Genomic DNA, 72,089 nt, shown 5'->3' with positions numbered 1-72,089 from the left:
AGTTGAAATGTAGCTATGATAAAAATTACAGACCTCTCTATTCTTTGTCAGTGGGAAAACTTGCAAAATTGACAGTCTCTCGAATACATATTTTCCTCACTGTATATGGTTTATAAAATGTTAGTCTGGCATCAAAATACCTCTAGGTAGCTTTTACTGAGTCGGTTTCTGATGGCAAACTTGGAAATTTAGTCCAGTTGGTTCAATCCCCCCATCAGTGGTTCAATCATGATGGAATTGTAATGGACGTCTGAGGCTATATTATGCTTCTTCTGAGCCATTAATATTTTGCTAGATGAGGCTGTTTGAGTAATAAATACACACCAGTACTAATTAGTTTATTTAAAAAAAAAAAAAAGCTTAACAACTTTGGCCAGTTGAGTAGCACTTTGTATATTTACAAATTTATGTACAGAGATGCAGGGATGAAAAAATGTCCGCTTTTTGGTGGATTTTAGCTTTTTTGCCAGTCGCCTGGGTCATTTTTTTAGATGTTGTAAATAGTTGTATGAGCTGTAAATACTTGTACTGGTAAATGGTTTTCCATCTGCATCAGACGCTTAAAACGCTTTACAAATAATGCCTCACATTCACCCCAATGTCAGGGTGCTGCCATACAAGGCGCTCACTACACACTGGGAGCAATAGGGGATTAAAGACCTTGCCCAAGGGCATTTAGTGATCTTCCAGTTAGGATTTGAACCGAGGATCTGCTGGTCTCAAGCCCAGCGCCATAACCACGAGCCCGTCACCTCCCCTATTAGTTGTTATTTAGGTCAGGCATCCATTTGGACACCCCCAATTTGCTTTGGTCGCATTACGACCAGTTATTTTTGACAACAACGCTGCTTTATTTAAAGTAGAATTCCTTCGTGAAGAGGGTGAGTTACCTATTTGCAGAAGGTTTTCTGTTTTATCGCGGATGGATATTGCGTGGGGATGTTTTAAGTTATTTGGCATTATTAGCTAAGAGCTAGCTAACTAGCTGCTATGTGCTCTGTTTAGACGATGTCTGCTTATTATGTTAAAAAGTTCAGCACTGCAGTTATTGGTGTTTCTCTGGTATTACTGTATTATAAGCACCGTGTGTTTAGGATTTGGAACAAAAATCACATTGTTTTATTTGTGTTTCTGTCTTGCAGAAACCATTATTTCATCCAAACTATTAATTCAGACCCTTCAGTCGTTTATGGATGTTTCATTCCAACTACTGTGCTCCCTGCATGTTAATCTGAGCCATTCGAGTTCATCTGTTAGGCAACAAATCTGCATATAAAGGCTCTGAACTGTTCCTACGTGTCCATGTCTACTCTCTGACCAGAGTTCCGTTTTGGAGAAAGTAGAACAGCAAATTAACAATTCTCTATGTAGCACATTCCCAACACCGCTGAGAACAAAATGAGGGGGGTATATATGTATAATGTGTTGCCAATCTGACAGCATCATATGGCAAAAGCTATGTGCACCACTGACGTGTAAATTAAGATTTAGTACGCTCCTGTTTGCGCCACCCTCATCTGCACAAATTTAATGTATAATATTAAATGTAATATAGCTGCCTCTGCTCTTTCCAGGTCAAATTTGAAAAGCCTTCTGATAAAATCAGATTTCATAGCTAAATATTTGATCCAAACTAGCAATATTTTGAAGTTTCTTACCACATAAACTGCCCGCACCATCTCAAAATGCAATATGGCTGCCTCCGGTGGTGCATATTGCATGATACGGATGAATAATATACACCAAGTGGTGCAAATTACGCATCCGTATTGCGCAATATGCACAACTCGTGGTGTATTCATAGTGTATATAGCCAGTCCAGCATTGTATGGTGTCCATCCACTTTTCAAAGATGTAAAGACAAGACCAGAGGTGACCAAACCAATCATATCTGTTGACGACAGGTCAAAAAAATTAGAAGTATACTCAACAAAAATATAAACGCAACACTTTTGGTTTTGCTCCCATTTTGTATGAGATGAACTCAAAGATCTAAAACTTTTTCCACATACACAATATCACCATTTCCCTCAAATATTGTTCACAAACCAGTCTAAATCTGTGATAGTGAGCACTTCTCCTTTGCTGAGATAATCCATCCCACCTCACAGGTGTGCCATATCAAGATGCTGATTAGACACCATGATTAGTGCACAGGTGTGCCTTAGACTGCCCACAATAAAAGGCCACTCTGAAAAGTGCAGTTTTGTTTTATTGGGGGGGGGGGGGGGGATACCAGTCAGTATCTGGTGTGACCACCATTTGCCTCATGCAGTGCAACACATCTCCTTCGCATCATCCGTGACGAGAACACCTCTCCAACGTGCCAAACACCAGCGAATGTGAGCATTTGCCCACTCAAGTCGGTTACGACGATGAACTGGAGTCAGGTCGAGACCCCGATGAGGACGACGAGCATGCAGATGAGCTTCCCTGAGACGGTTTCTGACAGTTTGTGCAGAAATTCTTTGGTTATGCAAACCGATTGTTCCAGCAGCTGCCCGAGTGGCTGGTCTCAGACGATCTTGGAGGTGAACATGCTGGATGTGGAGGTCCTGGGCTGGTGTGGTTACACATGGTCTGCAGTTGTGAGGCTGGTTGGATGTACTGCCAAATTCTCTGAAACGCCTTTGGAGACGGCTTATGGTAGAGAAATGAACATTCAATACGCGAGCAACAGCTCTGGATGACATTCCTGCTGTCAGCATGCCAATTGCACGCTCCCTCAAATCTTGCGACATCTGTGGCATTGTGCTGTGTGATAAAACTGCACCTTTCAGAGTGGCCTTTTATTGTGGACAGTCTAAGGCACACCTGTGCACTAATCATGGTGTCTAATCAGCATCTTGATATGGCACACCTGTGAGGTGGGATGGATTATCTCAGCAAAGGAGAAGTGCTCACTATCACAGATTTAGACTGGTTTGTGAACAATATTTGAGGGAAATAGTGATATTGTGTATGTGGAAAAAGTTTTAGATCTTTGAGTTCATCTCATACAAAATGGGAGCAAAACCAAAAGTGTTGCGTTTATATTTTTGTTGAGTGTAGATTGAAGGATATTTACGTAGTACAGTTAAAATTCAAGTGGTTGTGCATTACTTTAAAGGTATGATTAGTTTTTGTTACTTCATGTTGAAAAGATATATTTATAAGTTCTTGTGAGGATACGAGTAGTGAGTGATTTTGAAGAAGTTTTTTTTTTCCTCTCACCAAAAGGGGTGCTGTGCTCACTGTAATTTATTGTCTGGAATAGCACCACATTGCATGTCACAGCTTCTAGAATTCAAACCTTTTCTGGCGGGAGCATGCCCCCTAATAATTTTTGATTTCAGCTTTTTTTCATTTTTCACCACAGTCATCCCTGGAGATGGTGAATATAAAATTAAACTTTTTACATCTTATACAACATTTGAATTTGGAAACATTTACAATGTCTCGTAATTGAAACTGTCCCATTGCTTTTCCACAAAATGGGGAGAATGTCTCATTGTCTTCATTTCTCTTCCTGATCACTAACACCATCTTAGTTAAAAAAATTAAAAAAACATCTTATAGACATTAATATCATCTCTCTCTCTCTCTAATCAGCTGGTTGCAGCAGGTATGTAAGGAAAACGTGGATGTCATGTCAGGTGATCTCTGGGATCAGAGTTGGAGTCTCTGCTTTAGGACTTCGGTGTTATCTCACTTCTGATTGGTCAGCCTGGGCAGCACAGCAGCAGCAGATGATTAAATTTATGTGGAAATGATTGTTGTACAAAAGCTTCAGAGATCTGTCGGTGAGATAGATGGTGACTGGACTGCAGTTTCAAGCGGAAACAAGGTGATAATCAATGAATCGCTGTGACACTCCAAAATGATGCAGGGTGAGCATTTTTTTTTTTTTTTTTAGGGGGTACAATTCAGTCTGCGACACCAGCTTTGCTATCAGGTGTGACATTTTGAACTGAATAATGTAAATGTCGAAGTATGCCAAACTGTGGGTTTGCAAAAGAGAGAGAGGGAGAAAGGGGGGCTGTGACGGACGTCTGGTCCTACAAACAGCCTTTGTTAGCTGAACTATCTTTGGTTTTGTGATAGCAGTCCACTTAGCCTGTTAGCATGAGTGGTGCTAGCAACCGTCTTCAGGTGAGACCAGGAAGCATCACCAGTTTAGAAGTGATGCACATAACTATAGTTACAGGTGCCATATCAAGCTAATGACTGTTTGTTTTTTTTTTTATCTTGCAAATAACAGTTTATAACACTGAACTGTACTATTTCAAATGTTTAGTCACGGCCCCTCATAAAGATGTTATCTGGAATTTCACATTTTATTTTCCACTAAAAAAGAAGGTTTGAGGACGTCTGCAACTGAATTAGTGGTCATTAATTTTAAAATCAATTTTGACTTTTACAGAAAATAGTCATAAAATGGAACAGTAGCACCCACGTAATTATCCAATGATGGCAGAGGGTTAGGCAAGGGATGGCAGATCTCCATGGAAATGAAACATTTGTGGCACCCCACCTCCACGGGGCCACTGAAGCAGTTACACAGGAAGGTGTTTTCACATCCCCTTTGCAGATCGGGCACGTTTTAAGCTGGACAATGGACACAGAGCTCCATCATCCTGTGTAACAGACACCTTATATGCACTAAACAGTGAGTTTCACATGCCCACTAATTCAGTTGCAGACGTCCTCAAACCTTTTTTTTAGTGGAAAATAAAATGTGAAATTCCAGATAACAGATCTTGTACAGTTGTATGCTCGACTTTATAAGGGTCTGTGTCTAAATATTTGAAAGTTTAGTGTTATAAACTCTTATTTGCGTATATATGTGTGTGTGTGTGTGTGTGTGTATATATATACACACTCAACAAAAATGTAAACGCAACACTTTTGGTTTTGCTCCCATTTTGTATGAGATGAACTCAAAGATCTAAAACTTTTTCCACATACACAATATCACCATTTCCCTCAAATATTGTTCACAAATCAGTCTAAATCTGTGATAGTGAGCACTTCTCCTTTGCTGAGATAATCCATCCCACCTCACAGGTGTGCCATACCAAGATGCTGATTAGACACCATGATTAGTGCACAGGTGTGCCTTAGACTGTCCACAATAAAAGGCCACTCTGAAAGGTGCAGTTTTGTTTTATTGGGGGGGGATACCAGTCAGTATCTTGTGTGACCACCATTTGCCTCATGCAGTGCAACACATCTCCTTCGCATAGAGTTGATCAGGTTGTCAATTGTGGCCTGTGGAATGTTGGTCCACTCCTCTTCAATGGCTGTGCGAAGTTGCTGGATATTGGCAGGAACTGGTACGTGCTGTCGCATACGCCGGTCCAGAGCATCCCAAACATGCTCAATGGGTGACATGTCCGGTGAGTATGCCGGCCATGCAAGAACTGGGACATTTTCAGCTTCCAAGAATTGTGTACAGATCCTTGCAACATGGGGCCGTGCATTATCCTGCTGCAACATGAGGTGATGTTCTTGGATGTGGCACAACAATGGGCCTCAGGATCTCGTCACGGTATCTCTGTGCATTCAAAATGCCATCAATAAAATGCACCTGTGTTCTTCTTCGTAACCCCACTGCCACCATGGGCCACTCGATCCACAACATTGACATCAGAAAACCGTTCACCCACACGACGCCACACACGCTGTCTGCCATCTGCCCTGAACAGTGTGAACCGGGATTCATCCGTGAAGAGAACGCCTCTCCAACGTGCCAAACGCCAGCGAATGTGAGCATTTGCCCACTCAAGTCGGTTATGACGACGAACTGGAGTCAGGTCGAGACCCCGATGAGGACGACGAGCATGCAGATGAGCTTCCCTGAGATGGTTTCTGACAGTTTTTATAGAAATTCTTTGGTTATGCAAACTGATTGTTTCAGCAGCTGTCCGAGTGGCTGGTCTCAGACGATCTTGGAGGTGAACATGCTGGATGTGGAGGTCCTGGGCTGGTGTGGTTACACGTGGTCTGCGGTTGTGAGGCTGGCTTATGGTAGAGAAATGAACATTCAATACACGAGCAACAGCTCTGGTTGACATTCCTGTTGTCAGCATGCCAACTGCACGCTCCCTCAAATCTTGTGACATCTGTGGCATTGTGCTGTATGATAAAACTGCACCTTTCAGAGTGGCCTTTTATTGTGGGCAGTCTAAGGCACACCTGTGCACTAATCATGGTGTCTAATCAGCATCTTGGTATGGCACACCTGTGAGGTGGGATGGATTATCTCAGCAAAGGAGAAGTGCTCACTATCACAGATTTAGACTGGTTTGTGAACAATATTTAAGGGAAATGGTGATATTGTGTATGTGGAAAAAGTTTTAGATCTTTGAGTTCATCTCATACAAAATGGGAGCAAAACCAGAAGTGTTGCGTTTATATTTTTGTTGAGTGTATAAACAATGTAGGTTAGAAATTGCAAGTTTTACTGTTACAGTGCTGTCAGCAGTTAAATATGAGGTCAAGAAAGAGGTCTTTATTTTACTTTGTATATTTTGTATATTTTTGTTGAGTGTATATATCGGGTGTCCCAAAAAATATGCAACATTTTATCAGCAAAGAAAATGGTCAAAGCATATGTCTAGGAAATAAATTCATGGCTGGATAGAAAGCTGAAAGGTTGAAGTTTTTTATACCAATGTCAATATTGGCCCTGCATTTTGTCAGTCTAGCATAAAGTCTCTGCACCAGGCTGAAAAGTTCTAAGGCTGACTATGATGCAGTTGTCGAATTGAACAAATTCAGGGTTATTTTTCTACATAGACTCCCTGTAACTCCACACACTTCTTCCAGCGGTGCTTGAATGCTTCGATTCCCTTGGCATAGAAGCTTTCATTTTGAGAGTCAAAATAGTCCTCAACGGCAGCCATCACCTCATCATTGCTCCGATAGTGCTTCCCAGCCAAGTTGTTTTTCAGGTTTGGGAACAGATGAAAGTCCGAGGGTGCCAAGTCAGGGGAGTATGGTGGGTGATCTACCAGTTCGAATCCACACTCGTGGATAGTGGCCATGGCCACTGTTCATTTGTGAGCTGGGGCACTGTCTTGATGGACAGCACCCCTTTTGTCAGCTTTCCTGGTCGCTTCTTTTTGATAGCCTCGCATAACTGTCTCAGTAGGTTAGAATAGTACTGTCCATTTATGGTTTGTCCCTTTTCAAGATAGTCCACGAACACAATGCCCTTGGCATCCCAGAAAACTGAAACCATGACCTTCCCTGCAGACGAAACGACCTTGGCCTTCTTTGGAGGTGGTGACCTTGGGTGTTTCCACTGCATTGATTGTTTTTTTGTCTCTGGTTCAAAGTGGTGAACCCAACACTCATCCTGGGTAAGAAAACGTTCCATGTAATTGGCTGGATCCTCTTCAAATTGCGCCAAGTTTGCCTTCGACATGACTAGCCTGGTGCGTTTCTGATCAGGCGTCAGAAGACGTGGCACCCACCAAGCTGACAACTTTGACATTCCAAGTTCTTCATGCAGAATGTGTTCAGTTCTCTCACAGGATATTCCCACAGCATCTGCTAGCTGATTAATCGTCGATCGTCTGTCGTCCATCACCATTTCATGAACAAGGTCAATGTTTTTCTGGGTTGTGGCTGTTGCAGGCCGCCCAGACCTTGGGTCGTCTTCAAGGCTCTCTCTGCCCCTCTTAAATTCAGCTGCCCACTTTTGCACTGTAGATATGGAGGGAGCTTCATCCCCTAATGTAGCAACCATATCCGCATGAATGTCCTTGGGCTTTATCCCCTTCTTATGCAGGTACTTAATCACCTTTGTGCGTATTAAAGTTACTACTGGGACTCTTGTCTTGTTGCGGGCAAGAAACAAGAATCATTCTCCATTCCATTCCTGTTTTGTGGGACTAACTTCACAGCTCCAAACTCTAAAGTTGGAAAGATGGATTTTTGTTAGAATTTAAAAACTTCAAAGTGAATCCCCGTGTTAAATCAAATGACACCTCTTTCCAAACATTATAGATAAACTACAACCAACAAACATCTTTTTTTTTCCTCAAAAAAAGAGACGTCCTCCATTCTTTATTAATTACAATGATGTTGACGTTCAGTGCAGCCTGCTGCAAGACTGTAGCTCAGGGTCTATGGAGTTACATTTGTGTCATTAATATCTGAAAGGAAATGCTTTTGACAAAAACTACAGTCTACTACTTTCTATCTCTGCCCAGAGATCAAGGATCCAGTGAATATTTTCATATTTATTTACTTTCAATTCAATACTTTATTGTCATTGCCATAATAACAACAGTTATAAATGACACAAAATTTCGATGGAGCCTCAAACAACGGCATAGTAGTTTATTCATGACATAATAACTTATTTGTGGGTATGAATATGTTTGTAAACCTTCATTATTAAGTAAGGCACAGAGAGACAGTTCAGCATCTTAGTGCACAGTAGAACAGAGTAAAGTGCATATATGTAACGGGGGGGGGGGGGGTCCCAGTAAACAGGGATGTTGGGGAGTGTCGAGTGGCTGCTGCAGCAATGCAAAGACCAATTCACAGTTATTGTAATGGTGGGATGTGACGTGTAGTGATGGCGAGCGATGACAGAGAAGGAAGGGGAGGGAGAGACTGCAGGTTCCTGGGGGCTGCGCCCCCCAGACCCCCTGCAAATTTTCCTCAGATTTCACAATTTTCATTTCACAGCCCTGAACTAACCTGTTCACCTGTGGAATGTTCCAAACAGGTGTTCTTTGAGCATTCATCAACTTTCCCAGTCTTTTGTTGCCCCGTCCCAACTTTTTTGAAATGTGTTGCAGGCATCCATTTCAAAATGAGCAAATATTTGCACAAAAACAAAAAAGTCTCTCAGTTTGAACATTAAATATCTTGTCTTTGTGGTATACAGTGGTCCCTCGTTTATCGCGAGAGTTACGTTCTAAAAATAACCCGCGATAAGAGAAATCCGCAAAGTAGTCAGCGTTAGTTTTTGCAATTATTATAGATGTTTTATGGCTATAAAACCCCTCACTACATACTTTATACACTTTTCTCAAACAGGCATTAACATTTTCTCACTTTTCTCTCCTGTGTAAGCACTCTTTTTTTCTTCTGTGCGAGAAGATTATAAACAGACACACGCAGAACACAATGCGTGTGCTCTCCCTTCACTCACTGCCTCCGGAGGTACGGATGCGGACCCGCAAAGAATCCAAGTCTTCTCTCGGTGGCCACGGAGCTCTGCGGCTGCGGTCAACATCCGCATCAAAACAGCGAGTGTAACCTCTGGACCTGTTGCCAGATTTGGCGCAGCGCCGCACAGCAGACAGGAGGGCGGTGTGAGTGGCCCGCTGCTGCGTTTACCGAGCCCGCAGAAAGCACATCGGAGGCAGTGAGAGCAATCGCGGTGATGGCGACCGGCCCGCCTGATAAGGACGCAGAACACAATGCGCTGTTAAAAATAATTTTTAAAAAAAGCATGCAAAATTGCACTAAAAAAAATCTGCGAAACTGCGAGGCCGCGAAAGGTGAACCGCATTATAGCGAGGGACCACTGTATTCAATTTAATATAGGTTGAATAGGATTTGCAAATCATTCTGTTTTGTTTTATTTACATTTTACACAACATCCCACCTTCATTGGAATTTGGGTTGTAGCTATGAAGCATTTTTTTGGCATTGTCTCACGGAAGTATGGGAAATCCCAGTCATCTGACCAAAAGCTGGACAGCTCCATGTTACAGCCCCCTTTCATCCCACAGACATAAATCAGAGGTAAAAACGCCTTCAGCTCATCCACACATGTCCCAGGAGGAGTCACTGCCCAAAATTCTGCGCACCTCAGCCACAGTACAGTCTCTTATGTGTGTCAGCATTTCGATGTCTACCAGACAGAGGAAGGCAGTTGGGGCATCTTGAACCTCATGCTTTGCATATGGGGTGGGTCCCTCTGCCTCTGTCAGCACATTGTGATTCTGACGCCTCCCACTTCTGTCTGCCTCCTGTACCACAGTCCACACAGTGTCATCCTCCCCTATCTCCTGCTCCCTCTCATGTGTGCCCTCGTCCTGTGCCACTGATGGAGACGCTGTGAACCGCAGAATAGATCGTTGTTACTTCTATACTTTTTATGTATAGCCTATTTTATTGTATATTTTTTCATTGTTATTTCTTAGCCCATTATCAGTACCTTGATTTGACATTTCTCCAGGGCCATTGAGCTGGACAGCAGGGTTTATTGCAGGGGACTGGGCGCCTGCCTCATCTCTCTGCTCCTGAACCTGCACTGATTGTGGCATTGCTATATGTAGTACATAAAGTTATTTTACTAATCTGTTGACTATAGCTTAAAATAATAATATCCTTATATCGATACTCTTTTACTACCTTGAAAAAATGTGTCATCACCACCTCCTGCTGATGGGACAACTCCTCTCTTTTTAGCCGGGGAAAGGTTACTCTCCGACTCGCTGTCACTGGAGCTGACGACGAACCAAGAGTTGTCCGAATCCCCCTCACCCCCAGAATCACCCTCATCTAAATTTTGTAGAATTTCCAATGCTTCTTTTACATAATCGTCACCTAGAAGCCATTTAATTAATTTGCCATTTACCAAATAATAGCACTGTCAAAATAGTGGCTGCATTAGTAAGAGGTCGAAATATTTATGTCTTTTTTTTTTCCTTTTTTTTTTTTTTTTAAATAGAGACACAGGAACAAACAGGACAAAGGTTTAGACAAAGTCAGGATGCCAGGAAGAGAATGGTTTTAATTAACCATTTATGACAGGTCAAACTTTCAAAACCGTCAAATTGACTACCCTCGTAGTTCTAGTGCTTATTTTTTCCAGGAACACATGACGCTTCACCAGCGTGGACTGCAAAAAAAAAAGGTGAGCAAGAGTGATAAAATCATCAATTTGTATTTAATCCACTAGATGGCGGATGCAGCCCGTGAGCTGTTGCCAGGCAGCCGCCATCTTGCTTAGCATTATTATGCATCATCAGGCATTAAAACAAATAGAAATTGATGATGCGCTGACTTAAACCTGGGTTACAGCAGTAGTTTTCAAACTGTGAGCCCCCCCTTAGGGGGCACCAGAGTTCTTCAGTGGGGCGTAAAAAAAAAAAACTGTAAACACTGTTAACTCACAAAAGAAGAAGGGGAAAAGAGGAAAAAGAAAACATTGTTAGCTAACATGCCAGGAGAAAAATGGATGAATTTTTTCGTGCATAAAATCTACCAGTGAAAAGACAGAGTTTGGGGCAGCCAAAATATGAAGAAAGTAGAGGAGGATCTTCATTTGGTCCTCTCCACAGTGCATCCCTACATCAGCCGTCTGGGTGTGTCAAAGAGTCATTGCGCGCACTCAACAAGAGGTGAGACTAGATGAGACTGAGATTAGATGAGAGACTAAATATGTATAAAAGTTTAATTAATATTATTTATGTTAAAATGTGTTAGTTATGCCAAAGACGTATAAAAACACACATAGATGTTTCAGTGTTTTAAAAATATGACAAAAGGTGTGTAAAATATGACAAAAGGTAAAAATAGAAGAATAGAAAGTTCTTTAAAAACATGTTTAAAATGTTTACAATGGGTGCAAAATGTGTAAATGCATAGACACTTCCTTAAAAACTTAAAATGTATTTAAGGTGTGTAAAAGAACAAAAAGAAACACACAAAGATGTTGAAATTGTGTGTATGTGTGTTTGGGGGGGTGGGGGGGGACAGCTGTTCATTTGTTCTCTGAGGGGAGGCTCAGTCTACCACACTTTGAAAAGCCCTGGGTTAAAGTGATCTGAAAATGCCGTTTTGTGCACCGTTCAGGTGAAGCAACAAGCTGACAAAGGATTGTGGAGTGAGCTTTCATAAGTGAGTATTATATGTAATATTAATGATGTGGGTTAATGACTAAAATATGCATTGAAAAAGGTAAAAAATATCATTATTAGTTGCATATATAGAACTCCGGGCTCTAAAATTGAAGAGTTTCAAAAATGGATTGAGAAATACTTTTCACAGATGTATAACAAACGAGTATTTGTTTGTGGAGATATAAATATTGATCTTTTAAATCCGCATCAGCATAAAGTGGCAGAGGATTTCATTAATACTATCCAAATTTATATCCAAAAATCATGAGGCCTTTTGATAATATATTTACATTGATAATATATTTACGAATGACATTGATACCAAAACACTAAGTGGCTTATTAATTAATGATATCAGTGACCATTTATCAATTTTTACAGTAATTGATCGAAACTTAAATGGCAAATGTACTGAGAAAATACAGTATTGTAAGCGTGTGGAATCTGAAGAAGCTATCACTGCCTTAAAATATGATTTACTTTTATAGAACTGGAATCCCATTTATGTAAAACAGGATCCTACTTGGCATATTCAGAATTTGAAAACATATTTCTAATATATACAACAAAAATTGTCCAGTTATACAGTATAGAAATAAGAATAAATATAAAGCTCATCCATGGATAACTAAAGGTCTTCAAAAGGCTTGTAAGAAAAAATAAAGTTATACAGAGAATTCATTAAAACTAAATCAAGAGAGGCAGAGATTAAAAATAAGGATTATAAAAATAAATGGAAAAAATACAAAATGACAATAAAAACAAAGGAAACTGGGAAAAAAATTTGAATACTATTATAACAAATACAGGGATGCTTATTCGCCATCTTTGGATGGTTTCCATCTTTTTGTAAATTCTTGTCATCTGAAAGAAATGGCGGAACATTATTTTTTGTATTTCTTCAAATCGACGAACTAATATTTTGCCGTAAAACGCCCAGATTCCTTTGAAATCGATCATCATAAAGTGGTTTTTTTACCGGAGAAGGAGGCCGCCATTTTGGTATACGGACAACAGTTCAACGTGCATTCTCATTGGTCGAAAAATGAGGCCTCTGTCTCACTGCCTCCAATGTGCTTACTGAGTCTGCGGGCTCGGTAAGTGCTGCAGAGGGCCACTCACACCGCCCCCCTGTCTGCTGTGTGGAGCTGCAGCCAACTCCAGCAACAGGTCCAGAGACTCGAACATTTCTACATGAGCGGGCATGGAAACACTTCTGTTTTGATGGGGATTGCTCCGGCAGCCCGCAAGGATAGAATTCTTGCGGAAAAATCCGCAGCGCCACAGGGATTCAGTAACCGCAGCTGCAGAGCTCTGTGGCCACTGAGAGAGGTTTATCTTTTTAATGACTTGGATTCTTTGCGGGGCCCACATCCGTACCCCGCAACGGTAACACCGGAGGCAGTGTGAGCGAGGGGTGATAACGACTCTCCATGCGGAATTGCTTTTCGCCGTACACTCTTGTGAAGGTAGTAAATGCGCAACAGTGTCTCGATGTTCCAGACAATTTCCTTCCTGCTTCCCAAACCAAATCTCATAGCATCGTTCAACAAATTTTCTACCTTGTCAGTTTCTCATTGTTTATTTCCATCATTACACAAGATAAACACAGGTATAGCAATAATTTAACGCTGATATCATTTAAACAAGTAAATTCTGTGATATTTTGGTATTGTTGTATGATACATGTAATGCTTAGGGAGTAAAACACGGCGATCATTAAAGTTTGTTACCACCAATGGCACCACCCACCACACATTTTAGTTTGTGGCCATGTCTTTTTTGGTTGTTAAACTGTTAAAAGCCAAAACAGTGGAATATTTGATACAAGCTTAAATAGTTCCTACGTAGCTTCTTTCCATGAGAAATACATCTTGTATTGAAAAACATGAAACAAATTACACACGGCTGTTGAAAAAGAAAAACCAATAAATAAATTATCCCCCAGCCCCCCCCCCCCCCTTAGTTTTCTAACTGTTTCTGTCTTGAATATTATAGATGAATCACATTGCTGTCTTTTTTTTCTCTCCTAAGCATCCATGCAAATACATCCAAATCAAATAATTATCCAACATATTTTACATATAAGAACAAATATGAATATGACATGAGTCAAGTAGTGGATAGATTGAATAAATTCTTTGCTAATGTTGGGCCAGCTCTGGCAGCTGAAATTCCACACCGCCCATGGGAAAATCAGCAATTAATTGACAGAAATCCACACACAATGTTTCTTGGTCCAGTAGAGCAGGGGTGGCCAAGTTCGGTCCTCGAGAGCCACCTTCCTGACACTCTTAGTTGTCTCCCTGCTCCAACACACCTGAATCCAATGAAAGGCTCATTAAAAGTCTGCTAACGAATCTTTCACTGGATTCAGGTGTGTTAGAGCAGGGAGACAACGAAAAGTGTCAGGAAGGTGGCTCTCGAGGACCGAACTTGGCCACCCCTGCAGTAGAGGAAAGAAAAATTATTAAGGTAGTTGGTACATGTAAAAGTAAAAAGTCAAGGGATCATAATGATGTACATATGTCTTTACTAAAGCAAATAATTACTGAAATTGCAAAACCATGAGCATATATTTTTAATAAATCATTTCAAACTGGAATTGTTCCAAACAGTATGAAAGTGGCAAAAGTGATACCTTTATTTAAATCTGGTAGTAAACATCTTTTTACAAATTACAGGCCTGTGTCTCTATTGTCACAATTCTCTAAGATATTGGAAAAGCTTTACAATAGGAGATTGATAAATTTATAGAACGACATAACTTGCTGGACGAAAGTCGGTATGGTTTTAGAGCAGGTAGGTCCACTGCACTGGCTCTGCTCAACTCAGCAGAAGAGATCAGTAGTCATATGGACCAAAGGGAAATAGCAATAGGTTTTTTTATTGACCCGAGAAAGGCTTTTGATACAAGAGATCACACCATATTATTTCAAAAGATGGAACTGTATGGGATCAGAGGGGTGGCTTTGAACTGGATTAAAAATTACTTACAAAACCAGAAACAGTTTGTTAAACTCAGGGATTGCTGCTCTTATCTGGACATTGTTTGTTGGCTTCCTCAGGGTTCTGTGTTGGGACCAAAATTATTTATTTTGTACATTAATGATTTATGTAAAGTTTCGGATGTGTTTAAGGCAGTTCTGTTTGCAGATGATACCAACCTGTTTTGTTTTGGAGAAAATCTGCAACAATTATTGTCTGATTTACATATTGGAATGATGAAGTTAAAGAGATAGTTTGATATTAATAAATTATCACTAAATTTGACAAACTAAAATCATGTTATTTGGGAATTACGATAAAGACATACAAGTTCAGTTAAATATACAAGGGGTAATCATAGAGCGTGTCAAAGAAAATAAGTTCTTAGGTGTTATTATTGATGAAAGAATTCATTGGAAAGCTCATATTCAACATATTCAAGAGAAAGTGTCAAAAGTATTGCAGTACTAAATAAGGTAAGGCATGTTCTTGATTGCAAAGCACTTCATACTCTGTGTTGTTCATTGATTGCTCCATACTTGGCTTACTGTGCTGAAGTATGGGGCAATAATTATAAAAAACAATCATTATTCATTCTTCAAAAAAGAGCATTAAGAACAATTCACAATGTAGGTTATCGAGATCACACCAATTCATTGTTTATTAAATCTAAAATATTAAAACTTCACGATATGATTACGTTTAAAACTGTGCAATTAATGTATAAAGTGAAAAATAAGCAACTGCCCCTCAGAATTCAAGAATTTATTAAGGAGAGAGAGGGAAAATATAATTTAAGGGGCTTGTATCATTATAAAATTGCTGGAGCTAGGACAACCAGGAAAGGCTTTTGTGTTTCTACTCGTGGCCCTAAAATATGAATAATCTGGCAAAGGAACTCAAGCGATGTCCAAATGTCAATCAGTTTAAATGCCAATATAAGGAACTGATGTTTTCTGAATATGTGAAAATTGTCTAAATTCTCTGAAAATTCAATTCATGGCTGAAGGACTATATAGCTGTAAAGTATGGACAATTAAGTTATAATTTATTTTTATTTATTTATTTTTTGGGGGATTATGCAATGTGTGCTGTTATTGGTGTGGATATGATGAGGAATTGAATATTTTAAGATGTCTGTGTTTGCTGTTCTCCTCACTTTGTTTTGTTTGGTTTTGCTGTGATAAGTAAAAGTTGTTGAGGTAAAAGGGTAGGTGTATATTAGCTTTGCTTCTACCTACACCCTTTCGGTTGCATTGGTTGACTGGCTGAGAAATCAGTTTTGTGTTGTTTTATTTTATTGCAATGTGCCGAATAAACTTGAACTTGAACCTGAAAATAGCTGAATAAAGGTTAGAAAATGATTTATTTTTTGTGTCGATCTGTATTTTGTAAAGTAGTGACTTTGACTTTGATAAATATCGCACCATTCGTTTAGCAATTCAGTTAGAAGTCTCACTTTCATAAATCTCAATTTATCCCTTTTTAATTCACCTCTGTTTTTTCTTCACATCAGATTTTCCATGCTGAGATTTTCTGTAATAGCAAATTCATAGAATGGAAACGGGTTTTTTTTCTCTCAATTTGATGGGTGACATGATAGTCGTTATTTTCTGCTACTAATATAAGATGGTCGCAATGTTTCTGTGTAGGCTCTCAGTTGTCCAGGTGGTTTCCATAGTAGAGAAGCTTGAATCTTCGACTGGACTGGGTTGCTTGACGCGAGGACGTTTCGCTTCAAATCGCAGAAGCTTCCTCAGCTAAAATTCTTGCTCTGGTGGTCTGACTTCTGTCTTGACTCTTGTAGAGAAGAATAATCAGAAGTCACAAAAGCTGGAGTTTTAAACCTAACCAGACCCTCCTACCGAGAGGCAGACTGCTATAGGCTAGTGACTAAACAATAGCTCTAATTAGCAACTATTGTGCTCTAGTTAGCACCCTCCTAATGACAGGGCAGCTGTCCCTCCTAATGATGGGACAGACCCTCTCCTGATGGCTCCCTTGACGACTCTGCTGATGACGTGAATGACTCATTACCATGAACAAAAGACTGAAACTGCTTTGACCTGAGTACCCCATTGTAAACAGGGGATAAAGCGTGTCTCGGACCCCCTCCCCGGTTAAGGCTGGGTTTCAAACGTTTCACAAAGAATGCCTCCTTGACCCCTCTCTCAAACCATTTCTTCTCTCTGGCTAATATTTTAACTTCCTTGTCCTCAAACGTGTGGTTAGTGTCTTTAAGGTGGAGATGAACTGCAGACTGAGGTCCACTGGCGCCCTCTCTGCGGTGCTGGTATAGCCTTTTGTGTAAAGGTTGCTTAGTCTCACCTATGTAGTGTTCATTACAGTTTTCCTGACATCTGATAGAATACACTACATTGCTCTGTTTGTAACTAGGGATCCTGTCCTTAGGGTGGACTAATTTCTGTCTCAAGGTGTTAACCGGTTTAAAGTAAACTGGGATTTTGTGCTGTCTGAAGATCCTCTGTAGTTATTCCCCTACTCCTGCTAAATAAGGGAGAGACACTCTTCTTCTTGTCTCTGTCTCCTGTCTATCTGGTCTCTTTGTTCTCTGGGACTTCTGCACTTTGTCCAGGGACCATCATGGGTACCCACATACTGTGAGGGCTTTCCGGACAAGTTGTTGTTCTTTAGCCCTTCCCTCTGCAGTTGTGGGCACCTGTAGGGCTTTGTGTTGAAGCATCCTGATCACCCCGAGCTTGTGTTCAAGGGGGTGGTTTGAGCCAAAGAGCAGATATTGGTCAGTGTGAGTTGGTTTTCTGTAAACCCCTGTCTGGAGCTGCCTGTTCTCTCCAATCGTAACATCACAGTCCAAGAAGGCTAAATGGTTGTTTCTGGCATCCTCACGTGTGAACTTGATATTGGCGTCCACCGAGTTGATGTGTTCTGTAAAGTCCTCAACTTCCTGTTGCTTGATTTTAACCCATGTGCCATCAACATATCTGAACCAGTGACTGGGAGAGATGCCCGTGAAAGACATCAAGGCTGTCTTCTCCACTCGCTCCATGTGCCCTGAGCCTGGTTCTGCTGGAGGTTTCTTCCTGTTAAAAAGGAGTTTTTCCTTCCCACTGTAGCCAAGTGCTTGCTCACAGGGGGTCGTTTTGACCGTTGGGGTTTTACATAATTATTGTATGGCCTTGCCTTACAATATAAAGCGCCTTGGGGCAACTGTTTGTTGTGATTTGGCTCTATATAAAAAATTGATTGAATTGAATTGAATTGAATGTACAGATTGGCCACAATGGGGGATACCGATACAGTCTGTAGTATGTCTGCCTGTCGATGAGTCTCTCTTTCTCCAGGTTTTGGAGGTAGCTAATGATTTTCTTCTTATAGCTGCTCGTGGGGTCTCTCTTCAGACATTCGTATGTATTGGAGTCACTGAGCAAGTTGTTGATCTTGGCCTCGTAGTCCGATGTGTTCAGCACCACCGTGCATCTGCCTTTATCCGCTGGCAGGATAAGGATGCTTTGGTCCTTTTGCAGTGCTGACAGAGCTTTCCGTTCTTCTCCTGTGATGTTGGACGGAGGAGGCTTAGCACTGTTCAGCACTGCTGTGACTCTTAGTCGGAGGTCCCCAGCTTCTGACTCTGACAAACTGTTATGTTTAATGGCTGACTCTACTGCAGTGATGTAATGTACTGTCGGTATATGTTTAGGGGTCACTGAGAAATTTAGTCCTTTAGCGAGCACATCCTTTTCTGTCTGTGTAAGAACCCTGTTGGAGAGATTCTTTACCCAATTTTCCCTGTTGTCACTAATTTGTGTGGGTGTATCTTTAAAAATACTCCCACTGAAAGTACGCCTTTTCTGCACTAAAAGGTTGTGAAACTTCCTGATTTGCCGCTCCTTACTTTTTAAATGCTCAGCCATTTGAATTTTAACTATGAACTTTGTGATTGTTGTGAAAGTGTCGTGACACGGACCCACAACAGGGGGCGGTAATGAACGGACAATGGATAAGCCAAAAGTAACAATTTAATGTTGTGAATCGCACAACGACGTACAGACAATAACAATATGGTGGACTGTCAATCATACACCAGGTGACGTGTGGGCAGGCTCGACGATAGAAGACGCCTGGCGAGAGAAGAGCTGGATCCCCACACAGCTTCCACCACCAACGGAGCTGAAGAACACCGGAGCCGCCAAGCCCTGCGCCCCAGGTGGCCGCTGTCTTCAGCAGTCAGACCCGGTACTGCTGGCAGAAAACAGAGACAGTCCTGATGAGTGTGAGTTCGCACACTCAGTAATCCCACAGTCAGTGTTCAGTAAAGGAGGGAAAACCTCCACCTCCAATCACACACTCGTGCAGCTCCTGTTTAACCACTTATTAACTTTAACTAGTAATGACTTCATGACTTTCTTTGCTAACAAAATTTTAACTATTAGAGAAAAAATTACTCATAACCATCCCAAAGACGTATCGTTATCTTTGGCTGCTTTCAGTGATGCCGGTATTTGGTTAGACTCTTTCTCGCCGATTGTTCTGTCTGAGTTATTTTCATTAGTTACTTCATCCAAACCATCAACATGTTTATTAGACCCCATTCCTACCAGGCTGCTCAAGGAAGCCCTACCATTATTTAATGCTTCGATCTTAAATATGATCAATCTATCTTTGTTAGTTGGCTATGTACCACAGGCTTTTAAGGTGGCAGTAATTAAACCATTACTTAAAAAGCCATCACTTGACCCAGCTATCTTAGCTAATTATAGGCCAATCTCCAACCTTCCTTTTCTCTCAAAAATTCTTGAAAGGGTAGTTGTAAAACAGCTAACTGATCTGCAGAGGAATGGTCTATTTGAAGAGTTTCAGTCAGGTTTTAGAATTCATCATAGTACAGAAACAGCATTAGTGAAGGTTACAAATGATCTTCTTATGGCCTCGGACAGTGGACTCATCTCTGTGCTTGTTCTGTTAGACCTCAGTGCTGCTTTTGATACTGTTGACCATAAAATTTTATTACAGAGATTAGAGCATGCCATAGGTATTAAAGGCACTGCGCTGCGGTGGTTTGAATCATATTTGTCTAATAGATTACAATTTGTTCATGTAAATGGGGAATCTTCTTCACAGACTAAAGTTAATTATGGAGTTCCACAAGGTTCTGTGCTAGGACCAATTTTATTCACTTTATACATGCTTCCCTTAGGCAGTATTATTAGACGGTATTGCTTAAATTTTCATTGTTACGCAGATGATACCCAGCTTTATCTATCCATGAAGCCAGAGGACACACACCAATTAGCTAAACTGCAGGATTGTCTTACAGACATAAAGACATGGATGACCTCTAATTTCCTGCTTTTAAACTCAGATAAAACTGAAGTTATTGTACTTGGCCCCACAAATATTAGAAACATGGTGTCTAACCACATCCTTACTCTGGATGGCATTACCCTGACCTCTGGTAATACTGTGAGAAATCTTGGAGTCATTTTTGATCAGGATATGTCATTCAAAGCGCATATTAAACAAATATGTAGGACTACTTTTTTGCATTTAGGCAATATCTCTAAAATCAGAAAGGTCTTGTCTCAGAGTGATGCTGAAAAACTAATTCATGCATTTGTTTCCTCTAGGCTGGACTATTGTAATTCATTATTATCAGGTTGTCCTAAAAGTTCCCTAAAAAGCCTTCAGTTAATTCAAAATGCTGCAGCTAGAGTACTGACGGGGACTAGAAGGAGAGAGCATATCTCACCCATATTGGCCTCTCTTCATTGGCTTCCTGTTAATTCTAGAATATAATTTAAAATTCTTCTTCTTACTTATAAGGTTTTGAATAATCAGGTCCCATCTTATCTTAGGGACCTCGTAGTACCATATCACCCCAATAGAGCGCTTCGCTCTCAGACTGCAGGCTTACTTGTAGTTCCTAGGGTTTGTAAGATTAGAATGGGAGGCAGAGCCTTCAGCTTTCAGGCTCCTCTCCTGTGGAACCAGCTCCCAATTCAGATCAGGGAGACAGACACCCTCTCTACTTTTAAGATTAGGCTTAAAACTTTCCTTTTTGCTAAAGCTTATAGTTGGGGCTGGATCAGGTGACCCTGAACCATCCCTTAGTTATGCTGCTATAGACGTAGACTGCTGGGGGGTTCCCATGATGCACTGTTTCTTTCTCTTTTTGCTCTGTATGCACCACTCTGCATTTAATCATTAGTGATCGATCTCTGCTCCCCTCCACAGCATGTCTTTTTCCTGGTTCTCTCCCTCAGCCCCAACCAGTCCCAGCAGAAGACTGCCCCTCCCTGAGCCTGGTTCTGCTGGAGGTTTCTTCCTGTTAAAAGGGAGTTTTTCCTTCCCACTGTAGCCAAGTGCTTGCTCACAGGGGGTCGTTTTGACCGTTGGGGTTTTACATAATTATTGTATGGCCTTGCCTTACAATATAAAGCGCCTTGGGGCAACTGTTTGTTGTGATTTGGCGCTATATAAAAAAATTGATTGATTGATTGATTATCTTGGTTTGGGGTGTGAGGCGAAGCCGTCGCAGATCACACCAAACGCCAATCCCACAGATAAGGCAGAACACCACAGGATAACGGCTGCAAAAGAAGTCAGGTTATCACTCAATGATTTGAGTCAGCAGAGAAAGTTACCTGAATGGTAGCTGATTTCTCGGCGAGGAGGTGGAGTTGCAGTCCGCCCTTTATGGTGATGGTGATGATGATGAATGAGTGACAGCTGGTCCTGAGGATGAGTGACAGCTGTCACTCCCAGTGGCTCTGGTGCCCTCTCATGCTTGAAGCCCGTACTCCAAGCAGGGCGCCATCTGGTGGTGGTGGGCCAGCAGTACCTCTTCTTCAGCGGCCCACACAACAGTGATCTTATTATGGGCCTCTTCCTCCACTAAAGTTTCTAACATTTTGTGCAGACTATCAAGATTATTTTGGAGGTCTAATATTTTAAAATGAAGCCTTCTAATTCTAAGACCCAAAATCCTCCTAAGGTAACTGTGCTGGATCTTTTCTGCTGTGTGACCTGCTTCTAGTGCCAACAACAACTTGTCCGGAAAGCCCTCACAGTATGTGGGTACCCACGATGGTCCCTGATCATGTCCATCGATTTCTATTTATGCCTGGTTGTTAGACACTAACCAAGATGGCAGCACTCAGGCAACAGATAGTGAATGAGTGGATCACCCCGGTCCACCATCTGCTGAGTAAATAGAAATTGATGGATAAAATACATCAGCGACCAGTAATTATTTCTATATTATTATAAACTTACAATCATGAATACTTTGTGTTTCTGACTGGAACTTTCAATTACATGCAACACATCTTTATTTAAAAAAAGCCCCCTACACTCAACTGCGCTGGTGAAAACCCTGTGTATCACACACACACACACACACACTGACACTCGCACTCATCTTCAATCAATCAATCAATCAATTTTTTTATATAGCGCCAAATCACAACAAACAGTTGCCCCAAGGCGCTTTATATTGTAAGGCAAGGCCATACAATAATTATGTAAAACCCCAACGGTCAAAACGACCCCCTGTGAGCAAGCACTTGGCTACAGTGGGAAGGAAAAACTCCCTTTTAACAGGAAGAAACCTCCAGCAGAACCAGGCTCAGGGAGGGGCAGTCTTCTGCTGGGACTGGTTGGGGCTGAGGGAGAGAACCAGGAAAAAGACATGCTGTGGAGGGGAGCAGAGATCGATCACTAATGATTAAATGCAGAGTGGTGCATACAGAGCAAAAAGAGAAAGAAACAGTGCATCATGGGAACCCCCCAGCAGTCTACGTCTATAGCAGCATAACTAAGGGATGGTTCAGGGTCACCTGATCCAGCCCTAACTATAAGCTTTAGCAAAAAGGAAAGTTTTAAGCCTAATCTTAAAAGTAGAGAGGGTGTCTGTCTCCCTGATCTGAATTGGGAGCTGGTTCCACAGGAGAGGAGCCTGAAAGCTGAAGGCTCTGCCTCCCATTCTACTCTTACAAACCCTAGGAACTACAAGTAAGCCTGCAGTCTGAGAGCGAAGCGCTCTATTGGGGTGATATGGTACTACGAGGTCCCTAAGATAAGATGGGACCTGATTATTCAAAACCTTATAAGTAAGAAGAAGAATTTTAAATTCTATTCTAGAATTAACAGGAAGCCAATGAAGAGAGGCCAATATGGGTGAGATATGCTCTCTCCTTCTAGTCCCCGTCAGTACTCTAGCTGCAGCATTTTGAATTAACTGAAGGCTTTTTAGGGAACTTTTAGGACAACCTGATAATAATGAATTACAATAGTCCAGCCTAGAGGAAATAAATGCATGAATTAGTTTTTCAGCATCACTCTGAGACAAGACCTTTCTGATTTTAGAGATATTGCGTAAATGCAAAAAAGCAGTCCTACATATTTGTTTAATATGCGCTTTGAATGACATATCCTGATCAAAAATGACTCCAAGATTTCTCACAGTATTACTAGAGGTCAGGGTAATGCCATCCAGAGTAAGGATCTGGATGGCTCTTCAACCGCTTAGTCCAATTAAGGAGCCCTGTGTATCATTAGATACAAAATTAATTTGGCTTCTGGGGCCCCATGGGGGCCTGACTCCTGAGGGGCTGTGCTCCCCATGCCCCCTTCAAATTTTCCAAGGATTTTACAGTTTTCATTTCACAGCTCTTAAGGTTTGAATACTGCTGATCTGAGTCACTTGGCTGTACTTTAAATACTGTCAAACATGGCTCTTTATTTTCTTTGCATTGGATGGACTGTCCAAGACTCACGTTTGATTGGCTTCAATAAGGACTTTTAACATAGCCTCACATCATTGCCTTTGAATTATTAATTACTTTAGAAAGACATTCTAATTTTTGTAGGCCTAATTGAAGTTCAAAATGCTCCCACCCCATTTTTTTTTTTACATTTTATTTCATCACAAATGAACACTCAGTCCCTCCCAGCAAAGTTTAGTTGTGTTCAAGACATGAGACACTTTTCCTCTGAGAAAATCCACGGTGGGTTTTTTCAGAGAACACAAAATATAAACTGTCCTTCCCAAGGAAAAAAAGGTTCAGTTATACACCTTTTCATGACAAAGTCATGAAAAGAAATATAAAATATAAATCTCTCTCCCTCCCAACATCTTGAAAAAAGTCATGATGATAAGATTTTTTTTTTATTTGGCCCATAACTGTTTGAGTAATTCACCTCATTTCAGAATAAAAATATTTTCTATCTTATAAAAACATTATTGCTAAAGAAATCAATACTACACGTAGCTATCACTTATATACCTGATGCCAGGGAAAAATCTAGAGTTAAAAATGTAAACAAATGCACGAGTTACTGAAGTGTACGGCAGCAAAACCTTCCAAATATAGAATGTGCACACATGGCAGTGAGTCTTGTGTGAAATAAAAATGTGTTCCCCTGCCGGTGCTGTATTCATCTCTCTTATGCCCCTGGCAGAGGCAAATTGGTGTCGCCCAACCGATTTTTGCACCTGCGTTTCTTTACTTTGCGCCATTTCTTAAAGAGTACAGCTTTTGACAGAACCTCCAGTTTCACTTCACACTGTAATATCTGTAAACATCCTATACCGTTTCGTGGCAATCCAGAAAATAAAGCATGACAAGTCAGTTGCAAAAGACAAAGACATGAATTAAAATTTGTGAAATTTAAAATGAATCCTTGTTATGATTGGGAACCAAAAGTCAGCAAACTAGAACCCCAAAAATGCAGGACAACCAGGGTAAAGTTCTAAAGTTCCAAGGTGCTTTCGTATGTACAGGTGAGGCAAAAATGCAACAAACTCTGGTAAGGAGGGAAACAACAAAAAGACAACTCAAAATCCAAGTATGGGTAAGGGACTCCAAAAATACAAAACAAGTGTGGAGAAGGTTACATCAAAAATACAGTTCAACTCAGGGAGGAGGAATCTGGTAAGATGAGAGGGTAAGGAGATAACTCAAAGAACTGCAACAAAAAGAAGTGTACATGCAAAAACTGAATGCTTGCTACAGCAAGACAAACCTGGAGACTCTGGTGACACACAGCAAACAACAAACAATGGCCAAGCAACGCAACAAGTGTGACTTAATCAGCTAATGAGACCAGGTGGTGTAATTAGTGCAGACATATGGATAACTAACTAAAAAACACAAGAGGGCGCCATACTAACAAAACACATCAAGAAATAAAAAGCACAACTGAGTGAAGCACCAGTGAGAATAAACTCAAGAACAAGAAGGTGATAAAATAACGAAATACTACAACTCAACACAAAAACTCCAAAATGGGAGAAAAGGCACAATCAAAATCCAGACAGAATACTACACCAACAGAAGACAGAAGGGAGTGTTAGAATTGTAACAGGAGGAAGGGGAGAATCATAAAACCACATCAGACTCTGACTCACAACAGACATATAAGAGAAAGACAGGAGACTGAGGAACGTGACATGAGGGGGACTAACCTCGGGGGACACGCCCACATCCATATGAGACAGAGTAGAGCCACAGACACCCTCTGGAACAAAGACACGCATGCTTCAACGCTTTCTCACGCACACACACACAAAGTGGATTAACTGGGACTTGCAGGAAAAGAAACCAGCACTCGCATCGCTCTCACACACAGAGCACCAGATATACACATGGCAAGGGGAGGTTGAATCATACTCACACATTCCCAGAGTAACAGGTGAACATGAAAGGATTGTACACTACGGACTCCAACATGCAGCAGGAAGACAAACACACAGAGCACAGACAAAAACAAAAGCTAATTAAACTCTGTAAACGGATGACACCACAACAATCCTGATTTATTATTTATTTCCACTTTCAGTTCCATCAGTGCAATAACTTGCTGTCTTCAGGTCAAACTCACCACTCTGCTACTTTATTTTATTGAGTGTTGTTCTAACATTTATTATTAATTTGTTTCTTTACAGACATGCAGCCGTTGTTGGTGATTAAAGAAGAAATTTTCCCTGAACACCAGGAATGGAATCTGAGTGTTGACCAGGTGGACATTAAAGAAGAAGAGAAGCTGTGGATAAGTCAGCAGGGAGAGCAGCTTCAGCATCTGGAGGAGGCAGATCTCACCAAGTTTGGTTTCACTGCCGTCCCTGTGAAGAGTGAAAATGATGATGTAAAACCAGAGTCATCACAGCTTCATCAAAGCCGAAATGATGAGAGCACAGAGGCTGAGCCTGTAACCAGCAGCTCATCTGTACACAGAACACTGACAGCAGAAGCTGATGGAGAGGATGATGGAGGAGTACAACCCGCCAGCAACTCAGGTCCGAACAGTCATTTACAACCAGATACCAGTGGCAGGAGTTCAGACAGTTCTGGAACTGAGACTGATGACAGTTATGACTGGAAACAGACCAGAGAACTTCAGTCAAGTTTTAACTGTCAAAAAAAGTCCCATATTGTTTGTTCAGGCAACACTGATGAGAAACAATTTAAAGGCTCTAAATATGGAAAAACATCTGGTCACATGAACAGTTCAGGGAAACAAAAGGGGAGGCAAGCAAGCAGAAAACCGTTTAGCTGTTCTCATCAGAGTAAAAGACGGAAACAGAAGGGCCCTCTGAACAAACACATGTTAATTCATACAGGACAAAAAGCATTTGTCTGTTCTGAATGTGGTAAAAGATTTGGACAAAAGTGCACTCTGAACACACACATGATAATTCATTCAGGGCAAAAAGCATTTGTCTGTTCCGAATGTGGTCAAAGATTTGGGCAAAAGGGCAGCCTGAACACACACATGATAATTCATTCAGGGCAAAAAGCATTTGTTCCGAATGTGGTCAAAGATTTGGGCAAAAGGGCAGCCTGAACACACACATGATAATTCACACAGGACAAAAACCATTTGTCTGTTCTGAGTGTGGTCAAGGATTTCGACTAAAGGGCAACCTGAGCAAACACACGATAATTCATACGGGGCAAAAACCATTTGGCTGTTCTGAGTGTGGTCAAAGATTTCGGCAAAAGAGCACCCTGAAAACACACATGAGAATTCATACTGGGCAAAAACCATTTGTCTGTTCTGAATGTGGTCAAAGATTTCGGCAAAAGAGCACCCTGAACACACACATGAGAATTCATACAGGGCAAGAGAGTGTAAACCATCTAACATCAGCATGCCAGATCCTCATGGCAGATGGGCATTATACATCCAGACATAACAAGATCTGTCAATATCTCCACTGGAAGATCTGCAAGGAACTGGAGTTGGAAGTCAAAGAACATGTCTGGGAGCACGAGCCAACACCAGTCTCATCCAATGGAAAAATAACGATCTTCTACGACAAAGAGATCCCAGCAGGAAGACACATAGAAGGAGGTGCAATCAAACCTGATATTGTCATCTGGAACAAGCAAGAGAAAACAGCCAAAATCATTGATGTGACAGTCCCCAATGACTACGGCCTGAATCGAGCTGAAAGGGGAAAGATCTCAAAATACCAAGACCTAAAAAATGACCTAAGAACAACATGGTCATTGAAAGACATCGATATCATTCCAGTTGTGGTAGGAGCAACAGGCCTGATGAAGAAGAACCTGAAGAAATACCTTGAGGCAATCCCCGGTCACCCAAGTGCACATGAGGTGCAGTTGTCTGCGATTAAGGGAACGATCACCATCTTGAAGAGAGCCCTCGGATACAATGCCAGATCTGGTTAAGATAACTATAGAACCTAGGATGCAACTTTAGACCCCAGGTTTGGGGCCCATTGCATTCTACTAAAAAGACATCAAAGATAAATGAAAAAACAAAAGGCAAAAACCATATATCTGTTCTGAGTGTGGTCAAAGATTTCGGCAAGAGAACACCCTGACCACACACATGAGAATTCGTACGGGGCAAAAACCATTTGTCTGTTCTGAGTGTGATCAAAGATTTGGACAAAAGATCAACCTGAACAAACACATGATAGTTCATACGGGGCAAAAACCATTTGGCTGTCCTGAGTGTGGTCAAAGATTTCGGCAAAAGAGGATCCTGAACAAACATGTGATCATTCATACAGGTGGATTGGAGTTCCAACTGTAGACTAGCCTCGGGTGTCCTTGGTCCCACTGTGAAGGGGTTTGCCCGGAACCTTCTGAACTGAAACCAAGTGCATTAACCACTTGGCCACCACCCCTGCATATTATGTACTTACAATGAACGTACTAAATAACCTCACACACACACTTTTAAGATATAGATAATCGGCATGTGAATGAGGTACATTCAAACATTTTCAAGCTGTGTAACAGTTCATTTAATTTTGCTGAATTTCATCATCATAAAGTTATCCTCACAATTTCATGCCGTTCAGTTTATATGATCAGTTGATTTCACTGTCCATGACTAGGAGGGCAGAGTGCATATTTGTTTTTATTTGTCCCCTTTCACACCTTGAAGAGGATGGCGTCATACCAAGCAACGGGGTCAACCCCGCCTCCTCACAAACATTGGAGTTTCTGTCTCCTCCTTCCTCAGAGTTGCTCTCATACACCTGCTAGCTCACTCTTGGGCTAAGATTCAGAAACGTCAGGCTAAGTTAGGAGCTCTTTGAGAGGACTTTAGGTTTTTAGCTAAATTACTTCCCTTCAGCTGCTCTCTTGTTTTCACACTCGGGGTCGCCACAGCAAATTCGAGGCGGATCTGCATGTTGAATTGGCTCACGTTTTATGCTGGATGCCCTTCCTGATGCAACTCCATTACATGGAGAAATGTGGCAGGGGTGGGATTTGAACCGGGAACCTTCTGCACTGAAACCAAGCGCACTAAACACTTGGCCACAACCCTGCTGGTCATATATTTAGAATATCATGAAAAAGTTGATTTATTTCAGTAATTTATTCAAAAAGTGAAACATATATTCATTCAATACACACACTGATATATTTCAAGTGTTTTCTTTTAATTTTGATGATTATAATTGACAACTAATGAAAATCCCAAATTCAGTATCTCAGAAAATTAGAATATTACTTCAGACCAATACAAAAAAAAGGATTTCTGGAAATGTTGGCCAAAAGTATGAGCATGTACAGCACTCAATACGTAGTTGGGGCTCCTTTTGTCTTAATTACTGCAGCAATGCGGCGTGGCATGGAGTTGATCAGTCTGTGGCACTGCTCAGGTGGTATGAGAGCCCAGGTTGCTCTGATAGTGGCCTTCAGCTCTTCTGCATTGTTCGGTCTGGTGTGTCGTATCTTCCTCTTCACAATACCTCATAGTTTATCTATGAGGTTAAGGTCAGGCGAGTTTGCCTGAAAAGGGAAAAGGGATACCATGGTCCTTAAACCAAGTACTGGAAGCTTTGGCACTGTGTGCAGGTGCCAAGTCCTGTTTGAAAATGAAATCTTCATCTCCTTAAAGTTGGTCAGCAGCAGGAAGCATGAAGTGCTCTACAACTTCCTGGTAGACAGCTGCATTGACCTTGGACCTCAGAAAACACAGCGGACCAACACCAGCAGATGACATGGCACCCCAAACCATCGACTGTGGAAACTTTACACTGGACCTCAAGCAATGTGGATTCTGTGCCTCTCCTCTCTTCCCTCAGACTCTGGGACCTTGATTTCCAAAGGAAATGCAAAATTTACTTTCATCAGAGAACATAACTTTGCACCACTCAGCAGCAGTCCAGTCCTTTTTGTCTTCAGCCCAGGCAAGCTATCAAGTCAGCAGTCTTCCCCTTGATGTGCAGCCTCCGGAATTAGACTGAGACCAGTTAAAGGCCTTTGCAGGTGTTTTGAGTTAATTAGCTGATTAGAGTGTGCCACCAGGTGTCTTCAGTATTAAACCTTTACACAATATTCTAATCAGTAGTTGAGTTGTAAAATAAAATCAGGGGGGATGGTGATTTTTTTTTTTTTCTTCAAAAAAAGGGAGGGGGGAGTGGGCGGGCAGGGGTGTAATTCATGGGAATTCATTATCAAAACAAAACACTGCAAATAAGACTTCTGAATCCTCTCAAGACAGACCAAGTTTATTTTAAGTGCAAAATCATAACTAAAGACAGTACAGAATTTCTCAACTCACAGCAGTTCCCAAAGGCTGTCATAATCATGTTTTTTTTGTTAAACATCTTTCGTGTTCTTGCTTTGTGGTTGTGACAGTTACGAAAATTTTAGCATTTTCTACATTAAAAACTACTTAATTACATTAAAAAATGTCTGAGAGCCTTGAGATTTTTCAATTATTGTGCAGAAAAAACAGTTTATTAGTGGGAATTCCTGGTTAACATAATCCCTGGTCTAAACCCAAAAGATTTAATAATCAAACCTGTTCTTTCCCCTCCTCTTGATCCTCCTGCTTCCTGGCCATGACTTTCCTCTACAACATTTTAGGGTTTGATAGAATGAGCAGACATGTCATGCTAATAAGTTTTCTAAATGATTAATAGCACATGAACTTGCTCTTGGATAATAGACAGAATGTACACTGTAGATTAAAATAAAATGCATTTATTCACGGTCTCTAATATTAAATTACAGGGCACAGCAACAGGTCCCAGAAGGGGGGAAACTCATTGGAGATACTCTTTCATGTCACCTGCCTTAAACGTCAGAATTTTAACCAACATCTTCACTTGATTTTGTTGCCTGGCGAGTGCTATTGGTGAAAAAAATAAAGCTATGTGAAGTGTATGTCATCATTAATACTGGTACAATATTTGAGACAAAACTCTCAAATAGTATCTTTTCCATGTTTGCCACGCTCATAAACTTGAATCTAACGTGGCTGAATGACAAATCCTATGTTTTAGCAACCTTGTTAACAAGAGGCTAACAACCTTAAAGTGAGTTAATCTCAGTTAGTTTGGAGGCGACACAGCAGCATGGAAAACTAGCTGTTGTGCATGTAACCTGTGGCGAGTCAAGCAACATTTGTATAGATTTTAAAAAGTAATGATTGAGATTGCTGAGTCTTCATTTACAGTCTTCAGCTGTACGTTTTGACTTTTTAAAGTACTCTCTCACATCCCGTTGTCCAGTCGCTCGTTTGGCCATGATGTGACTGCAGTGCATTTGATCCTCAAGATGTTGCTCTTCTCTGCAGCTTGTGTCGCTCCTTCTGGCATCAGGCATCAACCAATCATGTTGCACCATGTGTTTACGTGCCCCTGCACCCTCCGATTTTAATATCTCATTTACTCATAATCGTTGAGTAATGATGGAATAATTATATATAATTATAAGTTATATTTCCAACATTTACTGTTAAAAGGGAAGGGGTGGAAAGTGGGGATGGTAGTTTTACAGGGGGGGTGATTTTGAATGTTTTTATTTCAGGGGGGATGCCATCCCCCTCAACTCAAGTAAAAGTAAGTCCCTTGGCTGCTCCCTTGTTTGCACTCGGGGTCGCCACAGCAAATCCAAGGTGGATCTGCATGTTGAATTGGCACAAGTTTTACGCCGGATGCCCTTCCTGACGCAACTCCACATTACATGGAGAAATGTGGCAGGGGTGGGATTTGAACCCGGAACGTTCTGAACTGAAACCAAGCGCATTAACCGTTTGGCCACAACCCCCACCCCCTTAACTCGAGTACTGATTCTAATGTTCTAAGACACTGAATTTGGGATTTTCATTGGTTGTCAGTTATTATCATCAAAATTAAAATAAACACTTGAAATATATCAGTCTGTGTAATGAATGAATATAATATACAAGTTTCACTTTCTGAATGGAATTACTGAAATAAATCAACTTTTTCATGATATTCTCATTATATGACCAGCACCTGTATATTATTAAACAATATCTTATTTTTTCAAAGTATTACAATCTGATTATTATTTTTATTATGTAAAAAAATGTAAGATTGCTGCAAAAGTGGACCTTATAGAGTTGGGGGGGGGGGGGTCTTCCCCTCAACTCAGCATTGTTCATTCCTCTGTAAATATTCTGTTATCTGCTGTGCTATCAGGTTAAAGCTGCTGTGTGTAGATTTGTGAAACTGCAGCAAATACTTTTGTTAAAAAAGTTTATTTTATTTAGCACAATAGATTTTAATTGGTGTTGAATAAAGTAAAAGCTGTAGAAAATCTGTCCCCTTAAAATGGTGTTCATCCTGAAATATTTAAATAATGTGGAGGTTAAAGTCTTTCTATATGATGCATTAGAAAAGAGCGGCAATGGTTAGTGAGTGAAATATAATCTTGTTCAGAAGGAGAACAATTTGCTGTTTTCTTAACTGTCTGCCTTGTTTTGCCTTAAATCGTTGGACATGATTGCAAAAGGGTTTTTATAAAAAGGGAGATGGTGAACAGAAATAATAATAATAAAAAAAAAAGTCAGTTCACAATTCTTCCTCAGAATTTTGAACTTTGGAATTTTTGTGAAAATAGTGAAATTCATCACAAAACATTTTCTCCTTCAGTTTCAGATATTAATTCTGATGGTTTTGTTTGATTCGCTACTCACAATTTTGGAATTTTGTTGTAAACAGACCAGTTTGAAAAATAATAAAATTCACCCACAATGCTTCTTTTGTTCCAGTTTCTGATAAATTTTAATTCTGATGGTTTTGTTTGATTCACCAAAACTTTATTCTTGAGTGAAGATTTTGAAATTTGAATTTGGGGGAAAATATCAACTCTTGGTCAAGAAAATGATTAAATTCACCCAAAATTGAGCATGTTCCTGAATTTCACATCTTCTAATAAGGAAAAAAAAAAAAACAAGATAGCATTCAAGAAAATTTACAAATTATAAAAAAATGTTTCTAGCTTCCTGCAAAAATATTTCCACCAAATATCTGTCCCCTGATGCAGTTGACACACTGCTGAAAACATTTCAGCTGGTAAAAGTCTATTTACACAATAGTGTAAACGCTAAAATGACTCTTACAAAAATTTACAGCCGTTGGTAAAGAATTTTATTTGGGGTGTGTCATCATTCTCCTCGCCTGCATAGTGCGGGTAAATAGATAGAGAATAAACCCGGTTGAGCTCTGGTTATTAACTAGAACTGGTTCATGATGTCCGCTGCTATACGTGTGAGGTCAGAGGTCGATGGTGGAGGTGGAATGAGGAGTGTCTTAAAGGGGAACAATATTTTTCCTGAATCAGTGGCGTTTCTGATTCTGTCATGAAGACAGTTTGGCAGCAGAAATAATGGAAGATCAACATGACAGAAGAGACGGACATGAACTGAGGACAACAGGGTGTCCACATTTACAATGCTGCCGTTCAGATGCTCTGATCCAGGTTTCTGACAGTTTCAGTCAGTTGGATGTTGGCTCCTCCTCTGCATGTACAGACACGCCCACCATAATGTGTCAGCTGTATTCTATGGTCATTCTGTAAAACACTCCTGCATTACGTTGATGCGGCTCTATGACATATTAAAATGTTATCAAACATCTGGGGGGGCTACTCAACTTGGACCTTTGCATCGTATTAGAAAAATCCAATACAGTACATTTATGGACCAAATGGTAAACAGGGACGCCTCAGAGATGGAGACAGGCAGTTTACTGGACTGAATTCTTCCTCACACACACAGCTTAATATTTATCAGAATCTTGTTCTATTAAAAGTACATCAGCTGTGGCATAAAAAACACTTTGACCTGAGAACTGTAATATCATGGTATACCTTTATATACTAGCATAGTTCCATCTTAGAATTGGAATATAATATATAAGATATACCTTATTGAATTTTCATGGACAACAAAAACTGGACATTTGTCTCTAAAGCGTTGTCATGGTAACATTTGACAACCTTTTTCAACCATTTAACTTCAATCTTTGTCAATATTTGATAGGTGTTAAAACAATTTGTATGTGAATAAGTAAAAATTAATTTGTGTAAATGGCTCATAGATCTACGGGGAAAATTAAAAACCCAAACATTAATGTTGAGTCCAGCTGTCTCTGTGGTGTGTGGTGCACAGTTCTTAATTTTACTGCTTCTCTTTTACTTCAAACTGAAACGTGACTCTGGCAATACAAGTTACAGATTACCACACACACTCATCTTCAACCGCTTAGTCCAATCAAGGGTCATGGGGGGCTGGAGCCTATCCCAGCAATCATAGAGCACGAGGCAGGGTACACCCAGGACAGGACACCAGTCTGTCGCAGGGCCACAAACAGACAAACAAACACATTCACACCCACTCGCACACCTATGGACAAAGATTCCAATCCACCTAACCCACATGTCTTTGGATGTGGGAGGAAACCCATGCAAACTCCACACAGAAAGGCCACAGGTGGGAATTGAACCCAAGACCTTCTCGCTGTGAGGCACCAGTGCTAATCACTAAGCCACCTTGCTGCCCATTTACAGATCATCCAAGTTTAAATAATTTCCTTGATGTTCGTGAATGAATTTGTAAAATGGAACAAACTTTAAATGTATCATGGATCAAGTGTCATTTGTCTCGGTTTCTGTGTGTTTTACAAACAAGTCGTCAGAATAAAAGTACTAACAGGTTCATTCTACTACATGACGCTCTTCAATAAAAAAGTGTGTTCGTGGGGCTGTTAACATGACAATTGTGCACAGAATGAAAACATGTAAGTTTCAGGGTTTGTTCTTGATGACAGAAGCTTTCATTTAAGATGTGGAGACTTTCTCAGTTTGACCTCTGAGGTCAGCTAGAGGTCACTGACCTCTGGGATTTGTCAACATGAAATTCAAAATGGGTGAATCTTAAGATCTAAATGTGTTAGAAATGTAAACCAAATATGTATTTCCATGTTTCTGGACATGAAAAACTCATTTCTGATAAGTACAACACCCCCCAGAGGTCAATATGGGGTCACCAACAAGCTGAAGCAAATGTCCACTTTGACTACTGGCTCCAAACACAGACACTGGAGATTCACATGCTGCTCTTTGTGAGGTCATAGAGGCAGGCTGACTTTAAGTTGGATATTGTTGGGTATTTTCTCCTCCAAACATTCTTAAAACCTTTGATAAGACAAACAGAGTCAAGAAACACCAGTGAGACAGAAAGTCAAATTTTACGCGCGGAGTGCAGTCAGGCTATACACCAAAGCTACACTAAAGTCTGGCCTGCGCTTCGCTCTTTTTATTAGTGAATCCCTCATCACATCATAAAACTTGTCCTAGGGGGGGGGGGGGACAACGCGAGACAAGTTTCTTCCCGTAACATAAACACATACGTCAATAAGCGCAGCTGTAAGGAAAAACAGTTTCTTTCTTTTACTCTTATCGTCGAAGGTCAGCACATCTCGTTCGCAGTTATCAGCTGTTCTGCATCTGCCTGGAACACTAAGCATCACATCACAATCAGTCAAAATTCAACCTTCAGTTCTTTTACTCCCAGTCGTTAGCGGCTACGAAAACAAGTTGTGTAATAATAATAATAATAATAATAAGTACATCCAGCTCCAACAAGGTTGAATAACACGTACATTCTCGGGTTTAAGTGCAAACAGCACAACACCGTTCTCATCAGAAAGAAGACAAAAGGTACAAATGTTTAACAGTGATAACATATATATATATAAAATCCTTAACATTTCCCACCTGTTTATCACCTGTTAAACATACAGTAGGCATCACCCAGCTTAGTTAGTTAGTTTATTAACTTAATCTATTCTGTCCACGTTTTTATTAATTGAACACCACCAACAGATGGAAGATTTGAATCCAGCTGCTATTTGATCAACCAGTTTATACTCGTCAGGCACTCCTCTGGGGACTCCTATTGCGTCAATATATGTTGGATTTCCTACTCCTTTCCAATCTCTTTTTACTCTATGTCTGGCTATGCCTTTCTGCCAATCCTCAGGAATAAGAGAGGCTGCATATGTCGTAACGTCTTCAGGGGTCATGGGTAACAATAATGATATTAATGCACAATAACCTGACACATTTCATGGCAGTCTGTCAAAGATTCTGTTATCACCACACCACCACCATACATCACTCCTACCGACTGGTATAAATGAACCGTTTTTCTGTATTATTCGACTACACCACTTGTCATTACTTTTTCAGCTAAAGCTTCATAGGCTAAGAGTGTGTTAACTCATCACGTCAACAGTTCAAGCTTGAACTGGAGTTGTGAGCTTTTCAATATCATCATAATTCTCAGTACAGTCATTACAGTTTTCTCCACTAAGGTCTGACTGTTTCAATGCTTGATATTTTGGCATAGTTTGTTGGAAGGCCAGATTACACTGTACAAATGTATTTGACACCATTTTGCCAACCATTGTTTTGATATAAGGGATCACACAACACATGCAAAGTCCAATCAGAATTAGGACTATAATAACTGGTGTCACCATTTTCAATAGTAACTGCCAACATGGTCCTGAAGTCAACCAGGACCAGGGATTCCACCGGTTCACGGCTAGGGTGTCTTTATGCATTGCATCACGAAGTTTATTCAGCTCTTCCAATGCGTCCTGCATATCCACTGAATGAATGGAGTCTGGGATGAAAGTACAGCATGTTGTGTTCAGCAGAACACAAACTCCTCCCTGTGAACCAGTAAGCAAGTCTAAAACCATGCGATTTTGCATCACCATGGTACGTAAAGCATCTATTTCAGTGTTTTGAGCTGCTACTATTTTTTTTTTAGTTACATTCATGAACAGACCCAATCGATAATTCAGAGTTTCAATCATTAATGAATTTTTTTCCACTCCTATCCAGGGGAACAATGAATGTGCTATTTTATCTCCTACAGACCACAATTTTTTGGTCCTTTAGTACATCCGAGCCCCACATGTGATTATGTGGTAACACATCTGGGTATATCAATCTCCTCCGTCTGGTGCTGCCATTCTTCTCTGTGGAGGTCCTACCACATATGTATGGTCAGTCACCTGGGTAGGTGCACACACACCACCCCAATTTGGTGGGAGACTCATGTACAGTCTGGAACCATAAAGCCAATAGATGTCATCATACACCGGAATACCATTTACAGGTGGTAGCAAAAACTTACTAACATAAGCACATGATTCATCCGTTCCCCATGGACAGGAGCCTGTATAATTACATCCCCGTCCAATGTGATGAAGATAAGTACCATCCACATATTATGTTTTGGTTAGGCTTAAATTATTTGACAAAACATACGTTTGGGTACACAGACGTTTCTTAATTTTACCTACATTTTTATTCCCTGTCCCGTAAAAGCAAATTGGGAATGGCCGTTGTGATGACAATTTAACGTGATGATATTTTTGCGTTTCCCTTCAGTCTAGTCAATGGAGCAGCACTTGGGCACGCTTGTACGTCCTCTGTTGAAATCCCTATCATATAAGTGGTTGCACTGAGGCAAGTGGTGTTACATCTTATCAGATTTGCTGAGAACTGCTGCCCCCGAAATACAGTTTGATTATGCATCCGTATGATAAGACATTCTGTCACCCTAGCAGGGTACGGTTTAGCCGTCAGAGCTGGGTGTGTTGAGGATATAGGTATTTGCGAACAAACATAACAATTAGTAACGTAATTCCATAGCCAATAAATGAACATATCTGTACCACATATTAGTATGGTATATATGAGGGTGTCCATCTGTCTCATTCACATTATGAATAAACCTCTTCTGACGTTGCTTGCGTTGTTCTCTGGCTCGGTCCACAGTGAGCTGCAATTCTTGGGTCAACCACCAGGCCAGGAATCCGAGGAGCACGAAACACACTAAGATCACAACGCAACCGGCTGCCCTACCAACAGTCCGGCAGCGGCGGCGCTGAGCACGCCGCTCCAGGGGGCTGCTGTAGTTCAGTCATGATTGCTAGGATACAGTGTTGTTAACCACCTCACCTAATAGTGCAAGGATCTCCCTGCTTCACTGGCATTGAGACAATCTATTGCTAATTAAATAGACTCCCTTTGTAGCCAGACTTCCCCTTCCACTGTGGAGGCCGCCAACACACGCTGTATCTTACAGTGATGTATCCACGTTGATCTCTCCGCTATCTTTACTGCAGTTGGTGTTGTTAACAGCACTTGGTATAGACCTTCCCAACGAGGACTGGACTCTGATGAACACCCAGTCTCCTGGCTAGACTACTGGAAGGCCGTCCTGTGGAAGATCAAAATTATTCGGCAGTAAATGTGTTTAAGTTATCTCTTTCTGTGTTAATGTCTTTTTCATGAAATTTGCTAATGTTTGTTCCTCATCTGCTGTTTTAGTATCCATGTCAAAATTGGTAGACGATATGGTCGTCCATAAAGTATCTCAAATGGTGTTAACCCTGATGGTGTTGGTGTTATTCTCATATACAATTTTACTAGGTCCAACATTCAATCCAGGTTCGTTTTGTCTCTTCTATACATTTCCTTAATCTTATTTTTATTGTGCCCTTTGTCCTTTCCACTAATCCGGCACTGTGTGGATGATAAGCACAATGATTTTTGAGATTGACCTGTAGCGCTTCTCCTACGTATTGCACTATTGTATTAACAAAATGCGCTCCATTATCTGAATAGACTGTTTCTGGTATTCCAAATCATGGAATGATGTCTTTGCACAATGCCTTAGCCACTGTAAGTGCACCTGCATGTTTTGTAGGGAACAATTCTACCCATTTTGAGAAGGCATCAATTATGACTAAACAAAATTCCTTCCCTTCATGTTTACTCAGCTGTATATAATCCATATGAATCACTTGAAAGGGATATTGTGGTGTTGGAAATTTGCCTCTTTGGGGTCTCAAATTGCCTTGTGAGTTGTGTTTTGCACATGTCATGCATGCTCTACAATGCTGTTTTGCATATGCATCGAACCCATAAAGACAAAAAATAGATTGCAATTGCGATATCATACCCCCTGATGAGACATGCGTCACGCCATGGCTCATAATAGCTGCCCATTTAAACATATTTTTTGGCAATATGGGTTTCTTTTGTGGTCATATCCGGAGGGGTGTCATATAGGAGAAAAATAGAAAGAGCTGTTGCCGCCTTTGCGGTTTTGTCAGCAACGTCATTTCCTTTTGAAACACTGTCAGAGCCTTTGGTGTGAGCCGCACATTTGCATATAGTAATTTGGTTAGGCAATTTCACAGCTTTCATTAGTGCAGTTAGGAGAGTGGCATGAGTCACTGGCTTTCCAGATGATGTCACCATTCCACGCTCTTCCCACAGTTTTGCAAACACATGCACTGTGCTAAAAGCGTACTGGCTGTCTGTATAAATTGTTACAGCCGTACCTTTAAACAGATAGCAAGCTGCAGTTAAAGCAACTAATTCAGCTGCTTGTGCTGAAAATGAGGATGGCAATGAAGCAGAATCCAATACTTCTGAATTTGTGACAACAGCATATCCAGATTGTGTTTGTCCATAAGCGTTTTTAGTGGAAGAACCATCCACATACGCAATTGTACTGTTTGGAATGGGTGTGTCCTGGAGGTCTGGGCGTGCTTTCGTCTACATCAAGACAATTGTGCGGCTCACCATCCTCAGGTAAGGGTATCAATGTGGATGGATTCAATGTTGTACAGCGCTCTACCGTAAGATGTGGTTGTGATAATAGCAAGGACATACACGAAAGATGTCTTGCTGGGGACAAAAGGCTCATGTTTGTCTGCAACAGAAGTGCAGAGACTGTATGTGGAACTTTCAGTGTCAACTGATGGAATAGAACAACATTACTGCTACTTTGAACAGCCATAGAGGCTGCAACAACAGCCTGTACACATGGTGGTAAAGCACTTGCTACTGCATCCAATTTAGATGAGTAGTAGGCAACTGGCCTCAATTTTGAGCCATACACTTAAACCAAAACACTAGTCATGAACTTATTCTTACAATCAACTGTTTGAATGAATGATTTACTATAATCTGGTAGTGCCAAAACTGTGGATGACACTAATGTTTGTTTTACTTTTACAAAGGCTTCCTCAGCATCTTTGTTCCATTCCAACACGGTTGACATTGAAATATCATCCTTGTACATCAAATCAGAAAGTGGACTAGTCAATTCTGCATAGCAGGGAATCCATGCCCTGCAGTAATTAGTCAGTCCAAGAAATGACATCATCTGCTTTTTGGTTTGTGGTTTTGGAGCGTGCAAAATTGCTTCCTTCCTGTCAGACAGGATAGTACGCCCTGTGGCTGATAATTCATGTCCTAAATATTTTACTTTATCCCTACACAACTGAACTTTGTTTTTACTCGCTTTGTGGCCATTATCAAATAAGAAACATAATAATGCTACTGTGTCAGTTATGCAGTTTTCTCGTGTGTCAGAGGCAATCAGAATGTCATCAACATACACTAATAGTTGGCTATCTGCCGGTGGAACAAAATTGGCTAAACATGCTGACATGACTTGAGAATAAATAGTTGGGCTCTCTGCGTAACCCTGCGGTAATCTGGTAAATGTATATCGTTGTCCTTTAAAGGTAAAAGCAAACCAGAATTGACTATCTGGGTGTACTGGTACAGAAAAAAAAAAAAATGCATTACTGATATCTATTACAGAAAAACAACTAGAATTTAATCTCAATGAGCTTAACAGTGTGTGCGGATCTGGTACACATGGAGCTCTTTTTACTACAGCAGCATTTACTGCCTGCAGATCTTGAATCATTCTCCACCCCACTGAGGGCGGAGCCTTTTTTTTTACAGGAAATATGGGTGTGTTACATGGTGAATCTGGACATGGCACTATTACTCCTGCTGTTAACAAATCCTCTATTACTGGCCTGATTCCTTCAATTGCATCAGGTTTCAATGGATACTGTCTTACACATGGTCTGTATTCTGTTTTTGGTCTTATAACTACAGGTTGTGCATTTTTTATCAGTCCTACGTCTGAAGGACCTGTTGTCCACAATCCTGATGGTACAGAAGAGAGAAGATCATCCTCTTCAGCACTCAACTGAAACACTCAGGATTGTGAAGTGGACACATCAATGTGTGTTCCAGCTGTCAGCACCAATGAGACATTAACTGGCACTTTATACAATTTAGTTGATGGACTGAACTCCGTTCGTGGTCCAACTCTGCTCCAATCAGTGGCTGACAAAGCTGTTATGACTGTCAGTCCCAATTCTTGCCATTCTGTCAAATATGGTTTACAAAGTGACACATGTAATGGCATACCTGTGAATCTCAATTTTAAAACATCTTCAGTGGCACCTGTTACTGTTATGACAGCTGTTGAGTTGCCATCATGAATCAAATCGGTCATTGTCAGCTTCACAGGTGAAATATTTTTCAATTTGTTTTCATACACTGGTGTTCCTGGCAATATGCCACTATGGACTCTAAATACACTCTCAAATCTGCATCTAAACTCTATCCATGGCTCTCCTTCTTTCTGAGTTGTCCTGGTAATTTCAGTATAATTTATCTTTGGTCCTAACACACCTTTTGCCCGTGTAATCATAGCTTCCACTCTTGTTTCTAAGACTAGATCATCATGTGTCCGTGGTACGCCTTGTTGGTCTGCAGGATTCCAGTCTCCGCGTACCTGACTCCATTTAGGGCCACATGCTTTCATCCACACCTGTTGGACTTCAGGTCCACTAAGGTGGTAAGAATTTCTAATGTTTTCTATATCCTGCATAAATCCCTCAATATCGACATGTGGCGATGGTATCATGTCGACTGCTGCTTTGATATCATCAGCATTCCATGTTCGATATACGAGCATGGTTGATCGATATCCTGCTGTTCCTGCACGAGGATTTGGTACTTCTATCATAGGATAGGCACCTCCCTGGTCACTGTGTTCCACCATGGGAGGGGCTGTGGGCACTTTCGCTTGACTGCGTGTTTGTGGTTTTTCTGGTTTTTCTGTTTTTTTCACTTTTTACCTTAGGTTTTACTGCTAAATCATACTGTGGTGGCGGTACATCGTCATCCTCTGGTAGAGGAGATAAAGGTGTTGTCACCGACGATCCAGCCGTCGGTGGTTGCTGAGGCTGTTCTGGTTCTCTGTGCTGAATTATCACATCTTCTTCTGCCTTACCTACAGCTTTCCTTTTCCTTGCTTTCTCTAATCGTCGCTTCTCTGCTCCCTTCTGTCTGTTCTCTGCTTCCTCCTCCCAAAATGCCACTAAATCTGCCCCTACTTTCTGCATCTTTTTCTCATCACCTTTATGTTGCTGTTCTAACTCCTTCTTTAGCTTCTGTATACTGATCAGGTTCAGTCGTCCGTCAAAGTCATGTTTATTTATCCAGGTCTCCAATTTCTTTGTTGCTTTTGGATTTTTTGCTTCCATAAATTTCCAGTCGTCAGTTGATAAATTTCCCTTATTTATAGACGTCTTACCCCCCATTTTTATTATCCCTTGTTATAATTTGGACTTCAGACGGGGGCACACCTAGGGTGTTCTAAATCTGAAGTTTTCACACTTTCTTTGGACGTGACAATTAATTTGCCGTCGTGTGGTTGATTCCTTTCACCTCCCCGTAGGAAGCGGAATCACTTGCCTCTGCTTCCACACGCACGGTTGTCACTAACGTTGTCCAAAGTATTACACTTTCACACAGTTATTTACACTTACACAAAACACTATTTACACATAGAAACACTTTTAATAATCGTACGCGTATTCTTATGCCAGGGGAGCTCACCCTCCTGTGAAATTTAACTAATGTCCTGCATTAGGGGACTCCGCCGTCCCTGCCAAATTTAACTGCTTTTTTACAGTGCACGTATTTCTACCCAGGATTTCCTTTACGTATTAAAACAGAGGAGTCCGTATCCTCCTTCCGGAATTTAACTATGTGCGTCCCTCGCAACCGTAGAGGAGTCCGCCCTCCTTACAGAGTTTAACTGCTTTGCATTAACAGACGATTCTGTATCATCGCTTACGGAGTTTAACTGTTTTATGTGATCACTTTTATCCCCTACCGGTACGCGTATATAAACAGAGGAGTCCGCACCCTCCTTACAGAGTTTAACTGCTTTGCATTAACAGACGATTCTGTATCATCGCTTGCGGAATTTAACTGTTTATGTGATCTGATCACCACTCACTCAGTACTATTTACAAAGAAATTCTACTCACTGACTCGACTTCCTGTCTGTCTTCTTCGGGAAAATCTCGTCAACCAGACGATGCCAACGGTGGTCGACAATTGCAGACACGATCAATCGATCGGACCTTGGCCAAGGATTTACGTCTGGACTTGACGACCTCCGCTGGACACCTCCGGTATTGTTGAGATCCCGGACTGAGCCCCCAGTCAATGTTGGGTATTTTCTCCTCCAAACATTCTTAAAACCTTTGATAAGACAAACAGAGTCAAGAAACACCAGTGAGACAGAAAGTCAAATTTTACGCGCGGAGTGCAGTCAGGCTATACACCAAAGCTACACTAAAGTCTGGCCTGCGCTTCGCTCTTTTTATTAGTGAATCCCTCATCACATCATAAAACTTGTCCTAAGGGGGGGGGGGGGACAACGCGAGACAAGTTTCTTCCCGTAACATAAACACATACGTCAATAAGCGCAGCTGTAAGGAAAAACAGTTTCTTTCTTTTACTCTTATCGTCGAAGGTCAGCACATCTCGTTCGCAGTTATCAGCTGTTCTGCATCTGCCTGGAACACTAAGCATCACATCACAATCAGTCAAAATTCAACCTTCAGTTCTTTTACTCCCAGTCGTTAGCGGCTACGAAAACAAGTTGTGTAATAATAATAATAATAATAAGTACATCCAGCTCCAACAAGGTTGAATAACACGTACATTCTCGGGTTTAAGTGCAAACAGCACAACACCGTTCTCATCAGAAAGAAGACAAAAGGTACAAATGTTTAACAGTGATAACATATATATATATAAAATCCTTAACAGATATACAAGTGCTGACTCGACTTCTGCCTTGGATATTTGCTCTTGACCACACCCATGATGCCAGGTGGCTCTCAGTCCATGTAAAGGACACAATCCAACTGTCTGAGACTCAAAAAGAGACACATTCAGAGTTTGTGTCTGGACGGTTTATCATTAAAGAGGATCAGCCGCTTTTCTGCTGTTGCAGCTGACCCATGCCGAACCTAGGGTTGCCAACTCTCTGAAAAATAAATAAGGGACACCTCACTGGCAGGGCTGACCGGCCCATGGAAATATAGACTGGAATGGACGTGCGCGCCTCTATCTATTAGCGTCACTCAGGACAGGAAGGCGCCATTACTAAGGGTGGAAATGTGCAGCTCATCAATAATAAACTGACCGCTTTTTTTGCACTAGCGTCACTATTTCTTAATGGATTTTAATAAATGTAGGCTTGTTTCAAAGCCCTTTGAAAGCTCTTTCCAATGCACCTATGCATGTGTGGGTGAAAAAAAAACTTTTATGTAAAATGCAGAAATTTGGGGAAATTACGACAAACTGTGCTGCTTTTCTCGCTCTATTGTCGCTATTTAACAGATTTTAATAAAAGTAGGCTTGTTTTAAATACCTTTAATTGCTCTTTCTAATGAACCCATACATGTCTAGGTAGAAAAAAATGTTTTATGTAAAGTGTGGAAGTTTGTGGAAAATATTCCATTCTGTTCATTTACTGTGATTTTTTTTTCCTGTCATAATTCTCGATGGATTTTTATAAATGACGCTTGTAAGTTGTATTCATGCTAATTAAAAGGTCTAACGAACCCATACATGTCTGGATAAACAATCCTTATGTATTAAAATATTAATCTGAAGTATGCCTTGCCATTGTGCTCATTTATCTTGCTGCTTTTTCCACTGTAATATTATTGCAAGTCTTTTAATGACAACAACATATATATGATTTTTACTAACATTTTATTATAAGTAGATATAAAGCCATTCAGAATTTATGACTTTTGACCCTCAGTCAGGGTAAAAAGTACCTCCTCCAGCCCCTCCAACCACACTGTTCAAATTTAAATGCCTCCTGTGACCACCATGAACATATCATATTAAACAACAGCTGCAAGTATATATACATAAATATATTTAAACATTTTTGTTTCCGCATGTGAACGCAGCTTAATGAAAAGAACTTATGGCGTTGAGTTATAGTCTCAGTATATTGACATTAAATTGCAGCATAACGACTTTAAAATAGACATTTGTTTTACATAATTACATTAAGGCTCTTGTACAGTTCATTTTAGCATTGGAGAATTTGTTTTTGTGGTTCGTGCAGCTGATGGTGAAGCACTGGCTGCCTTTTTCTCCTCATATCGCTTCTGTTTAACAGGATCATGGTCTCTCTCCACCCTCAGTAATGGCCGCCGTGCAGCACGCCGCTAGTCAGGTGACGTCCATTCCAGTCTCTATTTCCATGGACCGGCCAACTGACCATTGCCTTCACCCTTCCCTGCGTGTGTGTGAAACGATTTTTAACCATTTGACTATTGACTTGACCCTGAATTTAAGTAGATGCACACATGCATTTGTTATGATATGAACATGCGGAAAACAAATTATTTAGCAATTTATTTTTAGTGCAAAACATTTTCACTCAATTTCAATATGAGCATCCTGTCCTGCTTCAAAGTATATAAAAAAAAAATCTTTAAAAATAAATCTTTCTCTGTCATGTTATTGCTTAACTTAAAAGTGTATAAATTAACAAAAAAAATCATCCAAAACAATGTAACAGTGAAAGTCTGAAAAAGTAAACAATACTTACAATACTTATAGCTGTTGTCGCGCACCTTTTCCACCAAGCCATTTTCCTTTTCCCATTTGCCCATGTACTTTTGCTTTCTTTTTTTTGTTTTTTTCGAGGAGGAGTAATGACGTTACAGACATTGCTGTTCGTAGGCGTGTCTGCAGTGCCAATGTCGGTGTCTGTGTCGGTATCAGCCATGCTACTTTGTTATGGTCGTCCGACGACCGTCGTCGGCTCATGATTCTCGTCCGGGATCTTCTTGCGAGCAGATGTCCCTCAACCAATGAGATAAGAGTGATTCTGTATCGTCAACTCGTGTCTGTCAGCTCATCGGTGAAGAGCAGGAGAAAGGCTGGGATCATATTTACCGTAAGTTTCTATATAAAGCGCCAGTCAATTCCATTGACATTTTACAGACTTTTTGATTCTCACAGAAATACGGGACAAACTGCGTCCCGTTTCAGGTCAATACGGAATGCACACTTTTATTTCCAAACAAGGCACGATTCCGTTTTTCAAGGGACGGTTGGCAACCCTAGCCAAACCACACCACCATGAATTTATTTTTGGCAAATGGATTTTTGTAATACAATGCACAGATCAAAGGTGAGCAGACCCCACAGAGGTTTGATTGATAACATTTTAATATGATGTCATAGAGCCGCATCAACATAATGCAGGAGTGTCTTACAGAATGACCACAGAACACAGCCGACACATTATGGTGGGCGTGTCTGTCCATGCAGAGGAGGAGGAGCCAACATCTAGCTGACTGAAACTGTCAGGAACCTGAATCAGAGCAGCTGAATGTCAGAGTTGTAAATCTGGACACCCTGTTGTCTTCAGTTCATGTCCGTCTCTTCTGTCATGTTGATCTTCCAGCATTTCTGCTGCCAAATTTTCTTCATGACAGAATCGCTGATTCAGGAAAAATAATGTTCACCTTTAAGACACTCCTCGTTCCACCTCCACCATCGACTTCTGTCACCACTGATGGTTTGACCTCTGACCTTACAGGTAAAGCAGCAGACATCATGAACCGGTTCTAGTTAATAACCAGAGCTCACCCGGGTTTATTCTCCAACTATTTCCCCGCACTATGCAGGCGAGGAAAATGATGACACACCCCAAATAAAAGTTTTTACCAACAGCTGTAAATTTTCTAAGAGTCATTTTAGTGTCTACACTATTGTGTAAATAGACTTTTGAATGAAACCTGAAGTACCAGCTGAAATGTTGACAGCAGTGTGTCATCTGTAGCAGGAGACAGAAATTTGCTGGAAGTTGAGATTTTCCTCTAAAATTTTAATGCCAGTGCAAATTTTTTGAATGGCGTCTTGTTTTGGTGACTTATTTTGCTCTCACAAACCATGCAATGCAGGAATATGCCCAACTTTGGGTGAATTTCATGTATTTCATTGCCAGCAGTTGGTATTTTCCCCAAATTCAAATTTCAATATTTTGCAATGAAGAACAGAGCTTTGATGAATCAAACAAAACCATCGGAATTAAAATTTATCAGAAACTGGAGGAAAAGAAGCATTTTGGGTGAATTTTATTGTTTCCCCAACAAACAGTATTTGTTTACAGCAAAATTCAAAATTTTGAGAGGAAGAATTGTGAACAGTGTTTTCAAAAGAAAAAAAAAAATCAAACTAATCTGAATCAAAATTCATCACAAATGAAAGAAGAAACATTTTGGACGAATTTCACCCAAAGAAGTCCATATTATCTTTTAAAATTTATAAGTTCATATTTCAATAAAGATTAATTGTGAACAGTGTTCAGATCAACAAAACAACACCAAGTAAACCCTGATAACCAAAATCAATCAAGAAGTGAAATAAAGTGAGACAAAAAACATTTGCCTGAATTTAAGTTTTCACCCTAATAAAGCCGTATTTTCCCCAAATTAACATTTGAACGTCAAGACATTACAACATTCAGAGAATCAGAAAGTATCCCAGCATGCAGCAGGTCTCCTGACAGAGACGCCATCTCACACCTCGACTACTGCAACACCTTGCTGACAGGTTAAACACCATGAACATCCAAACACATCACACCTTCACACCACCTTTTAGTCCAAATCTTCTGACACACTGATGGACACTTATTTTATTTCTCTTGGATTTCTTTTTAATAGAATGCAACGGGCCCCAGACTCTGGATCTATAGTTGCACCCTAAACATTGCTGGCATTGTATCCGAGGGCTCTCTTCAAGATGGTGACTGTTCCCTAAATTGCAGACTGCACCTTGGTAACCGGGGATTGCCTCGAGGTATTGCTTCAGGTTTTTCTTCATAAGGCCTGTTGCCCCACAACAACTGGTATTATTTCAATGACCATGTTGTTCGTAGGTCATTTAAGGTTTTGATATTTCCTGATTTCTTTTCTCCCCCTTTCTGCCCTATTCAGGCCATAGTCATTGGGGACTTGTTACATCAATAATTTGGGCTGGTTTTTTTTCTTATTCCAAATAATATCAGGTTTAACTGCACCTCCTTTAATATGACTGTTGCACGTTTATTGTGTCGTTTGCCATGTTCCTGTAGACTAGCCTGTAGTTTTCTGAAAATTGTTTATCTGTTTTGCATTTATCTTCTTGTCTTTGTTCCTTATTTGTGCAACTAAGGCTTTAAATAAAGCTTGATGTTCTGGCAGCCTCCCATCCAGTTATTTATCACCAACATTATATATTCTTTTAAATGAATGCTATTGACTTTCTTAAGGAGGATCCTTTTATGATCCTGGCCTCACATAAATATTGTAATTTGGGAGATCTCTGCTCTTTTTCCATTGTAGGACAGTATTCCTCTTCCAAACTGTGGTTCCTCTTCTTTCCAAATACTCTGGGGCTAATGTACTTAGTGGAAAAAAAAAACCTGTTGGTTTAGCAGTATTGCTAGTGTTATAGATTTGTTGTGTTTTTGTAGCTCAAGTAGTCTGTCTGGTGAAGATGAGTAATCTTGTTACCGTGAATAAAAGGTGCCTTGCTTTTGATGGATTTATTTACAAAAAGGCCTGAAAGTTCAGCTAAAATTTACCAGAAGGTACATCTGAAATGCAAGCCTAGATTTAATGTTTTGGTGAAACTTTGGAAGCCGGATCAAATCAAAACTCTATACAAAAATAGCTGACTTTAGAAGAAAAATGTTTGCGAAAGGAATTTGGAGTTGAATAAGAAAAAGGTTTTAATTTGAAAAATCGAAAAAGGAAGTTAAATGCGCCTGCGCGTTTAACTTAACAAAAGTTGCAAAAGTTATCTGTCCATAAGGAAAAGTAATTTCTTGCTGGCACGACCAAACAAGAATTAAGTCTTAAGTAGCACGTAGCTTTTAAACAAAGAGTCGTAAATCTTTGACGGCTAGGCCGCATCTTCAGACTCCAAAAAAGAAAGAAGTAGAAGAGGAGAAGGTGAGAGAGGGGACGGCAAGAGTGCAAGAGAGCGATTTCCCGGGGCACAGGCTCTTTTAAAGGTTTGAGAGCGCTGTGCAGAGAGAAAACATTGACGAATGAGCCAACGAATTCCCATCACCGAATATCCTACGAATCATGAGCACAAAAAGAACGAAGGATAAACGAGACAAGACGTTAACGCTTTGAACGACAGCAGAAACCGAAGCTTCGATGCTTTGAATGACAGCTAAAAACAGCGATCACTCATCAGCCCGGTAGGTGGCGGTAAATGGTACTGTCTGCCATTGAATACGAATGAAGAAGAACAAAACGACTGGCAGCATCTATAAAAGCCACTGGCAGCCAACGTCTCACTCATTTGCGCAGTACATCCAGGTGAGTAACTTGTCTCTTTTCACATCTTTGTCATGTGGGCATGTCTGTACTTGTCCCGAGGAGCTGCACCGGCATCAAAGCTTATTTTACAGTTTATTTTTGCCGTGCCACTCTGTGTTTTTGCAGCGGATTCGCAACGTGCCAAAATGCCACTTTGGGACCCGCCATTTATATGCAAAGCGCTCGTTTTAGTAATCAGCAGCATGGCATAAAAAAACGTTTTAATCTCATTGTGTTTTTACCATTTTTTTTTTTTATGCCGATGGTGTGCGCCCTTGTTAAACCATCCGGCTACCTACGCACCAAAATGCCACTTTGGGGCCCGCCATTTATATGCAAAGTGCTCATCTTAGTTTTCAGCAGCATGGCATAAAAAACGTTTTAATCTCGTGTTTTTACCGTTTTTTAAATTTTTTTATATTTTTTTATGCTGATGGTGTGCGCCCTTGTTAAACCATCCAGCTACCTATGTGCCAAAATGTCACTTTGGGACACTTTGGGGCAGTAAAGTAACTTTTTCAAGGAGTAATCAATAACTGTATTACTTTTTCAACTGTGGCAACAATGCTGATGAGTGACTCTTGTTTTGCAGTCGTGAATAGCAGCAGCCGTGAGCAGCAACGAGCAGCGGGCAACGAGCAGCAGTGAGCAGCAGTTATGTCTAGCAGCGGTAGCAAGAGTTCCAAGGGGGAGAAGAGGAGGAGGGCTCCCCCTCCACAGGAATCTTCATCAAATGATGAAGCATCTCAGCTGAGGAAATGGTTTGCATGTTCTAGTTGTTACTTCAACTGCTTCATTACTAACTAGTGCTTTTTCAGGCCACAGTAACAGATTGTGCTGAAGCCTCACCTGTTGCCACAAATCTGGCCACCAGCCCCACTCTGCAAAGAAGACTGCTACAAAGAAGCAGAGGTCCCCCAGACAAGACTTCGTGCTGACTGAAGAGGTGGAAAAGATCATGTTTGAGTGGCTTGAGACAGCAGAGGTAGTTTGGAATGCAAAGAAGGCTGGTTATCATAAGCACGAAGTCAAGCAGGGACTCTGGGAGGCCCAGGCCAAAGTTATGAACAAGAGTGGTGAGAATTGATCCTCTTGTATTTTCACTTTGTCTGACTTGATTTTAGCCCCAATGTACTATAGTATTTTGACTGTTTCAGTTGGTTTTCAAACAATTTTTACTTGCAATATTTTAACATGCCAGATTGGGTACTTTGTCTACTTGCAGCTGAACATCTGATCGGGTGGTTCAAAAGTGTCTGTGACACGAACACCCAATTAGTGAAGAAGAGCAAAAGGAAGTCGGGTGACGGAGGTGATGCTGACTGGACGGACCGGCAGCGGTTCAACCTCTCCTCCATGAAATTCATGGATAGGGTGGTTCGGCATTGTCCTAAACCGGTCAAAAGTGTAAGTATCCACACCCACCCGCTTACCATAAAACTTAGGTCTGTTTCTGATTTTGTCTTTACAGGTGGATTCTATTATCCAGGAGCACTCCGGCAACCCGTAAGCTGCTGAAGCTGCTGCTCAGGAGGCCGCAGATGTAGACTCCGAAGGTGAACCTAGGGCTTCAACTTCAGTGACCCAAAGACGGCGGGGTGCCAAAGAGACGGAGATGGACGAGATGCTCCAACTAATGTGGGAACGAGCGGACGAGGGTCAGGCCCACATGGATGAACTGCGAAAGTTCAAAGAGCACCCTAGGAACACCTTCGCAGCCTATGTCCGGGACTCCTTGATAAGCATGTCAGAGTGAAGCTACAAAAGAGCGAGGGAGGAAATATTTCATGTGCTTGTAAAATATGAAGATGGGACTGAGGAGGAAAGAGTCAAGCAGCAGCACCTCCTGTCGCCGCAGCAGCTCCTGCAGCAGCAGCTCCTCCAGCCGCCGCCGCCAACACCACAGCAGCAGCTCCTGCAGCAGCCGCCGCCAGCACCACTGCAGCATTTCCTCCAGCACCACAGCAGCCGCCACCAGCACAACAGCCGGTTAGCCAGCAAATGGCATCACCTGGTGAGTATAAACAAAAATTTAACTGAACTATTTTCTTTGTAAATTTTTGGTGATGATGCATTAACTTTTTTTATTTTGTTTGTGGGGCAGGACTCCAACCTATGCCGGCTCACTGGTCTACACCAGTATGCCCACGGGGGCTCTGGTAGTCACACAGCACAGAGTGGCTGCAACAGTCATTCACAACACCCAACACCAGCCTACTTGAAAGGTTCTCAGATGATGACCAAATAGGTCATCTGTCATCTGAGAACTTTTTTTTTTGTTGTTTTATAATTCTGATTTGTACATAGCACACATTCCATATTTTCTTTTTGCTACTTTATTTACCACATGTAAATAACCGAATAAAATTTTTTTAATCAAAGTTGATGTTTTCTTTTTGCTGTTTCCACATATGTAAATAGTTTAAATGTTGTTTTTATGTTGCTTCCACATATGCCAATAGTTGAATAAATTATTTTTTTTAAATCAAATTTGATCTTTTCTTTTTGCAGTTTCAACATATGTAAATAGTTGAATATAAGTTTTTTTATCAAAGTTGCCTTTGTGTTTTGCAAAATCTTTCTTTTTTCTTTTTGGTTAACTTCACCGTAGGAATAACTTTCATTCCCAGGAATGTCCTAAATAAAATTACATTTTCCTTATGTAATAGCACTGCAAAATGCTTTTAAGTGGGGCTGCATTATATCATGCAAATATATATATTTTTCCTGGGACTGAAAATTCTTCTAGGCCTGGTAGTTACATTTTTTCATGAGGCTGCATGTGTTCAAAATCTGGTGTCAGGTATATTTGAGTGATTTTGACTACTTTTGGTGCAACCTCACCTGTGTGATTTAATGCAAATATAAATGTAGCAAAACAAAATTATATGCAAGCATTTGCATTTAAATGCAAGAGTGCTTTGGGTGTTTCTTAATACTGCATGTAAATTGCTGTATAATATGCCAAACAAATATTTGTGCTACTTGGAACAATTCCTGTCCAAGACTTCCCTGGCTTGTACTGGTTGGCATTTGTCATTCCTGCTGCTGGCCAATTTTGAGAAATGAGGGAAAAACCCACGCGTGTTGGAGGAGCGCACGGACGGAGAGAACCGTTCCACACACATAATGCAGCAAAAAACCTTCCGAAAATTCTTGGGGGAACAGCTGACTTTTGACACCGCAAGGGGGCGTCATTCGACTCCAGAGGGTTAAGTCATGACACAAGATGGGACCTTCCTTCTGTTGAGCTGCGCCCTCAGAGCCCTGTGTCCAACTTGCAGATCTACATAATGTCAACTTTGATAAAAAAAAAAAAAAAATTAAATTCAACTGTTTACATCTGGCAAACATTCGCAAAAAGACAAAATGTGGAATGTAGGAGAAAAATATTTTATTCAACTATTTACATCTACTCCTATGGGTTCACCACCTGCAGAGGGGGCCATGGGGGTTGAGTGGCGGTCGAGGGCGGGTGGCCCGGCGGCCCGGTCCGTGCTCACAGCCCCTGGCTGTTGGGACGTGGAATGTCACCTCGCTGGGAGGGGAAGGAGCCTGAGCTTGGAGGTTGAGAGATACTGACTAGAGATAGTCGGGCTCACCTCCACTCACAGCTTGGGCTCTGGTACCCAACTCCTGGAGAGGGGCTGGACGCTTAATTTTTTTGGCGTTGCCCACAGGGAGAGGCAGAGAGCTGGGGTCGCATTGCTTATTGCTCCCCAGCTCAGTCGCCATGTGTTGGAGTTTACTCCAGTGAACGAGAGGGTCGTGTACCTACGCCTTCGGGTCGGGGACAGGTCTCTCACCGTTGTCTCGGCCTACGGGCCGAGCGGCAGTGCAGAGTACCCGACCTTCTTGGAGTCCCTGGGAGGGGTACTAGATAACGCTCCGACTGGGGACTCAATTGTTCTCCTGGGGGATTTCAACGCCCACGTGGGCAGCGACAGTGAGACCTGGAGGGGGGTGATCGGGAAGCACGGCCTCCCCGATCTGAACCCGAGTGGTGTTCAGTTGTTGGACTTCTGTGCTAGTCACAGTTTGTCCATCACGAACACCATGTTCGAGCACAAGGGTGTCCATAAGTGCACGTGGTACCAGGACACCCTGAGCCGGAGGTCGATGATCGACTTTGTAGTCATATCATCTGACCTTCGGCCACGTGTTTCGGACACACGAGTGAAGAGAGGGGCAGAGCTGTCAACCGATCACCACCTGGTGGTGAGTTGGATCCGCTGGGAGTGGAGGAAGCCGGTCAGACCTGGCAGGCCCAAACGTATCGTGAGGGTCTGCTGGGAACGACTGGCGGAACCCTCTGTCAGCGAGGTCTTCAACTCCCACCTCCGGGAGAGCTTCTCCCAGATATTGGGGGAGGTTGGAGACATGGAGTCCGAGTGGACCATGTTCTCCACCTCCATTGTTGATGCGGCCGCTCGTAGCTGTGGTCACAAGGTCTCTGGTGCCTGTCACGGCGGCAATCCCCGACCCCGGTGGAGGACACCGGAAGTAAGGGATGCCGTCAAGCTCAAGGAGTCCTACTTATCTTTGTTGGTAGGTGGGACCCCGGAGGCAGCTGACAGGTACTGGCAGGCCAAGCGTGCCGCAGCCCGTGCGGTCGCAGAGGCAAAAACTCAGGTCTGGGAGGAGTTCGGGGAGGCCATGGAGGAGGACTATCGGTCGGCCTCAAAGAGATTCTGGCAAACCATCCGGCGCCTCAGGAGGCAGAAGCAGCTCTCCACCAGCACTGTTTACGGTGCGGGTGGGGAGCTGTTGACCCTGACTGGGGATGTTGGCGGGCGGTGGAAGGAATACTTCGAGGATCTCCTCAATCCCATCGTCACGTCTTCCGAAGAGGAAGCAGAGACTGGGAACTCAGAGGCGGACTTATTCATTACCAGGCCGAAGTCACCAAGGTGGTTAGAAAGCTCCTCAGTGGCAAGGCTCCTGGGGTGGATGAAATCCATCCTGAGTACCTTAAGTCTCTGGATTTGTGGGACTGTCTTGGCTTACACGCCTCTGCAACATCAAGTGGCGATCTGGGACAGTGCCTCTGGATTGGCAGACTGGGGTGGTGGTCCCTCTGTTTAAGAAGGGGGACCGGAGGGTGTGTTCCAACTATAGGGGGATCACACTCCTCAGCCTCCCCGGTAAGGTCTATTTCAGAGTACTGGAGAGGAGAATTCGACCGATGGTTGAACCTCGGATTCAGGAGGAGCAGTGTGGTTTTCGTCCTGTTCTACATGCTCCATCGGGTGCTCGAGGGTTCATGGGAGTTTGCCCAACCAGTCCACATGTGTTTTGTGGATCTGGAGAAGGCGTTCGACCGTGTCCCTCGGGGCACCCTGTGGGGGGTGCTCTGGGAGTACGGGGTCCGGGGTCCTTTGCTAAGGGCTATCCGGTCCCTGTACGACCGCAGCAGGAGCTTGGTTCGCATTGCCGGTATTAAGTCAAACCTGTTAACGGTGCACGTTGGCCTCCGCCAGGGTTACCCTTTGTCACCGGTTCTGGTCATTATTTTTATGGACAGAATTTTTAGGCACAGCCAGGGTGTAGAGGGGGTCTGGTTTGGGAACCACAGAATCTCCTCTCTGCTGTTTGCGGACGATGTGGTTCTGTTGGCTTCGTCAAATCAGGACCTTCAGCGTGCACTGGGGCGGTTTGCAGCCGAGTGTGAAGCGTCCGGGATGAAAATCAGCACCTCCAAATCCGAAGCCATGGTTCTCGACCGGAAAAAGGTGCTTTGCCCTCTTCAGGTCGGTGGAGTGTCCTTGCCTCAAGTGGAGGAGTTTAAGTATCTCGAGGTCTTGTTCACGAGTGAGGGACGGATGGAGCGTGAGATCGGTGCAGCATCTGCAGTGATGCGGTCGCTGTATCGGACCGTCGTGGTGAAGAGAGAGCTGAGTAGGGGGGCAAAGCTCTCGATTTACCGATTGATCTACGTCCCATCCTCACCTGTGGTCATGAGATTTGGCTCATGACCGAAAGAACGAGACTGTGAGTACAAGCGGCCGAGATGAGTTTCCTCTGCAGGGTGGCTGGGCGCTCCCTTAGAGATAGGGTGAGGAGCTCAGTCACTCGGGAGGAGCTCGGAGTCGAGCCGCTGCTCCTCCACATTGAAAGGAGTCAGTTGAGGTGGCTTGGGCATCTCTTCCGGATGCCCCCTGGACGCCTCGCTGGAGAGGTGTTCCGGGCACGTCCCATTGGGAGGAGGCCCCGGGGAAGACCCAGGACACGCTGGAGGACTACATCTCTCGGCTGGCTTGGGAACGCCTTGGGGTTCCCCCGGAGGAGCTGGGGAGGTGTGTGTGGATCGGGAGGTCTGGGCGGCTTTGCTTGAGCTGCTGCACCCGCGACCCGACTCCAGATAAAGCGGAAGAAAATGGATGGATGGATGGATATTTACATGTGGCAAACATTTGCAAAAAGGCAAAATGTGGAATGTAGGAGAAAAATATTTTATTCAACTATTTACATCTGGCAAACATTCGCAAAAAGACAAAATGTGTAATGTTGAAGAAAAATATTTATGTGCTATGTACACGTGGGAAACAGTGTCGGTGTCTCATTAGTTTGTGTCCTATTGGTCATCACCTTTAAAGCAGGCTGGTGTTGGGTGTCTGGAACTGGAATGTGCTGGGTGATGGAAAAGATATGTTGGAGATACCATCCTCCTCAGCCTCCAGAACAAAACTGCTCATGGACATCACTCCCAAATCTGAGGTTGTTGTCTGTGGTGGTCTGGTGATGGGGAGGTCCTGGCACAGGAGCACTGAATGATGTGGGATGCTGGGTTGGACACACAGGCTGCAGCTACTCGATGTTCTGTGGCTGCCAGAGCTGTGTGTCCATCTGTGGAGGTACTGCAGTCCACTGAGCTGGCATGGGTTGGAGTCCTATCCCACAAACAGAAAATAAAAAAGGACAATGTCTCATTAACAATAATTTACAAATTGAATAAAATAGTTCAGTTAAATATGTTTTTTTACTCACCAGTCCTCGGACAGGCAAGACAGTGTGCAGCTGCTGATGGAATTGCTGTTGTGGCCAGATCTGCTGTTGTTGCTGCTGCTGCTCCCATCTTCATACTTTGTCAACGCCCTGTAGATTTCATCCTTTGCTTTTCTGTAGCTCCAAACAAATTAGAAAAACATTTCAAAATGTCAACTTTGAGAAAAATGTTTCAATGGTGTAGCAAAAAGACCAAATGCCACCTTTTAAGAAAAATAGTAGAGAAGCTTGAATCTTCGACTGGACTGGGTTGCTTGACGTGAGGACTTTTCGCTTCAAATCACAGAAGCTTCCTCAGCTAAAATTCTTGCTCTGGTAGTCTGACTTCTGTCTTGACTCTTGTAGAGAAGAATAAACCAGAAGCCAACAAAAGCTGGAGTTTTTTTCTGGGGTCTGGTTAGGTTAAAAAAACTGGTTTAGGTTAAAAAAAACTCCAGCTTTTGTTGGCTTCTGGTTTATTCTTCTCTACAAGAGTCAAAACAGAAGTCAGACTACCAGAGCAAGAATTTTAGCTGAGGAAGCTTCTGTGATTTGAAGCGAAACGTCCTCACGTCAAGCAACCCAGTCCAGTCGAAGATTCAAGCTTCTCTACTATGGAAACCACCTGGACAACTGAGAGCCTACACAGAAACTTTTAAGAAAAATCTTTACGTGCTATGTGCATGTACATGTGGCAAACTTTAGAAAACTGTCATCATTAGATGTTCAGTTTGTCTCCTGTTCTTAATATATAAATAAATTTTGATGCCTTCTAAAAATCTGTTAGCCAAAAACACATATTTAAACAATGATGGTTCCAAATTACAATGTGCGGATTTGTTAGAATTAAATATATGACTGAAAAATATTCTAATTTGTGCATAATGTTTACAAGTGGCACATTTCTCTCTGCCATGGCACTGCACCGGCCTCAGAATTGCACCAATGCTTCAGCAAATTCCTCTGGACCTTGCCAGGATTATTTCAAGTGTTGTGTCCTCTCTGGATTTTTATATCCTGCAAATTGTTCCCTAGCCTCCATGCTCCAGGCACCAACTGCCGAGTGTGGATGTCTTCAAAATCACTGATGCAATTCTGAAGGCCGGGGTATCTAATCCGCATGAGATTGTGCAGCACCATGCAAGTTTGGACAATGAGTCACACAGTCCTAGGGCTGTGCTGCATTGTCGTCAGGAGAACCTGGAACCGATTAGCTAAAATTCCAAACGCATTTTCAACCACTCTTCTTGCAGGTGAGAGCCTGGAAGTGAAGATCCATTCTTCGTCTGTGAGGTGGCGATGAGCATATGGTTTCATCAGATTGGGGCGCAGAGCAAAGGCATCATCTCCAACCCAGAAGAATGAGACGTCTTCTGTGTCATGTGGGAGTGGCTGTGGGTCAGGAAAGCCTATTGTGCCGTCTTCCAGGCAGGTCTTCAGTTCCAATTCAATATAATATTGGGCATCACTTGCTGATCCTTTACCTAATCGAAATTGAGAGTATATCACTACAGTGAAAATAAATAAATAAATGGCTATATTTAATTGGAATTTTTAATTGACTTTTATCACTACTTACCACCGATGTCTGCCCAGATGAACTTGTAGTCCGAATCCACCAAGGCAAATAGAACCATGCTGAAGAATCCCTTGTAATTGTGGTACATGCTTCCTGTACCAGGAGGACACTTGCAAGCGATATGCTTGCCATCAAGTGCACCACAACAGTTCGGAAATTGCCACTTCTTGAAGAAGCCCTCAGCTATAGCCAACCATTCTGCAGGTGTAGTTGGAGGTGCGAAACATTCGTCCATGAACTCTTCACAGATGGCTTTGCACACTTCTTGAACGACGAGAGAGATTGTGTTGTGAGGAACACGCCATCCATATTACTGTACTTGGTTCCGGAAGCCCAATGTCGAAGAGTCAGTGCCAGCTTCAGGCCCGGGTCCAGAGCCGCTCGGTACCATTTTTCCTGCTTCAGGATGCATGGACCAACTCTCCTGAGAAGCTTGTCGTACATCTCGGACAGCATTCACATAAAATTGCGAAATGACTGCGGATCTTCGGCCCTCAGCTCAACCATGAGTTGGTCATACAGACCGAACTGTCTTCGGCGCTGGATCCATGGCCTTGTCCACCATCTCCATCGCTGTCCCCTTCGCCATCAGTGCTGGACATGCAGGTACATGCTGATCATTAATTCATCCTCATATATTTTGGCCTAAAGAACAGCCATCTCGTACTCGTCCACAAGGCGGGCTGGCTCTTCTCCATGCTGGGGATCATCACCATCCATGGTGCTGGTCATGACGAACTGTCTGTGTCTGGTCATGGGGAACTGTTCGTGGCCGACGAAGGCCACGCCCACACAAAGGAGAAATGTTTGAAATGTCCATACATAGATGATGAAACATTCTTAACGCTATATTTACTGTCTGAAAATGTTTAGGTCTCTGAGGCGTCATTACGTATTCGTTAATTACTCGTTCAGCTGTCGTCATGTTCGTTCAACCGAGGTGAACGAAGAGTGAACAAAAGGCTAACGTTACAAAAACTAAGCAAACGATAACAAACCGTCACAAACGACAGCGAAACGAAATACGAACGAATTGAGGTTTTCGGTGGTGTTCGTTCAAATTTTTCGACAGTTTAAAAATCCTGACGAAGTGACCACTGCCAGATCGAAGCTAGCAAGGGTTAAACGATGCCAACGAAAGTCCCGATTTCTGGTTTCGTCAGGGCTTCGTCACCCTTCATTAAGTGCCGTGTGACTGGACCATTAAGACCGGAGCCTGTCAGATAAACAGAGTGGCTTTATTTAACTCTATCCAACATTATTAATCTTCTCTCAACTTGATAAACACCAAAGTAAATTCCCTGCTAAATTAGGACGAATCTTACTCCTAAAACTCCCGCTACAAAACCAAATTATCTGAACGTCATATAATCATTGCTCATTGAATGTCGTCATCATTAAATTGTTCACTGTGATATGTTCTGTTATTTAACTCCTGCCAGAGTTAAATAAACATCTTAAATGTGTGAAGTTGTCTGTGATATTTGTATGGTTTTACAGAGGGTGTCGGATCTGACCCGCGGAGCTTACTCCTTAGAAATTGAGACTGAGTAATTAAATTGAGACTAATCAATTAATGAATGTTTAAATTAAAGTACCTATACTTAGAAATAGGTGGTGCCCTTTGAGGTAAAATTATCCACAAGTGATAATTTCAAATATCCCAAAACACATTATATTCTTCATGTTTCTCCTACAAATTTTATTGTTTTCCAAACAAACCATATATAATGACAACAAAAATTCAAAATTTTGTGAGGAAGAATTGTGAACAGTGTTTAAATGAATTAAAAAACCCAACACAATTAAAATCACAAACTGAGTGAGTTTTGGTGAATTTCACAATTTTCACCAAAAAAAAAAAAAAAGAAAAAAAAAGAAAAAAAAAATCTACATTTTCCAAAACAATTCCAAATTTTTAAGAATTTGGGAGTAATGCCGCGTTCACACTGGGCGTGATCAGACGCTACAAATAGGCGGGGGTCGCGTGGCGATGGACGCGCCTCCTTTGCCCGGTGTGTCGCTCTGCTTTTGCTGCAAAAATTCACCCCGGTGCGTTATCAAATAGGAGGAGCTTCCATTCTGCTCAGTTCCATTCCGTCAGTCAAGTTAGCATGACGGACCTTGATCACACGGAGCGAGTTGTTGTGGAAAGCTGACAAACGTCATGAGACGTTCCCAATTCAGGGAGCATCATTATTTGCTGCAGGAGCTGCAATGACCGTCTGGATGACGGCCACTTTCAGTGGTCCTTCCACCTCTGCAGGACCCAGTTTGAAGACCTCCTGCCCGTTCATGTGCGCACATGTAAACAATAAAAAAAAAAAAACTCTGCTGCTTGCTCTTCCCCCAAAAACTCTGTCATAATTGTGTTTAGAAACCAGTCACCATTTGTTTTATTATACATCTGTGTAGTTAATTAATAAAATATTCTCCACAGACAATTCACTCGCGCTCATGTAAAAAACAAACAAACAAACAAAAAAAACTCCGCTGCTTGCTGCGGGGCTGCTCCTCGCTCTTTCCCAAAAAACTCTTAATAAGTAAAATAATCTCCATGGACGATTCGCTCGCGCGCACGTAAAATGGAAAGAAAAAAAAACTCCGCTCCCCGCTGCTGTGGGGCTGCTGCTCGCTCCAAAAACTCTGTCATAATTGTGAAATAAAGGACAAAAGAGACATAAGTCCTGCTCACAGGCTGCTACCAGATACAGGACATGTTCACATCTTCAGTCAAACTCCAGACATCTCCACGTCACAACATATTCAGTCCCTGATTGGTCATTGCGGTGTGACGAAATGAAAAAACTCAGATTTTTCAACACGGGGAGGAGGGCAGTGTGATGTGATGCGACGCAATATTGCGCCACAAACGCGCCAATCGCTCAAAATCGCTTCACTCGTGTCCATCGCGTCGCGCTGCGTGACTTGGTGCCAAAACGCGTCGTTCCATAGGGATTACATGGCAACCTGTCGCTGCTGTCGCTCACATCGCGCCCAGTGTGAATGCAGCATCAGAATTGTGAATAGTGCTTCTATGAAGCAAACAAAAAGATGTTAATCAATATCCATCAAGAACTAAGAAAGGAAAAAGTTGGGGTGAGTTTCAGTTTTTACCCTAAAAACTACATATTTTCCCCCCAAATTTACTATTTTAACATTACAACATTCAGAGAATCTGAAAGTTTCCCAGCATGCAGCAGGACTCATGACACAGATGCCATCTCACACCTCGACTACTGCAACACCTTGCTGACAGGTTCAATATCATGAATATCCAAACACATCACACCTTCACACCACCTTTTAGTCCAAATCTTCTGACACACTGACGGGCACTGTTTTTTTTTTTTTTTAATTGCTGTTGGAATTCTCTTTAAAAGAATGCAACGGGCCCCAGACTTGGGGTCTACAGTTGCACTCTAAACATTACTGGCACTGTATCTGAGGGCTCTATATTTTCTTCTGGGGGAGGTGATGGTCTAGTGGATCCTCTAGTCTCAAGCGTTGGGCTTGAGACTAGAGGATCCTTGGTTCAAATCCCAGCCTGAGTGGAAAATCACGAAGGACACTTGGGCAAGGTCCTTAATCCACAAGTTGCTCCCGGTGTGTAGTGGGAGCTTTGCATGGCAGTGGTCTCACATCGGGGTGAATGTGAGGCATTGATGTGTAAAGCACTTTGAGCGTCTGATGCAGATGGAGAAGCATTAATAAATGCAGTCCATTTACCATTCAATGTGTTTTTCTTCATAAGCCCTGTCACCCCACCATCTTTTATTGACTGTGTTGTTTTTAGGTTATTTTTAAGGTCTTGGTATTTTGTGGAGGTTTTTTTGTCCTCCCTTCAGCTCTATTGAGACCATAGTCATTGGGAACTGTCCAGTCCATCAACAATTGTTTATTCCAAATAACAATATCAGGTTTTAATGGACCCCCTTCCATACGGCTGTTGTACTTCTGTTGTGTCCTTTGCCATGTTCCTGTAAACTAGCTTTGGGTTTTCTGCAAACTGCTTGTTCATCTGTTTTGCATTTATTTTCTTGTCGTTATTCCTGATTTGTGCAGCCAGGGCTTTCACTAAAGCTTGATGTTCTACCAGCCTCCCATCCAGTTATTTATCGCCAACATTATATATTCTTTTAAATGAATGCAATTGACTTTCTTAAGGAGGTTCCTTTTATGATTTTGGCCTCCCACAAATGTTGTCATTTGGGAGATCTCTGCTCTTCAACAGCTGATTTTCTGCTGTAATTTCTTTTTCCATTGTAAATGGACTGCATCTATATAGCGCTTTTCCATCTGCAACAGACACTCAAAGCGCTTTACAATAATGCCTCACATTCACTCCGATGTCAGGGTGCTGCCATACAAGGCACTCACTACACACTGGGAGCAATTGGGGATTAAAGACCTTGCCCAAGGGGCCTTAGTGATTTTCCAGTCAGGCTGGCATTTGAACCGAGGAGCTTCTGGTCTCAAGCCCAACTCCTTAACCACGAGACCATCAGCTCCTCCATTTGGTTGGCTCTCACTGCGGTATTGTATCACTTCCTGTTCCGGTGCACAGCGGTGTTTTTCTGTATCTGTTAGCTGTTTAATCTGCGCAGTTAGATTGATCTAGTTATCTAGATTACGATTTGTTTCACAGTGTAATCTTTACGTGCCTTAACTAAAGCACTCCTTCTGCTGAATCACCTCTAAATTATTTACACATTATTCACTTTGCGTGTTTTTAGGAATCCGCTAGCTTAGCGTAGCTACTAGCTCTTAGCCGATTTAGCATGGCGGCTTCTCCTGTCTCTCCCACACTTTTCTGCTCTGGGTGTGAAATGTTTAGTTATTCCTCGGCCTCCTTTAGCAGTAACGGTACTTGTAATAAGTGTAGCTTATTCATAGCTGTGGAGGCCAGGCTGGGCGAATTGGAGACTCGGCTCCGCACCGTGGAAAATTCTACAGCTAGCCAGGCCCCTGTAGTCGGTGTGGACCAAGGTAGCTTAGCCGCCGTTAGTTACCCCCTGGCAGATCCCGAGCAGCCGGGAAAGCAGGCCGACTGGGTGACTGTGAGGAGGAAGCGTAGTTCTAAACAGAAGCCCCATGTACACCGCCAACCCGTCCACATTTCTAACCGTTTTTCCCCACTCGACGACACACCCGCCGAGGATCAAACTCTGGTTATTGGCGACTCTGTTTTGAGAAATGTGAAGTTAGCGACACCAGCAACCATAGTCAATTGTCTTCCGGGGGCCAGAGCAGGCGACATTGAAGGAAATTTGAAACTGCTGGCTAAGGCTAAGTGTAAATTTGGTAAGATTGTAATTCACGTCGGCAGTAATGACACCCGGTTACGCCAATCGGAGGTCACTAAAATTAACATTAAATCGGTGTGTAACTTTGCAAAAACAATGTCGGACTCTGTAGTTTTCTCTGGGCCCCTCCTCAATCGGACCGGGAGTGACATGTTTAGCCGCATGTTCTCCTTGAATTGCTGGCTGTCTGAGTGGTGTCCAAAAAACGAGGTGGGCTTCATAGATAATTGGCAAAGCTTCTGGGGAAAACCTGGTCTTGTTAGGAGAGACGGCATCCATCCCACTTTGGATGGAGCAGCTCTCATTTCTAGAAATCTGGCCAATTTTCTTTAATCCTCCAAACCGTGACTATCCAGGGTTGGGACCAGGAAGCAGAGTTGTAGTCTTACACACCTCTCTGCAGCTTCTCTCCCCCTGCCATCCCCTCATTACCCCATCCCCGTAGAGACGGTGTCTGCTCCCAGACCACCAAAAATCTATTTAAGCATAAAAATTCAAAAAGAAAAAATAATATAGCACCTTCAACTGCACCACAGACAAACAGTTAAATGTGGTCTATTAAACATTAGGTCTCTCTCTTCTAAGTCCCTGTTGGTAAATGATATAATAATTGATCAACATATTGATTTATTCTGCCTTACAGAAACCTGGTTACAGCAGGATGAATATGTTAGTTTAAATGAGTCAACACCCCCGAGTCACACTAACTGTCAGAATGCTCGTAGCACGGGCCGGGGCGGAGGATTAGCAGCAATCTTCCATTCCAGCTTATTAATTAATCAAAAACCCAGACAGAGCTTTAATTCATTTGAAAGCTTGACTCTTAGTCTTGTCCATCCAAATTGGAAGTCCCAAAAACCAGTTTTATTTGTTATTGTCTATCGTCCACCTGGTCGTTACTGTGAGTTTCTCTGTGAATTTTCAGACCTTTTGTCTGACTTAGTGCTTAGCTCAGATAAGATAATTATAGTGGGCGATTTTAACATCCACACAGATGCTGAGAATGACAGCCTCAACACTGCATTTAATCTATTATTAGACTCTATTGGCTTTGCTCAAAAAGTAAATGAGTCCACCCACCACTTTAATCATATCTTAGATCTTGTTCTGACTTATGGTATGGAAATAGAAGACTTAACAGTATTCCCTGAAAACTCCCTTCTGTCTGATCATTTCTTAATAACATTTACATTTACTCTGATGGACTACCCAGCAGTGGGGAATAAGTTTCATTACACTAGAAGTCTTTCAGAAAGCGCTGTAACTAGGTTTAAGGATATGATTCCTTCTTTATGTTCTCTAATGCCATATACCAACACAGTGCAGAGTAGCTACCTAAACTCTGTAAGTGAGATAGAGTATCTCGTCAATAGTTTTACATCCTCATTGAAGACAACTTTGGATGCTGTAGCTCCTCTGAAAAAGAGAGCTTTAAATCAGAAGTGCCTGACTCCGTGGTATAACTCACAAACTCGTAGCTTAAAGCAGATAACCCGTAAGTTGGAGAGGAAATGGCGTCTCACTAATTTAGAAGATCTTCACTTAGCCTGGAAAAAGAGTCTGTTGCTCTATAAAAAAAGCCCTCCGTAAAGCTAGGACATCTTTCTACTCATCACTAATTGAACAAAATAAGAACATCCCCAGGTTTCTTTTCAGCACTGTAGCCAGGCTGACAAAGAGTCAGAGCTCTATTGAGCTGAGTATTCCATTAACTTTAACTAGTAATGACTTCATGACTTTCTTTGCTAACAAAATTTTAACTATTAGAGAAAGAATTACTCATAACCATCCCAAAGACGTATCGTTGTCTTTGGCTGCTTTCAGTGATGCCGGTGTTTGGTTGGACTCTTTCTCTCCGATTGTTCTGTCTGAGTTGTTTTCATTAGTTACTTCATCCAAACCATCAACATGTTTATTAGACCCCATTCCTACCAGGCTGCTCAAGGAAGCCCTACCATTATTTAATGCTTCGATCTTAAATATGATCAATCTATCTTTGTTAGTTGGCTATGTACCACAGGCTTTTAAGGTGGCAGTAATTAAACCATTACTTAAAAAGCCATCACTTGACCCAGCTATCTTAGCTAATTATAGGCCAATCTCCAACCTTCCTTTTCTCTCAAAAATTCTTGAAAGGGTAGTTGTAAAACAGCTAACTGATCATCTGCAGAGGAATGGTCTATTTGAAGAGTTTCAGTCAGGTTTTAGAATTCATCATAGTACAGAAACAGCATTAGTGAAGGTTACAAATGATCTTCTTATGGCCTCGGACAGTGGACTCATCTCTGTGCTTGTTCTGTTAGACCTCAGTGCTGCTTTTGATACTGTTGACCATAAAATTTTATTACAGAGATTAGAGCATGCCATAGGTATTAAAGGCACTGCGCTGCGGTGGTTTGAATCATATTTGTCTAATAGATTACAATTTGTTCATGTAAATGGGGAATCTTCTTCACAGACTAAAGTTAATTATGGAGTTCCACAAGGTTCTGTGCTAGGACCAATTTTATTCACTTTATACATGCTTCCCTTAGGCAGTATTATTAGACGGTATTGCTTAAATTTTCATTGTTACGCAGATGATACCCAGCTTTATCTATTCATGAAGCCAGAGGACACACACCAATTAGCTAAACTGCAGGATTGTCTTACAGACATAAAGACATGGATTACCTCTAATTTCCTGCTTTTAAACTCAGATAAAACTGAAGTTATTGTACTTGGCTCCACAAATCTTAGAAACATGGTGTCTAACCAGATCCTTACTCTGGATGGCATTACCCTGACCTCTAGTAATACTGTGAGAAATCTTGGAGTCATTTTCGATCAGGATATGTCATTCAAAGCGCATATTAAACAAATATGTAGGACTGCTTTTTTGCATTTACGCAATATCTCTAAAATCAGAAAGGTCTTGTCTCAGAGTGATGCTGAAAAACTAATTCATGCATTTATTTCCTCTAGGCTGGACTATTGTAATTCATTATTATCAGGTTGTCCTAAAAGTTCCCTAAAAAGCCTTCAGTTAATTCAAAATGCTGCAGCTAGAGTACTAATGGGGACTAGAAGGAGAGAGCATATCTCACCCATATTGGCCTCTCTTCATTGGCTTCCTGTTAATTCTAGAATAGAATTTAAAATTCTTCTTCTTACTTATAAGGTTTTGAATAATCAGGTCCCATCTTATCTTAGGGACCTCGTAGTACCATATCACCCCAATAGAGCGCTTCGCTCTCAGACTGCAGGCTTACTTGTAGTTCCTAGGGTTTGTAAGAGTAGAATGGGAGGCAGAGCCTTCAGCTTTCAGGCTCCTCTCCTGTGGAACCAGCTCCCAATTCAGATCAGGGAGACAGACACCCTCTCTACTTTTAAGATTAGGCTTAAAACTTTCCTTTTTGCTAAAACTTATAGTTAGGGCTGGATCAGGTGACCCTGAACCATCCCTTAGTTATGCTGCTATAGACGTAGACTGCTGGGGGGTTCCCATGATGCACTGTTTCTTTCTCTTTTTGCTCTGTATGCACCACTCTGCATTTAATCATTAGTGATCGATCTCTGCTCCCCTCCACAGCATGTCTTTTTCCTGGTTCTCTCCCTCAGCCCCAACCAGTCCCAGCAGAAGACTGCCCCTCCCTGAGCCTGGTTCTGCTGGAGGTTTCTTCCTGTTAAAGGGGAGTTTTTCCTTCCCACTGTAGCCAAGTGCTTGCTCACAGGGGGTCGTTTTGACCGTTGGGGTTTTACATAATTATTGTACGGCCTTGCCTTACAATATAAAGCGCCTTGGGGCAACTGTTTGTTGTGATTTGGCGCTATATAAAAAATTGATTGATTGATTGATTGATTTTGGCACAGTATTCCTCTTTTCTCCAAATATTCTGGGGCTAATTTACTCCATAATTCACACAGTTAATGTGGTCAGTGTAGTTCCTTCTGGGACCAGTGTAGCCAATCCAAGGTTAATTTTTCTGCAAAATACTTTTGAACTTTTTATCCCCATTCAGTTTGACCAGTTTAGGATGTTCCTGCATGTCCATTCTTCTTGTTGGCTAATTTTTCTTCTGATTCTCACCGCACTGGGTCTGAATACATCTGCGTATTGTTTTGTGGTTGGGGTGGTGAATAACTCCTACTTCTCCTTTTGTGTGAGAGGCTGACTGGTTCTGGTGTTCTTTGCCAAATAGGTTTGCTGAGGAGGATTATTTTTGGTGATGCAATGGTCTGTGTGAGTGAACATTTGGCTAATTTAATCTTGCTTTGCTTGTATTTCCTCATCCGTGAAGTGTTTTTGTGTGACAATATGCCTTTTGGTGGCAAGTTGCCCTTGGTGTGTCTTTCTTAGGGCCCCTTCATACATAACACGATTGAGGCGAAATGGCGCACAAAGGAGGATTCAAATGGCACTTGTGAAATTTTGGAGCCACCTCGTACAGGAGTCACCACAGTCATTTGGCCACAGCATATGTACTCTACACTGACGTGTCGCTTGCTCTGAAAACTCATTCGCACGGTGGGCAAGATGAAGCTGCACTGCCATCTGATTGTGTTTGCGACATTCGCACACATCGAATGCAGGTGAGACGTATCATGCCACGGCCGAGGGGCTGTACAAATTCATCGGCCATGTTGAACCATGGCCAAATGGTGCGATCGAGCCAGCCTTCACACCAGAGCCTGAATGCTGGGTGAGTGGCCATTCGACCCACTCTCGGCCAGAGTCGCTCGGAGTCCAGGTGCCATCTACAAACATCCAACACCACTCGCGGGGCACTTAGAAAAAGGTGGGGCTATTTGCACAGCCGGCATGAGCTCATGATCCAACACTGTTGAGGTGGCCGGAGTGCGAACGCTGTCCAGCACAGTGCACATATGGATGGCTGTCATGTCCATGCTGGAACAGCTGACTGCTGTGTACTCGCAACTCACAGCTGGAGAACACATATTGTGCCATGAACAACATCAGCTCTCAACACTCCACACAATGCACACGTGTGGCCGGGCTCTCATGCTCTCATGACATGCTGATAATTACATAAAAACAAGATTACATTTGGACCGGCCAGCCACACTTCAGTGCACATAGCACGGTGTGAACCTAGACATTAGCCAGCCGGCCAGGCTAATGTCACATCCACCACGTAAGTTGTAGTCCACATGACAGAGAGAAAGAGTGGAAAAATAAAACAAAACATATACACAATAAGGGGAAAAGTGTGAACTCATTCATGTGTGATTGCTTTGCTCATAGCGCTGTGAACAGAGGGCGTGTCACCTGATCACTGACCAGCAACTCACTGACAGCTGGAACTGAGAGTGCATCAGTCAATCAATTCAATCAATCAATTTTATTTATATAGCGCCAAATCACAACAAACAGTTGCCCCAAGGCGCTTTATATTGTAAGGCAAGGCCATACAATAATTACGTAAAAACCCCAACGGTCAAAACGACCCCCTGTGAGCAAGCACTTGGCGACAGTGGGAAGGAAAAACTCCCTTTTAACAGGAAGAAACCTCCAGCAGAACCAGGCTCAGGGAGGGGCAGTCTTCTGCTAGGACTGGTTGGGGCTGAGGGAGAGAACCAGGAAAAAGACATGCTGTGGAGGGGAGCAGAGATCAATCACTAATGATTAAATGCAGAGTGGTGCATACAGAGCAAAAAGAGAAAGAAACAGTGCATCATGGGAACCCCCCAGCAGTCTACGTCTATAGCAGCATAACTAAGGGATGGTTCAGGGTCACCCGATCCAGCCCTAACTATAAGCTTTAGCAAAAAGGAAAGTTTTAAGCCTAATCTTAAAAGTAGAGAGGGTGTCTGTCTCCCTGATCTGAATTGGGAGCTGGTTCCACAGGAGAGGAGCCTGAAAGCTGAAGGCTCTGCCTCCTATTCTACTCTTACAAACCCTAGGAACTACAAGTAAGCCTGCAGTCTGAGAGCGAAGCGCTCTATTGGGGTGATATGGTACTATGAGGTCCCTAAGATAAGACGGGACCTGATTATTCAAAACCTTATAAGTAAGAAGAAGAATTTTAAATTCTATTCTAGAATTAACAGGAAGCCAATGAAGAGAGGCCAATTTGGTTGAGATATGCTCTCTCCTTCTAGTCCCCGTGCATGATGTGTTACATTAAAACACAACGAACAGAGAGAAGACAAATACATGAATACTACAATAAATAAATACATATTTACATAAATACATAAAATAAATAATCACAGAAGTTTCACCCTCTGTCCCTTTGTTCCTTTTTTTAATATGGTAAATGGACTGCATTTATATACCGCATTTCCATCTGCATCAGACGCTCAAAGCGCTTTACAATAATGCCTCACATTCACCCCGATGTCAGGATGCTGCCATACAAGGCGCTCACTACACACCGGGAGCAATAGGGGATTAAAGACCTTGCCCAAGGGCCCTTAGTGATTTTCCAGTCAGGCTGGGATTTGAACCGAGGATCTTCTGGTCTCAAGCCCAATGCCTTAACCACTAGACCATCACCTCCCCTCCCAGGTTCGTGCACAAAGCAGTCGCTGTGGGATCATTCACGCTTGTTTGACCGTGTATCCCTCCCGACAGCGGGTGGAATTTTTTTCACGGAACTTCGTGTTCTGTGTGACGGGGCCCTTACTTGGGCAGTGGTGCTGGATTATCTTCTGATATTCTCTAGAGCTTTCTCTCTGGTTGGTATATTTCAGTTTGGCATATTCTGTTGCCCACAGCAGTACCCACTCTTCCTGCCTCTTCGCTGACTCCCTTCGTACTCTACCCCTTTCCCTTCCGCTAGCAACGGGTGATCATTCATTGCTTTTTCTTGGGCTTCTTCCATTCTACTTTCTTTTTGTTCTGTTGTTACATATTTTGTTATTTAAGAGGCAATCGAGAGCACTTTTGCAGTTGAGGTGTCTTCTTTCTTCTCTGCAAGTATGTCCATATTTTAATTCTTTCCTCAAATACTGCCTTTTTCCCTGCCCCACTTCTTGCATCTTGAGAAAACAAAGCAGTGTAATATCTTTTTCTTCTCCTCAATGGACCAATTTAAAGTGTTGTAGTTTGGCTATTTTCTTTTGGCCCTTTGAGGCCGTTGTTGCTGGGGTCCAGTTCAGTACTTTGGTGATCTGGTGGGTTATCCAGCTGAGTGCTTGCACAGGAAAGATGTCTCCCTGCACCACTGACAGAAATTGTATGAACTGTCATGTGTCTGTTCAGGTTGCTCTTTCGTCCAAATCTTCGACCACATTCAGAACAGCCAAATGGCTTTTGTCCTGTATGAATTATCATGTGTTTATTCAGGTAGCTCTTTTGACCAAATCTTCGACCACATTCAGAACAGCCAAATGGCTGCTGTCCTGTATGAATTATCATGTGACTGTTCAGGTAGCTCTTTTGACAAAATCTTCGACCACATTCAGAACAGCAAAATGGTTGCTGTCCTGTATGAATTATCATGTGTTTGTTCAGAGTGCTCTTTCGTCCAAATCTTCGACCACATTCAGAACAGATAAATGGTTGTTGTCCTGTATGAGTTATCATGTGTTTTTTTAGAGTGCTCTTTTGACCAAATGTTCGACTACATTCAGAACAGCCAAATGATTTTTGTCCTGTATGAATTATCATATGTCCCTTCAGGTGGCTCTTTAGTCCAAATCTTCGACCACATTCAGAACAGCCAAATGGTTTTTGTCCTGTATGAATGACCATGTGGCCATTCAGGTGGATCTTTTGTATAAATCTTTGACCACACTGAGAACAGGCAAATGGTTTTTGTTTTGTATGAATTATTATGTGCGTTTTCAGGTGGCTCTTTTGTCCAAATCTTTGACCACATTCAGAACAGCCAAATCGTTTTTCTCCTGTATGAGTTCTCATGTGTTCATCTCGGTGAATCTTTTGTATAAATCTTTGACCACATTCAGAACAGCCAAATCGTTTTTCCCCTGTATGAATTATCATGTGTGTGTTCAGGTGGCTCTTTCGTCCAAACGTTCGACCACATTCAGGACAGCCAAATTGTTTTTGTCCTGTCTGAATTCTAATGTGTTTGTTTAGAATGCCCTTCTGTTTCTGTCTTTTACTCCGATCAGAACAGCTAAATGGTTTTACGCTTGCTTGCCTCCCCTTGTGTTGCTCCAAGTTGTTCATGTGTCCAGATGCTTTCCCATCTTTCAAGTAATTAAATTGTTTCTCATCAATGTTACAATTACTTGAACTAACAATACTGGTATTTTTTTGACAGTTAAAAGGTGACTGAAGTTCTCTGGTCTGTTTCCAGTCATAACTGTCATCAGTCTCAGTTCCAGAACTGTCTGAACTGCCACTGGTATCTGGTTGTAAATGACTGTTTGGACCTGAGTTGCTGGCTGGTTGTGGTCCTCCATCGTCTTCTGCTGTCACTGTTCTGTGTACAGATAAGCTGCTGGCTACAGGCTCAGCCTCTGTGCTCTCATCACTTTGGCTTTGATGAAGCTGTGATGACTCTGGTTTTTCATCATTTTCACTCTTCACAGGGACGGCAGTGAAACCAAACTTGGTGAGATCTGCCTCCTCCAGCTGCTGAAGCTGCTCTCCGTGCTGACTTATCCACAGCTTCTCTTCTTCTTTAATGTCCTCCTGGTCAACACTCACATTCCATTCCTGGTGTTCAGGGAGAGTTTCTTCTTTAATTACCAACAATGGCTGCATGTCTGCAAAAAAACAAATTCATAATAAATGTCAGAACAACAGTTACTAAAATAAAGTATCAGAGTGGTGATTCTGACCTGATGACAGTAAGTTACTGTACTGGTGGAACTGATGAAGTGGAAATGTACATCAGGAGAGCTTGTTTTAAATAAAGTGGACTCCAATACAACGTCAAAACTCATGAAATGTGACATGAGCACATCCACAGTGACATTACAACTCATTAAAATATATAAGGCAACTACTTTAATATTTTACCATGTTGCTGATCTCAAACACAATGTTAATGGATTTCATTTCTTCAGCACTTTTTACCATCTGATAAACATGCTCAAAGAGCTTTACA

The 72,089-nt window shown here is 41.9% G+C and overlaps 2 protein-coding genes and 1 long non-coding RNA gene across 3 annotated transcripts; 1 reads left to right on the top strand and 2 right to left on the bottom strand.

Annotated features, from left to right (window-relative positions):
* Positions 1–31,665: 31,665 nt before the first annotated feature.
* Positions 31,666–49,325, top strand: LOC117525220. The gene is made up of 3 exons (XR_004564996.1): positions 31,666–31,676; positions 33,064–33,068; positions 47,330–49,325. It is a non-coding gene; the product is annotated as an uncharacterized LOC117525220 (long non-coding RNA).
* Positions 49,326–56,823: 7,498 nt separating this feature from the next.
* LOC117525204 (protein ALP1-like) lies at positions 56,824–58,862 on the bottom strand. Its single transcript, XM_034187047.1, has 2 exons — positions 57,758–58,862; positions 56,824–57,662 (listed from the first exon to the last, which is right to left on the bottom strand). The coding sequence occupies exons 1-2, from the start codon at positions 57,990–57,992 to the stop codon at positions 57,337–57,339; spliced, it is 561 nt and encodes a 186-aa protein (XP_034042938.1). The 5' UTR covers positions 57,993–58,862; the 3' UTR covers positions 56,824–57,336.
* Positions 58,863–70,082: 11,220 nt separating this feature from the next.
* Positions 70,083–71,424, bottom strand: LOC117525202 (gastrula zinc finger protein XlCGF8.2DB-like). Its single transcript, XM_034187045.1, has one exon. The coding sequence runs from the start codon at positions 71,201–71,203 to the stop codon at positions 70,100–70,102; it is 1,104 nt and encodes a 367-aa protein (XP_034042936.1). The 5' UTR covers positions 71,204–71,424; the 3' UTR covers positions 70,083–70,099.
* Positions 71,425–72,089: the final 665 nt, after the last annotated feature.

This window comes from Thalassophryne amazonica, chromosome 14 (assembly GCF_902500255.1).
Source record: "Thalassophryne amazonica chromosome 14, fThaAma1.1, whole genome shotgun sequence".
Classification (NCBI taxonomy): Eukaryota; Metazoa; Chordata; class Actinopteri; order Batrachoidiformes; family Batrachoididae; genus Thalassophryne; species Thalassophryne amazonica.
The sequence above is the reverse complement of the archived record's forward strand: the minus strand, read 5'-3'. Positions and strand labels throughout refer to the sequence as shown.

What these genes read in the sequence shown, in the direction of transcription:
- LOC117525204 (XM_034187047.1), bottom strand. Translation starts at nt 57,992, where the DNA reads ATGGACGAATGTTTCGCACCTCCAACTACACCTGCAGAATGGTTGGCT. An exon ending in CATCTGGGCAGACATCGGTG is followed by an intron (nt 57,663 to 57,757) that starts GTAAGTAGTGAT and finishes AATTTCGATTAG; the next exon opens with GTAAAGGATCAGCAAGTGAT.
- LOC117525202 (XM_034187045.1), bottom strand. Translation starts at nt 71,203, where the DNA reads ATGAACAACTTGGAGCAACACAAGGGGAGGCAAGCAAGCGTAAAACCA.